Source organism: Bubalus bubalis, chromosome 11 (assembly GCF_019923935.1).
Source record: "Bubalus bubalis isolate 160015118507 breed Murrah chromosome 11, NDDB_SH_1, whole genome shotgun sequence".
NCBI lineage: Eukaryota > Metazoa > Chordata > Mammalia > Artiodactyla > Bovidae > Bubalus > Bubalus bubalis.
In genome coordinates this window covers 85,470,034-85,542,122 of record NC_059167.1, presented here as the reverse complement: position 1 = coordinate 85,542,122, position 72,089 = coordinate 85,470,034, and the positions used below count along the sequence as shown (strand labels likewise).

The following is a 72,089-nucleotide window of genomic DNA, read 5'->3' as shown; positions in this document are numbered from 1 at the left end:
AGAGCTGAGGAACTGTTTATTGAGTATAAAAACAACATTTATACTGTGTTTTGATAATAAACTGATCTGGAAGTTGGTTCATTTAGGCAATGGCTTGCATCTGAATTGGTTGTCTCTGCTGAGATTGGTGTGGGTAGGGGGGATGGGGGTGTGGGTGGAGGCAACAGGGGTGCAAAGTGCCTGTGGTCAGGGGAGGCTCAGGGCCCTAAAATTCCCTTTCCATCGACCACATCCACTCACCAGTCCTCGCAGCACTCTTTTAGGTGGCTACCGTTATTATCCCCATTACACAGGTGGGGAAACTGAGGCACAGAGAAGCTCAGAAGCTTTCCCAAGTCACAGAGCCAGTATTAAACTGTATTAAGTTGTACAGCTTAAATTAAATGCAAGCAGACTGGTTCCAGAGCCCACCCTCTTAACCACCCTGCCAAAGAATTGCTTTCAGCCTGAGAAAGGTTTAGAAGATGACTTCTCTGGTGGGCCAGTGGTTAAGAATCTGTCTTCCAATGCAGGGGATGCAGGTTCGACCCCTAGCCAGGGAACTAAGATCCCACATGCCACCGAACAACTAAGCCTGCACTGCAACTAAAGAAGCCCACATGCTGGAACTACTGAGCCCATGTGCTCTAGGCTACAGTCCATAGGGTTGCAAAGAGTCGGACATGGCTGAGCTATTTCACTTCACCACAGAAGATTCTAGGCCTGTGGTACAAGGATAAAGAGGACCTTATTCTGAGTTTGCATCATCATTCCACTTTCCAGCTGTGGGCTTTTTTTGATGAGGAAGAGATAACAGTAAATATTCACCCAAACCAGTTCACGTTCCTCCTGGATATGACCCCTGAATCTAGGCAGAACCATGTGACTAGCTCTAATAAATGGAATGTGGTAGAAATGAGACTTGCCATTTGTAGGCCTGGCTCCTAGAGCCTCCACAAACTCCCCTTTTTATGTCTACCTTGCTTATTTGCTGGCTGAATGCAGAAGAAGATCCTGAGGAGGACTTCGAGGGCTCCTCGAAGTGTTAAAAGTTAAAGTGTTAATTGCTCAGTCATGTCCAACTCTTTGCAACCCTATGGACTGTACTCCACCAGGTTCCTCTGTCCATGCGATTCTCCAGGCAAGAATACTGGAGTGGGTTGCCATTCCCTTCTCCAGGGGATCTCCCCAACCCAGAGATTGAGCTCAGGTCTCCTGCATTGCAGACAGATTCTTTACCATCTGAGCTACTAAGGAAGTCTCTGAGGGCACTAAGGTACCCTCTCAAGCTAAACAAAAAGGGGCAGATACTTGAGTCACCTCTTGGAAGAGAGGTGCCCAGCAGAGCCATCTGATGGCAATACCCACACTGGGCATTCCATCAGTGATAGAAACAGTGAACTCTCATTGGGTTAAATCACCGAGAACCATATGCTTGTTACTGCAGCGTAACCTAGCCCATCCTGACTAACGCAACTGAAAAGAGGTACCTGATGTCTCTCATGTGTTCAACAAAAATAATTACTGGAAGGGCTCTTAGAAAGGAACCGCTTCTCTGGATAAATATCAGATGGTGTCTGTGAAATAAGTACCCATATATCATCTAACTATATCCTTCTAGCTCCACCTATAAATTCTCAAAAAGACTGAGTGTTAATAATCAAGAGTAGCTTTAACATTCAGAGGAAAATAGCTTAGCAACTTTTCCACCAACTGGGAATTTCTTACCAAACTTACCACTGCTTTGTACCACTTGCCTTTAGACACTGCTCCATCTGGGAGAGTCTAAGGTCAGGACTGAGGTTCCTTGGTCTTAGCTTGAGTATTTCCTGGTGGGATTTTCCTGTCCACTGCTCTTGAGGGTCTTCTAGTAAAGACAAGTGATTATTGGAGAGAGGCTCAGGCCCTAGGAGAATTGATGTGGCCCAGGAAGGAGACAGGGGAAGAGAACAGAAGGACTCCACCTTTAGAGCAAGAAAAAACAGCAGGGTCTGTCCAGGCAAAGTGAGGCATCAAACTGAGAATTCCCTTCACCTCCACCTATTCTCTTCTTTAAGAGATGCCATCTGAGACGTTGGGAAGTAGACCCAAGCCCAGCTGGCTCTAGAGGACAAGTGGCCAGTGACCATACAAAAATACGGCCACGCTCCCAAGGAACCTGAGAAATAAGAATTAGAACCACAGTATATTACGGGAAGCTTTAAACTGCTGCCTTTTTTCAATTATAAAACATGTTTCGTTTCACATTTTGGAACTCAGAATATGTCTTCTAGCCCACAGCATATCACAGTATAATTAGGAGCATAGATGAACAGTGCTTTTTCTTTCTCATGCTACATAGCATAACAGTGTCTTAGATCAGATGAAATATAGTAGAGATGTGGTCAGAATCATTTATTAAAACTGCATTCCTTTGTTCAATTAGAAATTTTAGTGCCGTGTTTAAGTCTTGAGGTACAGGTTAAGATAGCAGGAGATAAATCCCCAAGTTACCAGCTGGAGGAGAGGTGCCCAGCAAAGCAAATATCAGATTTTAAAAAATACCTACTTGATGGTGCTTACTCACCCAAAATACCAAGATTCCAGGATTTCAGAATAGAATGACATATGTAGTCCTAGAGTACTGACCATGAGAATTGCAGTCTTTATATTGAAGTTATCTTTGGGTGAATGCAGAAGACTGTCCTACCAGGATATGTCTGACACATTGCTGTTGAGTCACTCAGTCCTGTTCGACTCTTTGCAGCCCCATGGACTGCAGCACACCAGGCTTCCCTGTCCTTCACTATCTCCAGGAGTTTGCTCAAATTCATGTCCATTTAGTCGATGATGCCATCCAACCATCTCATCATCTGTCACCCCCTTCTCTCACTGCCCTCAACCTTTGCCAGCATCAAGCTCTTTTCCAGTGAGCTGACTCTTCAATTAGGTGGCCGAAGTATTGGAGCTTTAGCATCAATCCTTCCAATAAATATTCAGGGTTGATTTCCTTTAGAATTGACTGGTTTAATTCCCTTGCTGTTCAAGGGACTCTCAAGAGTTTTCTCCAGCACCACAGTTTGAAAGCATCAATTATTCAGTGCCTAGCCTTCCCTGGTGGCTCAGACGGTTAAACTTCTGTCTACAATTCAGGAGACCTGGGTTCGATCCCTGGGTCAGGAAGATCCCCTAGAGAGGGAAATGACAATCCACTCCAGTACTATTGCCTGGAAAATCCTGTGGACAGAGGAGCCTGGTAGGCTACAGTCCATGGGGTCACAAAGAGTCGGTCACAACCGAGCGACTTTACTTTTAGCCTTCTTTATGGTTCAACTCTCACATCCGTACATGACTACCAGAAAAACCATAGCTTTGACTAGACAGACTTTTGTCTGCAAAATGATGTCTCTGATAGACATTTAAATAGTCGTTGAATTAATCAGAGTCTAGGACTAAGGAGTGACCTTTCTTTAATTCTCTTTCTCTTACATTTTGTTTCTCACCCTAGCCTCCCCTATTCCTCTCCATTTTCTATTATAGGGATTCATGGGGGTAATTCTCAAAATTATAAAACATTCACAGCCCTTCTTTCAAGTCTATTCCCTTTCTGTGCCCCAGTCCTTCTTTAAAATATACAAGTAATGTTAACAACTGTTACCAAACTCAGTATTTTTAATGTGTTGGGTCTGACACTCAATACTTTTCATGCACTGTAGCATTTTGTTAATATTTTCTTATGGTTTTTAACTCATCTTTCTTTGGAATGTATTTGTCTGCCTCTTGTAAATCTCTTTTCAAAAAACTAAGAAAAGATTCAGAAAACAAAGATCATGGCATCCAGTCCCATCACTTCATGGCAAATAGGTGGGGAAACAATGGAAACAGAGACAGACTTTATTTTCCTGGGCTCCAAAAATCACTGCAGATGGTGACTGCAGCCATGAAATTAAAAGACGCTTGCTCATTGGAAGAAGAGCTATGACCAACCTAGACAGCATATTAAAAAGCAGAGACATTACTTTGCCAACAAAGGTCTGTCTAGTCAAAGCTATGGTTTTTCCAGTAGTCATGTATGGATGTGAGAGTTGGACGATAAAGAAAACTGAGCACCAAAGAACTGATGCTTTTGAACTGTGGTGTTTGAGAAGACTCCTTAGAGTCCCTTGAACTGCAAGGAGATCCAACCAGTCCATCCTAAAGGAAATCAGTCCTGAATATTCTTTGGAAGGACTGATACTAAAGCTGAAGCTCCAACATTTTGGCCACGTGATGCGAAGAGCCGACTGGTTGGAAAAGACCCTGATGCTGGGAAAGATTGAAGGCGGGAGGAGAAGGAGACGACAGAGGATGAGATGGTTAGATGGCATCACTGACTCGATGGACATGAGTTTGAGTAAGCTCCAGGAGTTGATGATGGACAGGGAGGCCTGGCGTGCTGCAGTCCATGGGGTCACAAAGAGTCAGACATGACTGAACTGAACTGTAAATCTCTTAAGAGGGGGATTAGGTCTTTAACTCTTTGTCAGCCCCTATCCCCCTCACCTGGGACTGGAACTAACATTTAGCAAATATTCACATGATGGAATAGATGAAAGGATGGATGGATAGACATATGGATGGACAGCTGATACACTTATTTACACATTTTTTATTCTTGTGCCATTAAGAAATAGGCCAAAAGAGAGGTTCCCTACCACAACAGAGTATGAGGTCACCGAGGCAGGGATAGATTTCACAAGGCACAGCCGATTTATTCAACACTGCAAGTGAGTAAAAATGATAAAGTTCCCCCAAAGTCCAGAAAACCAGATGTGCATCTGCGCCTGGTCAAAAACACATGATATATTCTTATTAATAAAGCCAGACTAGTGTCCGAAAATTATCCAAGGAAAACATTCGCCCACCCACAGTGATGGGGGAAGCGATTACTTATTAATAAAGCAATAGCTAAATCTAATTATATCCCCATCAGAGGCAGTTGGTAATAAAACCGGGCTGGTCTTCCAGAGCTCTGTGACCTCGCTGACCTCAAATCAAAGTTTAAACCATCCGTCAGCTTCCAATACATTCCCAGCACACCTACCAATTATCAGCACCCTGGTGCCGCTGTCTGCCGGGGGTCAGAGGTCACCGCATGCACCAGAGAGCTGGGAGCTGGAACGGGGCTTTAGAAATCTCATTATCCTGTTAACCATACATTTATCTGACAAGATAAAAGAGACTAGGTGACCAAGCTATCATTAAAGATTAATAGAAAGTATAAAAAATTCAGCTGCAAACAGCATTGCTGCTTAGAGCTTGTGATCGGCATGACAGGGTTATTAATCAGAGCGCCAAAAAGATTTAAGTCTTGCTCTTGATATTTTCTATTTTTGTTTTTAGTTTAGTTTTTTTTTTCTTCCCTCTGTCTCAAGTCATTACTTCGTCTCTTACCACCCCAAACCAGAGGTCAAAGGAAACTCCTGCTAATTGGCTCTTCTGGTTTCAAATCATAACCCATTGGGCCAATTATAAAATTGCCAGGACTCAGAGGTGACAAGGGATGCAGCAGAGGGATGCTGGTGAGCTAGGGCAGCGATTCAAGCTGCCTACGGGTCTGCCACCCTTTCTCACGTGCCAGGCCTGTTAATCAGTGGGGAAAATCAATAGGTTTTTAAATTAATTCAGCCCTAGAAGGCACACCCAAGCCCCAAGATGATTTCCCCTCATTTGTGATTCCATTTCAGTTTTACACAGAAGATTTTCAGACCACACCTACCCAGGAATCAGAGGGCAGCCTCTGTAGTAAGGCTTAGGGATTCTTAGTCTCTGCAGGTCTCTCCCTATCACCCACCCACCCTACCACCCTGCTTCTTCCCTGGCATCGCCCTGGCATTGTCCTAAAAGGACATAAATCAATGTCCTTTTCCTATTAGCTCTGGATGGTGTGCACTCAGATGACCACTCGGCAGGCTCCCCTTTGGCCTGGGGCCGAGGCCGCAGAGCTAGGAAGATTATGTAGGGAGAGAAGGAAGTGGTGTCCAAAGTGAAAGAGAGGCTCCAGTCTGCCCTGTGGAAGGGATTTGTGCCTCACAGTCCCCACAAGCCTGCTCAGCAGAAGCCCTGGGCTTGGCGCAAGCTCAGTGGCACACACAGGATGTCCACCAGGCCTGCCTGGCCTCACGTCCGCAGCCTCTCCACCGCTCACTGGCTGACCTCAGGAAAGTCTCTCTGTGTCTGCTTCCCAGACTGGGAAACGGGAACAACCCCTTCCTTCTCAGGGTTGTTTGAAGATTAAAGGGAAACCTTGAGTCCAATCTCTTCTGTTGTAATCACTTCCTGACTTGCTCCAGCATCCTCTGGGTTCCATTAAAGCTAATCTGATAAATCAATTAAGAATAAAATTCTATTGACCAGCCTCTGGCGAGTTGCCAGAGTTCAAGGACAGCATTTTATTCCTCTTCAACTTCACTCTCCCCAGCCACTCAACACTCCCCGCCAACACACACAGTAAGTGAGTTGTCTCATGACCTCCCCTGCAGATCACAGCACTGTTCACGCCTCATGAGCACAGCCCAGCATACGCCACCTCAACTGCTCCATATGAGTTTGATGAAGGAAGGAAGGAATGCCTGGTCAGATGGAAAATCCAAATCCCCGGCTAGAAGGGACATCCAGGTCAAAGACAAGCCCATGGGGTTGAGGATTCAGCTCAAGGATCCTAGGAAGGTGAAACAGAAAGAAAAATCAGGAAGAGAAGAGACTGCTGGGGAAGAGGAGAGAAAGGTAGTCAGAGAGAGTGGCTTGGGATTGAAGTCAGGCACACACTTAGCCTTTAGAAAGTTAAGACTCCAGCGCTGTGGCTTAGGGCTGGAGCAGTCAGTTTCTAGAATCAGGCAGCTCTGAAAAGGATGGAAATGTCACTGGTGGCTGTACACTGGGAGAACCACATCCAAAGATTGCCTCATTTTCCTGAGAAGTCAAGCAGGAAGAGGGGAAGGAGGGAGGTCTTCCAGGAGGAGGTTCTCTTGAAAAAAGTGACATTTCAAGGGACAAACTTGTCATGATGTTACACAGAATAGAGGAGGAAAGAATGGGGTTGGGAACTGAGAGAGAAAGCTAAAGGAATTGTCCAGGGACAACTCCACGCAGGTGCCCCCTGGGAAGGTGATGCTTGGACACGATGGAAGACCAGCCAGCAGCCCACCTCTCATGTTCCTGCTCCTTGCAACCAGGCACAGCCTGTCTAGTAGGTCCCTCCCAGACCCACATTCCGGGGCCAGGCCCAGTTCCACCAGGTAAATAGAAAGGAAGTTAACGGTTACTTCCTTCATTTCTCTCTCCTGCCTCCCTCTGATTGCCCAAATCAGTCTCATCTGCAAAAATGTGCTGTTTTATATTCAAAGCTTTACATGTCTAATTGTGTACTAGATTACTTACTAGCTGTGCATCTAATACAAAATTTCATCTCAAAGTGTCTTTTCCCCCAGAAAATAGTTTTCCTTTAAGCTTCAATGCCCATTGTTTAAAGATCCTACACTTGGAAAACAAATCCAATGAAAGATAAAGAACTCACGACAGTAATCAGGTGAGCAGGCTGGCTTTGCAGACGGAAAGCGGGGGCAGCGTCCTTAAATCCACACCCTCATAAAAATCTTCTGAAAGACTCTGGAGCTAAGAAAGGGGTGTGTGTGTGTGTGCGTGTATTTGTCTGGGTGTATTTGGATGTATGTGAGTCTGGGTGTATCTGTACTCACGTATATGTGAGCACTTGTCTCTGTGTAGGAGGAAAAAGAAAGAAGGAAACTAGTATTAATTAGCAGCCTACCATGTTCAAGTGTTTTGGGCATTAACTTTATTTAACCCTCTTGTAATGTACCCATTTTACAGTTAAGGAAAGTGATACTTAGGGCAATAAAGAAACTTGCTCATCTGCCCATGGCACAGCTGTATCCTCAGGCATAGTCAAACCCATCTTTGCTGAAAGTACTGAGGGAATCAAAGTAAAATGGTTTTTTTCCCAGTGGCATCTCCATACTTTCTCAGATCTATTCCTATATTTTATAAGCATTTTATGAGTGTCTTCTTCCTAAGCATAGAGGTAGAAACTTTACATATGTTGTCTAATGCCGTGCTCACAACATTTCTGCGAACCAGTTTACTTTCCAATCTCAGAGATGAGAAAAACTGAAGCTCTGAGAGATTAAGTGATTCCTCTATTTGTTGTTGCTATTGTTTGTCCCTAAGTTGTGTCTTACTCTTTTGCAACCCCAAGGACTGTAGCCCGTCGGACTCCTCTGTCCATGGGATTTCCCAGGCAAGAATACTGGAGTGGGTTGCCATTTCCTTCTCCAGGGGATCTGCCTGACCCAGGGATCAGATCTGCATCTCTGCAGATTCTTTACCACTGAGCCACCATGAAAGCCCAATTCCTCCATGGTTGGTGGTGGTTTAGTCACCAAGTCGTGCCTGACTCTTGCAACCCCATGGACTGTAGCCCGCCAGGCTCCTCTGTCCATGGGATTCTCCAGGCAAGAATACTGGAGTGGGTTACCATTTCCTTCTCCAGTCAATTCCACCATAAGGAAAACAGTTTTGTTTGACTCCAAAGCCTGAGCCCTTGACACTCTATCATACTGACTTGCTTCATTACAGCCAAGTTTTAAGCCTTGAAAATTCAGAATATAAGTAGAGAGGAAAATCATACACATATAAAAACCAGAGTTGTCTCATGATGATCTACATATAAAAGACAGAAGCTACCCTACATCATTAAAACCCATATTTTCCTCATCTTCCCACTTTGTTACCACCCTCAGTGTATTGGCTGCCATGGGCCAGCTTTCCTCATGGTCACAGGATGGCTGCCACAGTTCCACACTTGATACACAGTCCTGACAACAAGCAGGAGAAGCAAAGGCACCAGTTAACTCCTATGTTCTCTCTTTTATACCTTTATTTTCATTTCTATTATGTTATGTCCACTATTCTAATCTTTTCTCTGTGCGTATGTATGGAGACATATTGGGAAGACATTCACATAATGTTCCAAAAAGTCTTTTTGTACTTCGATGCATTGTTTGATTTGTTTTTGTAATAAACAAACATTTTTTCTTTTTTTAGAAATTAAATGGTGAAGTCAAGATTTAAAAAAACACAACCAAACATAACTTAAGATGTCAGTCACATGCTTAAGATATACCATTGTCTCCCCTACTACTGACAAGATAAAGGCCCAACTCCTGAGCAGAGTACACAAGGCCTGCTTTGATCTATGGTCCCATGGTCTTGCCATGGGACACAGGTCCTCAGAAGTGTCGGACACGTCTTTGGCTCTGGCTGCTCCCTCTGGCTGGAGGACCTCTGCTCCCCTGCTCTTGGTGAAAGCCATTCTTTCCTCAAAACCCAAGCCAAATGATTGCTCCCTGGAGCCTCCCCAGAAAGCTCGGTCAGAGGGTATTTCTCCCCTGTCCAGGGGTCATAGAATTGTATAGAGAAATATCTTTCTTTTTACGTATGCTGTACAAACTACCTTGGCCCATGGTTAGTTTGGGACAGTGGTGTGCTGGAGTTGGCTTCTGCTCTCAAGACCTGATTTTCTGCATCTCTGCCAAAGATGCCACACTGGCACCTTGAGAGTGGTTATGGTGAAAATATGCATACCGTGGGAACTGCCAAATGCTGTGATAGGGCATCATGCTTTCCCTGCGGAAAGCTGGTTATTAGACATTCACCAGCATACCCCAGTTTGGGTAGGTATCCTTTCTGTTCCATCCCAGATACAACTCACTGAGGTCAGCCTTACTCCCTCCAGCACGGTGCTTTGCTCAGGGCAGGAAGTTAACATCTAGATGATCAGTTTCTGGAAATGTGGTGTAAGCAGAAGGGCCATCCAGAAATGTACTCATTCCCCAGCTGTGGGCGTAGCCCGCCCTCAGCCTTGCTGCAGGCTGTGCATTGCAGATTCCTGTATTCTTCCTGGAGAAACCCTTCTCCACCTGCTGAGAGGGAACAGGCAGGGCAGGGGAGCAGGTAATGTCAAAATGCCCCGGGCCTCCCCAGATCTCTAAATCTTACACAACAGAGAGACTTCAGTGACTCTGGAAATGTGGGAATGAGCCAGATGTTTCACAGGTCTTGGAAAATGCAAGAAAAAAGTGAAGTCACTCAGTCATGTCCGACTCTTTGCGACCCCATGGCCTACCAGATCTCTCCATCCATAGGATTTTCCAGGCAAGAGTACTGGAGTGGGTTGCCATTTCCTTCTCCAGGGGATCTTCCTGACCCAGGGATCGAATCCAGGTCTTCTGTATTGCAGGCAGACGCTTTACCATCTGAGCTACCAGGGAAGCCCAATGACTGGTTAATCTGGCCCAAGTAGCACTGATCATGTGCTTACTGGGGGTGTCCAAGGGGTCTATCCAGTTACTCAAAGCATTGTCTCTGCTTTCCGAGGGAGATTGTGAGTGACAGGAAAGCAAGGAGCGGGCCTGGGTGACAGTCTCACAGGGTCCCAAACCCCCAGGTGTGCAGCCGTGGCCCACCACACACCCAAGTCTATGCGGGGCACTAGGGGCTGTGGGGGTCCTCAGAGAACTGACAGGCTCAGCCCTGAGACCAGGCCACTCACACCACAAGACTGTACGGCCATCCAAACTCATACCCGCGTGTGCCCTGGAAGCCCATACAAGAGGTAGGGGCTGGGTTCCCATCCCCATCATGGTGCCGAGTCTGCAAGTCATTCTGAATCATGTTTGTTGAAGAAATCAGTCTGCGTCTGGTCCTTTGCACTGAGTTTCTCCACACCAACAGTGAGGTGCCTGGGCTTCGTGGGCTCCCACCACATCAACGTTGCCACTTCCTGTTTCTAGGCTTGAGCCAGCCCAGGGCTCAGGAAAGACTGCGTGCTCAGTGAGTTGTCCGCGTGACAGACCTGCCCCTCCTCCCTGGATCAGCCCCTGTGCAAACCAGAGTCTGCTGCCTGGAGCCCGCCCAGCTGGCCGGGAGCCCCTCCGGTGCCTGCCTATGGGAGCTGATGACGAGCTTGAGATGAGAGGGAGGCTCAGCACATGTCCGCACCACTATCACTCAGCTTCCTCGAGGGGAAGATCATCAGAGGCACGTCAACACCCTGGCGGCTGCTCTTCCAGGCAGACAAGACAGGGGGAGGGCTTGGGGATGCCTGGGCCCTGCAGAACCAGCCTGTGGTGGATGAGAGTCAAACCACAGGAGGGGAGCAAGTGGGCCTGCACTCCACCCCAACAGGCTTCAGGAGTCTGGGGAGAAAGGGAACAGAGAAATATTTCTTCCTGCAATTTCTAACTAGATGCTTTACAATTTGTTTCCTTTCCTCTCTAACATGACTCCATGGAGAGATGCTCTTGCCCCATTCTTCAGCTGAAGCTCAGTTAAGGTGGCACGTCTTGCCCAAGGTCACTCTGGCCTCCAAGGCCAAGGTCGTTATGGATGACAGCTAAAAGGGACTGAGCACCACATTTTGAACAAACCTAGAAGTAGGAACCAGCCATACACCTGTTCACCACACCGATTTTTACATGTGAGTCCACCCCCCCACCCCAATTAGGGGTGCATTGGAGCCAGGTGCTGCCTGGCTGGCCGGCATCTACAGCATCCTGCAGGGAGGTGTCCGCTTGTTGACAGCCAAGCTCTTTAGTCCAGGAAGCCTCGAGGGGGTGTGGGTGGGGTTTCCATTCATAGGAAGCTGGGGGCAGGTCGGGGTGGGCAGGCTGACACGACCACTCCTGGGTCGGGGGGGGAACTAGCCTGGGACCCAGACTCAGGCCAGCCTTTCTGGGACACAGCCCCACCGGAGACCCTTCCTGTCTTTGACTCTCCCACCCTCTGCCGCTTCTCCAGTCCCTCTACTGGTCTTTCTCCAGGCCCCCACTCTTACCGACTTTGACTCTCCCCCAGAAGAAGGCCCCAGTCTCTTTCTTTCTCCCAACAGGTTTCAAGAGTTCATATGGAATTGCTAGAAGGTACATTAGATTGTAGCTCCAGTGTCAGTAAAGACAGGCTCTGCTTCCCTGAAAACCAGAGCCTAGATGTTCTACCCGCACACCCTAAACACAGCCCACGCCACCCGCTCCGAAGACTTTTCTAGAAGGGAGGGGGACAGGAGACACAAATGAACTAACACAGTTTCAGTTTTCTTATCCCTACCCCAGGAAACTCAAAGAGGCTGGCTAACTTACCCGAAGACACCAGGGGGAATTGCAGGCATCGCCGTCTGAGCCAAGGCAGCACCAAGCCTGTGTGCACCAGACCCTGCCCGCCTGGGTCTCCTGTCTATGTTAGACAGCACTTGCGCTTCCGTGCATCCTCTCCTCTCCCAGCCTCTCACAGCCCCATCCTTCTCCACAGTTAGCATCTGCCTGGGGCACGAGCCTGGGACCTTCTCAGCCCAGGTGCAGCCCCATCACATCTCTCTCCTTATAATCCCCACCCTCCACTTGTCAGGGCTCCCAGCTGCCTCTCCCTCCATTTTCAGAACATATTTATCTCAAGCCGAGGACAAGCCAGGGACTCTGCTGGGCACTGGAGAGACAGAAGTGAGTGAGCAGGACAAGGTGAGGGCTCCCTGCTCTTCGAGTAGACATTCCTCTTAACAGAGGCAAGTAGATGAGCCTCAGACAAGAGACATGTGCTGGAAAGGCTCACTGGGAAGGCAAGCTCACCCAGCCTGTCCCTCGTGGTCCTCCATTGCATTTGGTCTGACTGGTCCCCTCCTTGACCTTGAGGAGCAGACAGGGGGCAGGGAGACCTAGAGGAAAAGACCAGCTGAGCCCTTTTGAGTGTGGCATTGTAGATTTTCTCACTCACCCTGGAAGGTCGAGATTATCCTCAGGATTGTCCCCAGGTACAGATGACAAAACTGAGGCTTTGGGAGGTCGCTCAGAGACACGGGAGCCAATGTAGACCCGTGTTGGAACCCAGCTCTCTTTACCTCCGGCCAGCACTATTTCCAAATTATGCTGCCTCCCAGACCAAATATGAGACAGCAGCTTCCCCCACTACCCTCCCCATATGCTCCCCTAACCTGCCTCAGCCTTCCCTCCACCCCACCTACCTCAGCTCCTGCCAAGAGCACCAACCAAGGAGTTCCAGAGACAATCCCACTAGAAGGCATTCAGGAGTTGTCATTCATGGCATAGACTGGTTGCTAAATTGATCTCAGATGAGAGCTTTTTGGGCTTACTAGACGGCTCAGTCATAAGGAATCTGCCTGTCAATGCAGGAGACACAGGAGATTCGGGTTTGATCCCTGGGTGGGGAAGATCCCCTGGAGTAGGAAACAGCAATGCTCTCCAGTTTTCTTGCCTGGAAAATTCCATGAACAGAGGAGCCTGGCAGGCTACAGACCATGGGGTCGCAAAGAGCTGGACACAACTTAGCGACTGAGTATGCAATGGAGACACAGACATAGAGAATGGACTTACAAACAAGGGTATGGGGGGAGGAAAGAGAGGTGAGGTGAATGGAGAGAGCAGTATGGAAGAATCTACACTAACATATGTAAAATCAATAGCTGATGGAAATGTGCTGTATGACTCAAGGAACTCAAACTGGGGCTCCGTAACAACCTAGAGGGGTAGGAAATGGTGGGAGGTAGGAGGGAGATTCAAGAGGGGGGGACATATGTACACCTATGGCTAATTCATGTTGATATCTGGCAGAAATCAAACCAATATTCTAAGGCAATTATCTTTCGATCTAAAACAAATTATTTTAAAAAATGCTAACCACACCACATTTCAAGGCCGCTCTCACATTCTGCAATAGCCCACACTCTGTGGAGTGTGTTTCTCCCAAGGCCGCACTCACCCTCTGAGATGGCCCACACTCTGTCTGTGAAGTGTGTTTCTTTCTAAATAAACCCACTTCTTTCCTATCACTTTGTCTCTCACTGACTTCTTTCTGCAATGAGACATCAAGAACCTGAGCTTCACTGGGTCCTGAAACCAGGTCTGTGAACTGGGTTGGGAGACCGTGGGATTTGGCCGGGTTCAAGAGCCGGCCATGTGGGTTCAAGTCCTAATCTGAGGTGACGGGTTCAAGTCCTAATCTCAGGTGAGTGGTTTCGTGGTGAGCTCTAGAACCATGGTGAGCTTCCTCCTCTTTCATGGAGGAAGCCAGCATGGCCAGTGCGACTCTGAAGCAGAAAGAGCAGGCTTACCAGGGCTGTCGGCAGGGCCACACCAGGTGGTGAGTCATAGGATACAGTAAGGCATTTGCCCTTGATCTGAGGCAGTGAGGAGGCTTCAGGGCTTTCAAACGTGTCCGCATAGTGAGGAAGGGGCCAGCAAGTCGGGGGCCAGCAAGTCGGGGGACAGCTTGGTGGGGCAGAGGTGGAGGTGGGAGACCCACTGGAGACTGTGGCAGGGTCCACATGAGTGACCTGGATGCTTTAGAGGCAGGTGGTAACAGCAAGAAAAAGAGAAGCAGGTACACTCCAGGATACACCAACAGCAAGGCTGAGCAATGTGCTGCAGGTGGGGGTGAGACATGGAAGGCGAGGCTGGTCCAGTTCCCGCTCTATGGAGACCTGGGAGGAGAAAACCTGAGCTTGGGATCTGATTGATAAGACTGAAAGACATGCCCAGACCTTCCAGCCAGCCTCGATCTGGAACTCCTAGTCAGTTTCTGAACATGCAGCTCGTGCTGAGCAAAGCGGGGTCCAGGTGAGAAGTGGGGGGTGGGGGCGCTGCCTTCTCTTGGTCCCCTAATGAGATCCTAGAGACAGACCTGGGGCATCAATCTCACACAGCCTGTGATGCATGGGGCTCAGATGGTTAGCCAGGGGTACTGAGAACATTACACCTCCCAGAAACTCAGATTCTATCTCCGTTTAAAGTAGTCTTGCTGACGATAGAATGCTATCAGGTATGCAAAAACTCTATGGATAGTACTAAGCATAAATGAAAGCAAAGTATTTTTATGACAAAGTTTGGGGTGGGGTTGAGATGTGAAGATGAGAAGAAAGAGTATCACAGGCCTGGGGATGGGAGAGGGCAAGGCCATCAAAAGGGGAAGGTGGGAAGACCAGCTAAGTGCTTTCATACATGTTATCTCGCTGTGCAGTCCTCACAGCATTCTTATTAAGGTAAATATCATGTCCTCACTTTTCAGATAAGGAAACGCAGTGGGGCAAGTTGTCCACGCTCACCAGTTACTAAGTGGCCAAGCCAGCTCATCTCACTCCCAAGCAGCCTGGCCCTTAACAGATGAAAAATCGCTTTCCAGGTTAAAAGTTTAAAGTGGCTTTTAGAGGATGACAGCCTTCCCAGGAACTAGTCGAGGGGAGAAACTTTTAGTGTCCAGGACCTCTGAAGGTCAAGTTTAACAACCCAGGGCAATTCTGAGAAAGAAATTGGCCTTTCTCAAAATGGGCCCCCGCAAATAAACGTGCTCTCATTTCAAAAGTCCGAATGTCACGGAGGCAGTGGGCAGGCCAGAGGGGTGAGGTTCTGCCCATGTGACTCTCTCTCCTGCAGCTGCTCCAGAGGAGCTGCAGACATGGAAGACACTGTCTGCTGATCAGCAACTTGGGCAAAACTTAATTGCTTCCCCGAACCTGAAACATATCAAACTGCATAAATAAATGTGCTTTAAATTATTAATAAAGGCATTTACATCTGAAGCCTGAAAATTAATTTAATTTCTTATGCTAAACTGGCTGGCATGGCATGTGATTTGAAGATTCAAAGACACAAAGAGCAGGGAAGGAAAAAATGGGAGCGGTTATCTTGGGCATTTTGCATTTATGATCCTGGGGGATAATAAGAAAGAAGGAAGGAGTGGAAAGAAAGGGTGGGAGGAAGTTCTCCTGCAGATCCAGATGAAAACCATTTCATCGTGAGAAGGAAAACAGACAGGCCACCTTTCTTCAGGGCTCTTGCATATTGAAATGCACTGGAAAACTCAGGGAGTCTGAGTTTCCAGGGAGGCTGAATTGCTTGGTTTCTCAAGGGCAGACATAATTAGAGCCAAGGTTGGGATGGATGTATTAGATGAGCTTGGAAAGTAGGCTAGGAAGCATCAGCTAATGCCTGTGTGGCTGGGGAGAAAGAAGCCAGAGACCCCTGCGGGTGGGTACCCACAGCCCAACCTGACACTGTCAGAGAGTCATCCCTTCAGCTTCCAGAAGCAAGGTGGTACCAAACATTCCTGCATCAGAACCCTAGCTCGACCAACTACTAGTTGAACATCCTTGACCCGACCTCTTTCCTCTGAGCCTCAGCATCTTCATCTGCAAAGTGGGTTAATAGTATCTATCTCACAGCGTTTTGGTAAAGATGCTGCAGGGCATTGGGAATTGCCTGAATCCAGACACTATTTGGACAAGTGATAGTGCTACTGCGCTCTCTAGTATTTTAGATATCCACTGATAATGCCCAGATACTTTTATTTTTTAGGAGAGAGAGTAAAGGAGATGTTGGACTGGGGGCTTGGTCTAGGGAGACAGCAGAAAAAGAGAGGTGATATGGGACCTCTTCTCATCCAGCCACTGGGACAGGGTTGAGCTCTAAGATCTAGACGGTGGAGAGTCAGAAGTCAAAATGGGGCTTCCCTGGTGGTCCAGTGGGTAAGAATCCGCCTTGCAATGTAAGGGACACTGGCTCGACCCCTGGTCCAGGGAGATCGCACCTGCTGTGGGGCAACTAAACCCATGTGCCACAACTACTGAACCCGAGCTCTAGAGCCCACAAGCCTCAACTACTAAAGCCTGATAACTCCAGAGCCAGTGCTCTGCAACAAGAGATGCCCCAGCAATGAGGAGCTCGTGCACCACAGCTAGAGAGCTGCGCAACTAGAGAAAGCCTGCGTGCAGCAACAAAGACCTAGCACAACCCCTCCCCCTATTTTTTTTAATAAAATAAATTTTTTTTAAGTCAAAAGGTTTTGTAAAGTTACTGGAAGCAGAGCTGCCCTGTAGCCCATGGAGGTGGAGAGGGGCACCATCCTCTGTCTGCCTGGAAGGGTCTATGTACCAGTGTTCCATGCCCTGGTGGAAGAGGGTGGGTGGCCCCCTCACAGAGCAAGGGTCATGCTTGGATGGGGGAGTGGGCACAGACGCGGGGATTCAAGCAGGAGAGGAAGGGTGTGGTGGATTGCTTGAGTCACGAGGCCCCGAAATATCTGGAGAACACTCAGATCTGGCACTAGGGGACAGTGAAAGCAAATGAGCCAAGACTTTCTAGCTACAGGCTTGGGGGCTGGAACACCTGGAGTACATCTCTGAAATGCCCATCATTAGGCAGGCATACAGTAGGCGTCAATACAAAGTCAGCTCCCTTCCCACTCCCCTTCGTTCCTATCTTGTGCATTTATTGGGTATTGATCTTTTTCCTTATTTGGTCTCCAGGAGAGTCAGGGGTTAGGATTCTGTACTTCAAATCCCAAGACTCTGATGCTGGGAAAGATTGAAGGCAAAAGAAGGGGGCAGTAGAGGATGAGATGGTCAGATAGAATCACTGATTCAATGGACGTGAATCCGAGCAAACTCCAAGAATTAGTGAAGGATGGAGGAGCCTGGCATGCTACACGCCGTGAGGTCACTAAGAGTCAGGCATGACTTAGCAACTAAACAACAACTTTAAACCCCAAAGAGAACCAGGACAAATCCAAACACACCAACCAACACTTGTTAAACATCTGCTAACAGTTGACTCTGCATATTACTTTTAGCAGTTGAGTCAATGTTTTTACTTCAAATTCCCTTGAGCCGCAACAACCACCTTGTAAAGCAGTATCCCCACTCTACAGTAAAGGCAACTGAGGCCCAAGGAAAGCGACTTAGGTCATTCAACTTGTAAACAAACCACAGAGCAGGGATTTAGCACATGGTGCCCTGGCAGTATGGAGAGAGTCAGGCTGAGCTGGGACTAAAGCCAGCCTTTCCCCCTCACAGCGACTATCACTGGCATAGGGTCAGCCCTTACTGAGTGTCATGCACTGCGCCAAGAGCTTTGCAAGCATCACCCATACATCTTCACCAAAGCCCAATCACTGAGACACTCCTGTTACCCTCTCCTGTTATCCCCGTGTGTAGAGAGTACACTGTTCTTTTGAGAAGCTAAGTTTCATTTCCTCTAGTCTAGTGAGTAGAAAGTCAGGATTCCAGCAGCTCAGGCCAGAGGCCACGCCTTTAACTCTGAGCCCTACTGCTTCTCACCTAACAAATTCCGCTTCCCACCCGTCCAACAGACCTGATGACACAGAACGTGCAGAGCTACTGTGCAGACCAACGCAGGCCACGGCACTCCCCACAGCACAGAGTGAGCTCTCAAAGGACAAGTGTTCCCTTTCCCAGGCCACACGGCTCCCCAGGCTGGGCCCAGAGGGCAGGAATGAAAAGACAGACCTGAGACGGGTGACTGAGCAAGGAAGCCTCTCTCTGCTGCCTGATGAGACAGGTGCCGGCCTCACAGTCTGACACCCACCAGGGACCTGGGCATCTGCCTCAGCCCTGCCCTGGATCTCTCAGCCTAGCAGGGTGGAAAAAGCACAGCTGGTCCTCTTTTCAACAATTCCCACTTTTGTTGCAATTAATTAATGCCCAAACAGCCGTGTGCTGTTCACTTCGCTATTTCTACTGGTAGGACACAGCTTAGTTGAAGGAATGGTGGCTCTAGCATGACTTGGGCCTGCATTTGAGCCCTGGGGGCCTTGAGCAGGTCACCGTGCTTCTGGGCATGTCAGGTTCCCAGCTTACAATGAAGGGATCCCTGCCCAAGGTCATGGCCAGGTGCAGGTCAGGGTTGTGTGTCACTGACAGGGCATCACCGCTCCTCCAGTGACTGCTCTGGATGCAGCCTCAAAGGCAGCACCATGGAACAGAAAGGTCCTGTTTGCCATGAGAATTTGTCTTTAAAAAAAGGGGATACTTGCTTCAACTTCTTTTAGTCATTTTTGTTTCTCAGGTATTAACCTTCTTAATTGCCTTTGAAAATGCTTCTGAATTGCAACACAATAAAAAAATGCTTCTTAAATAATGCTTATGAAAGATAGTATATTAGTTTTAGGTTGAATTTAGAATACAGGTGGACATTATAGTGTCTTTAGATTTTAGAGCAAACGGGGGCTCCTTTTGTAATCACAGTATGAAGTCAACAGGTATGTGCATGGTACAGGACCTGAACAATAGCTTTCTATGTTACATGACAATAGAAGTTTACAGGTGTTACCTCTTTACCCCATGCTGTTGGTCACGGCTTTGATTCAGTGTCACTGGGACATGTACTGAGGATATCATTGTCAATGACTACATGCCACGGCATAGTTGCTAAGAACAAGAGCAGAGTATTCCTGAATTCCACACGTTCTGTGTTGGGCTTGAGAGGAAAAATCCCATTTATTCAGAATTGTTTCGCCCTACTTTCTTTTTTTTTTAATTTTTATTGGAACATAATTGCTTTATAATATTGTGTTAGTTTTTGCTGTACAGTAAAGTGAATCAGCTACGTGAATACATATATTCTCTCTTTTTTTGGATTTCCTTCCCATTTAGGTCACCACAAAGCATTGAGTAGAATTCCCTACCCTATACAGTAGGTTCTCATTAGTTATCTATTTTATATTCAGAAATTGCTTTCACCCTGAGTGAAGAATTACACTTGGAGGACAAGAATAGCTGAGCTACCCACTGGCTTCAATACCATCCTTTCTTCCTTCCTGGCTCCCATCTCTGTCCCATGCGAGCACCTCTGAGCTTTCTGAAATTGTATATTAACCTACATATGCCATTTTCTGGGAACATATAAATAGCAAGAACCAGACCCCTGCTTCTGCTGGCTGTGGCTGTCCTCAACCCCAAATTCCTATGTCATGATCCCACCCTCAACCTCCTGGCCCCCTTCCTCCTCTCCCGCTTCCCAAGAGCTCAGAGCGTGGTTGGGTTGGGAGTCTCCTAATTCTCATACCATGTGGCCCTAAGCAAGTCTCCTTTTTTCCTCATCTGTAAGACAGGAATGAAATAGTTATCTGCTCCATGGGTTTGATGGGACACGCATATATGATCTTGGAGATGACAATATTCATCAACAGTAAAGAGCCATTGGTCATTATCATTACTCTGTCTCAGCTAGGTGATCAGCAGACACTCATGGAATTGGATTCATTTCTCCTAAAATAGCAGTGGTCCAAATGGAAGGAGGAGCTTGGGTTTCAACAGATGAAATTGTAGGAGAAGGAACTTCTCCCCTCCTCCCCAACCCTGCCTGTTCACAGAAAATGGGATGCCGCTCCTCCCCCACTTAGAAGTGAGCTGGGGAACAGACTTTTCAAGGAGCTGCTGATCTGAATGGTGAGCCCACCCACCCTGGGCTGGATCTCAGTTGGGTAGGGGCAGAGTAACCATGAGCCATACCCTGCCTTTTACTTCCTGTGCTCAGGTGTGGGGGACACCACACTCCCTTCCCCAAGGATGCCGGGTGCTCAGCTGGCCTGTGATGTACTGAGACTGGGCCTTCTTGGAACTGTGGCTCAGGTAGGTAAGCCTCACAGGTTGGACCTAGAGGGAAGAAGGGGTATGGGGTTTCTGAATCCCTAACATGATTCTTGCTGAGCCTACTATATCTTTAAGTAGTAAAATGTCAGACCCTGATTGATTTCTTTGTTCAATGCATGCATGCATGCTCAATCACTTTAGTCATGTCTGACTCTTTGCAACCCCGTGAACAGCAGCCCACCAGTCTCCTCTGTCCATGGGATTCTCCAGGCAAGAATACTAGAGTGTGACTTCCTCCAGGGGATCCTCCCCACCCAGGGATCAAACCTACATCTCTTATGTCTCCAGCATTGGTAGGCATGTTCTTTACCACTAGCACCACCTGAGAAACCCTATTTGCTCAATTAACATGTCCTTCCACTCTTGCCTGGAAAATCCCATGGATAGAGGAGCCTGGTAGGCTGCAGTCCATGGGGTCGCTAGGAGTCGGACACGACTGAGCGACTTCACTTTCACTTTTCACTTTCATGCACTGGAGAAGGAAATGGTAACCCACTCCAGTGTTCTTGGAGTCTGTGGGGTCACACAGAGTTGGACACGACTGAAGCGACTTAGCAGCAGCAGCAACAGAAGCAGTTACTGGGCTTCCCAGGTGGTGCTAGTGGTAAGGAACCTGCCTGCCAATGCAGGAGACATGAGACGCAGGTTCAATCCCTGTGTCAAGAAAATCCCTCAGAGGAGGACATGGCAACCCATTCCAATATTCTTGCCTGGAGAATCCCATGGACAGAGGAGCCTGGTGGGCTATGGCTCATAGGGTCACAAAGAATCAGACACAACTGAAGCGACTGAGCACACACGCAAGCAGTTACCATCAAGCGGTTTCTATAACAGTCACTGGGAAGAAGGAGATGAGAGGAGGAGGAGAAAAACCTAGACTCATGGTCACATCTCCTCTCTCACATAAATTCTTCTCTGTGTCATACAGGGTTTCTCGCCTCAGCACACATGTACTTTCTCTACACACAAGCACGCACACACACCTCAGCCTCTGCTCTCCCGAGAGGCCCCTTGGTTAAAGCTGTTTTCTGGAAGCCAGAGGGAGCTCCGTAGGAAGAACAGGTTGGTTCAATGGGCAGACTGGCCTGTCCCCTCCCCCAGCCCCCGCCTCCCGTCTCCCACCCGGGGACCTGCTCAGGGCTCCTCCCCACGTCGGATCAGCCTCGGTGGCTCACCAGGACTTGTGTGGCTTCACTTCAGTTTCTTAGATTTAGAAGACAAGACAGAAAGGGAAGCGTGGGGACAGCCCAGCTGGAGGCCGAGGGGGAGCAGAGAGGAAGGGCCACGCCGCACGCCCCACCCCCCGCCCCCCTCGCACGCCCAGGCCGGGCTCAGAGCAGAAGTCGCTGATGCACTGCGGTCGCCTTGCGGTTCAGGCCCAGGGGCTTAGGCAGTCGGTTGTGGGAAGCGTGATAACCGGCGAGCCGATTTGCAGAACTTCGAAGGTTTTGTAACAAAAGGTGACAGCACAAAGCTGGAGATAACAAGGGGCCATGGCACTGTGCCAAGAAGCTGGGCAGTGGGGACAAAGGAGGGCCGGCACGAAAGCCGCTCCTCTCCGGCAAGGGATGGCAAGCGGGCCACTTCTGAGCCGAGACAATGGAGCCCCTTGGAAGAACTCACTTGTTCGTGGCTGGGGCGGGGCTGTGACAAGAACAGAGATGAGCTCAGGCCATCCCTTCCTGCCGAGCCGGGAGCCCACGCATGTCTCAGACCACAGGCCCCCTGCCATAGGGGTCTCCTCACGTGCTTGTCATCTCAGTGTAGACGTGACCCTGGCCCAAGCGGCAGCCAGACTGATAAACACACGGGGAACTGACGCCTGGGAGGGAGAGCCGGACAGAAAGCACAGCCCGGTGCCTCAGACACTCTCTGAGTGCAGACAGAGCAGCTGCAGAAGGGACCCACTGATGCTCTGTGGCCATAGGACCATGTCCTCCTTCCTCACCGTGGCATTCAAGGTGGCCTCACTCTGGGCCAGCCTACTTTTCCAGCACCGCCTCCTACCCTTTGCCCCATTGACGGAGTCATCTCCCCAGACCATTTGCCAGGCACATCACACACTCAGCTCTTTGAGGCCTGAGTGCCTCTGCCCCTGCCAGCTCCTTTGTCTTTAATGCCCTCCCCTCTCCTTCCTGCCTGGATGATCCTTCAGGAAACTGCTCAAATATTTTCTCTCCTGGGAAGACCTCCTTTGCCCCTCAGGGGAGAATTCAACCCTGGCAGACCCAGCCCCTCTACAGGCTTGCCTATATAGCCATCTGCTTTTCACATCCCTCCACCTAGACCATTTGTTTTCCCATTGGTCTCTCTTCCAGGCTGTGAGGAGAGGGACTGTGTCTTCATTTACCTTTCACTCCCAAACTCTAGGTCAGAGTCTGGCATTTAGCACTCACCTGATGCTGATAGATGGATGGATAGAGCGTTAGATGCATGGATGGGAAGGATGAGGGAATGATCCAGGCAGGTGCACCCTGGTGGGGCAAATACTTCAGAACCCACTACCTCAACAGAGGGCCATCCTAGAACCTGTAGTTCCTCCCAGGCTAGAGGCCTGGGGTCCTCTTCCTACCTGAAAGCCCCCTCTTCCTCGACCCTCACACTCTCATACCTTGGATCCCAAGTAAGTGCTTGAGCCCTGCAAAGTGGTTTGAACCCCAAAGCCTTAGAAGGGATCATGGGAAACCAACTTTCCCCTTAGGAATTCCCCCAGGGCAAGTCCTAGCCTGCTCTGTGCAGAGAAGGAGGGTGGGAGGGTTGGTCAGCTGTAGGTCAGTGCCATTACTCACCCCTCACTCAGGCCTGGCTACTCACTGCTGTGTCCTTGCTCCCACACCCCATAGTGTCCTCTGGCCCAGGACTGGAATCCCGAGGGCCCCTCCCATGCCCTGGAGTGACATCAGCGCCCAGCCCCAGGAGAAGCTTCACCCCGAGAGGCATTGACATGAGCCTCTCAGAACAGACACCAGCCTCGCCCAGGGGCCAGGAGGTGGGCAAAGGCCGACTGAAACTGGTTTAAACCAGGCTTAGCCGGTTTTGCTCTGAGCGGTAGAGGAAGTGAGTGGTTCACACCTAGTGAGATGGAGCAGCCAGGGCTATCTGGAAGCATTTTCTACAGCCAGATCCCCTGCAGATTGCACAGGAGACACGGCCCCCACCCTGGGACTCCTCACGGGACAGGGCCCAGCACCAGCCCACAAGGGACACTCCAAAACAAGGCTATGACCCTGTCTCCTCAGCCCAGACCTGGCCCAACCCTGTTTGGTGGAGACCGTTCAGAGAAGGGCATACATGTGTGCTAAGTCACTTTAGTTGTGTCTGATTCTTTGCCACCCCATGGATTGTAGCCCACCAGGCTTCTCTGTCCATGGGATTCTCCAGGCAAGAATACTGGAGTGGGTTGCCATGCCCTCCTCCAGGGGATCTTCCCCACCCAGGGATCCAATCTGCATCTCTTACATCTCCTGCACTGACAGGCAGATTCTTTACCGTTAGCGCCACCTGGGAAGCCCTTCACAGAAGTAGGGGGAGTTCTATTAACTCTCCTGCCCTGAACTCACAAGGATTTCCAGAAAACTCTGTCCATCTCTGTGACCTTTCTCTAGAGTCCTTTAGAGAACTATTTATGCTCCTGGCTTGTGGTGGGTGTCCTCCCTTCTGGAAACTTCCATCTCCACCCTCCTCAATGGAGCATCAAAGCCAGGTTGCTATATCTCCAGGGAGGCAATGCCCACAGCAGCTGGGGTCCTCAACTCCTTGCCCTGTTTGCCCTGGGAGACTCAAGCTTGCAGAGATCCAGCCGGGTCTCTGCTGGGTTGCCCACACAGGCCACCACTCAGCCCTGCCTCTTTTCCTGGACAGAAACAAGCCTTTTCTGCTCCTCTTACCCATGAAGCTGAAATACTCTTCAGAGAAACCAATGGAAGGGGAAACCCAAACCAAAGACACCAACAGGGACTCTCAGCGCTGGAAAGAAAGGGCTCAGCAGGGACCCCCTAGCAGAGCTCACTGGAGTCCTGGCTGGTTTCCGGGCTGTGCTGTGTTTAGGCAAGCCCCTTCTCTGAGCTCAGTCCCCTGTAAGACGATCCTGAGCATAGACTGCCTGGGCACGTGGCCATATGGGAGCATTTGGTGAGGTCTGGGATTCTGAAGTCAGGAGGCATGGCACACGGTAGGTGTTCAACAGACCACAATCCCCTTCCTGCTCCTTCACTGTCCGTGTGGGTTTAGGGTCTCCACCTGGAGTGCTCAGGCACTGGGAGCCCACCCGGTGGATCTGAATCCCGACTGGTTATGCCTAGGGAACTAACCTAGCCTGTGAGACCCACCCTCTCCTTTTAGTGACATGGGCTTGGCCACGGTTGTTATATGGGAGGGCCATTAGGGGCTGTATGACAGGACAGGAGCAAAGCATTTAGCAAAGTGACTGGCATAGAGTTGGTGCTCAGAAAATGCCTGTGGCTCTGTGGTTAATTTTTATCCCATACACCCACACACCAGCACACAGCTCTCCTCCTTGATGCTAAAGCCAGAGACACTGTGACCCCAGGAAGAATCAGGTCGGGGTACAGCTTCAGCCCGAACCCTCAGAAGCTGCTTCATCAACCATATCTCCCCGCTGAATCAGCATCACCTGTGGGACTTCTGGCACCACAGTGACACCCACAAACCCTGCTCTGGGGGGATGGGGTCAGGTCAGGAAAGGTGCCAATGAGTTCCCAAGGCAAGAGAACACTTCCCTACAAGCTCACTACCCAGGCCCAGTACACTGGGAGGTGTGTGGAGAGGCAGGCCTGCTCCGTGTGGCCAGCTGTGACCAACGTACCTTGTGGGAAAGCAAAGGCTTGGAGCTGCAGCCATGGGACCTGGGGAAAACCCAGAGACTATTTCACAGCGAGAAACCCAGGTTCAAGAGGGGAAGTGAATGTACCAGGTCACCTGACAGCCAATGCTAGGTCGAATCACCTAGTGATTCTCATCACTGCTTTTGCCTCCAGACCATGGGCCAAGACTTCGAGAGATCTTCCTTCATATACAGATATGTACAGTTGTAATTACTCTTAAAAAGGCATTGTTTCTATACCCGGCTGCTTTTTTAAAAGTCTTTATTGAATTTGTTACAATATTGTTTCTGTTTTATGTTTTGGTTTTTGGGCCATAGGACATGTGGGATCTTAGCCCCCCAGCCAGGGATCAAACCCACGTCCCCTGCAAGTCCTAACCACTAAACCACCAGAAAAGTCCCTATACCTGACTTCTGACCATTCTGTTCCTCAACTTTTTGTTGTGATCAACTCTTCCGAGGTGAAATTCACATAACATACCATTAACCACTCCAGCGTGTACAATTAAGTGCATTCACAATGCTGGGCAACCACCAGCTCTCTACTTTCAAAACTTTTTATCACCCCATAAAAAGTCCCACACCTGTGAGATAATCCTTCATCCTCCCCTGGGAACCTCTGGTCTGCTTTCTGTCTCTATGGGCCTTCTGGAGGCATCATATAAAAGGAGTCATACAACGTGTGGCCTTTGGTGTCTGACTTCTTGCATTTAGTATAATATTTTGCAGGTTCATCCACTTATAAGATACATCAGTGCTTCATTCCTTTTATGGCTAAATCATAGTCTACCGTTATAGATATGCTATTCATCCTGGATGGACATTTGGACTGGTTTGTCATTTCTAAACATACAGGAAGCCTGAAAGAATAGTGTAATGAGCACTCCTTTTCCCATACCCCTGACTCAGTAACAGAGTCTGGACTAGAGCGAGGCATGACATGTGGATATTGTGTCTCTTTCACATTAAAATGGCCAGTGTTTCCCCTCTGCCCCATGGCATAGGCCTTTTAAAGACTGCAAACCATTTTATACAGAGTGAAGTAAGTCAGAAAGAAAAAACCAATACAGTATATTAATGCATATATATGGAATTTATAAAGATGGTAACAACGACCCTATATGCAAGACAGCAAAAGAGACACAGATATAAAGAACAGACTTTTGGACTTTGGGAGAAGGCGAGGATGGGATGATCTGAGAGAATAGCATTAAAACACATATATTACCATATGTGAAATAGATGACCAGTCTAAGTTCGATGCATGAAACAGGGCACTCAAAGCTGGTGCACTGGGATGACTCAAAGGGATGGGATGGGGAGAGAGGTGGGAGGAGGGTCCAGGATGGGGGGACACATGTACGCCCATGGCTGACTCATGTCAATGTAGGAGGCAAAAACCACCACAATGTTGTAAAGTAATTAGCTTCCAATTAAAATAAATTAATTAATTTTTTTAAAAAAAGAGTCCAAACCTTATAGTCTTTTAGAATGGCCCACACCATGGATTTGCCTGATTGTTTTCTCTTGATGTCATTTAACTTGTTCTTCTGTCCCCTGTAGATCCCGTGACCTGGGATTTGGGGCTGGAGATTAAACATGTTGGCAAGAATACTCCATAGGTAAGGTGTGTTCTGCACATCATCTCACATCGGGAAGCCTGTGATGCCGGGTGGTCCTACTATGAATGGATGATGCTAAATTTGACCAGTTGGATAAATGCATGGCCACCATAGCTGTCTGTTATAATGGTCATTTTTCCTTTTTTAATCAGTTAGTAAGCTGGGGAGACTCTCTGCAGCTGCACAAATATTCTGTTCCCCAACAACCCTTCACTCACTGGCCTTTAGCACCCATTAATGATCCCTGTTGTTCCATGTCCAGTTCTAACTGTTGCTTCCTGACCTGCATACAGATTTCTCAAGAGACAGGTCAGGTGATCTGGTATTCCCATCTCTTGAGAAATCTGTATGCAGGTCAGGAAGCAACAGTTAGAACTGGACATGGAACAACAGACTGGTTCCAAATAGGGAAAGGAGTACGTCAAGGCTGTATATTGTCACCCTGCTTATTTAACTTATATGCCGAGTACATCATGAGAAATGCTGGACTGGAAGAAACACAAGCTGGAATCAAGATTGCCGGGAGATATATCAATAACCTCAGATATGCAGATGACACCACCCTTATGGCAGAAAGTGAAGAGGAACTAAAAAGCCTCTTGATGTAAGTGAAAGTAGAGAGTGAAAAAGTTGGCTTAAAGCTCAACATTCAGAAAACGAAGATCGTGGTATCCGGTCCCATCACTTCATGGGAAATAGATGGGGAAACAGTGGAAACAGTGTCAGACTTTATTTTGGGGGGCTCCAAAATCACTACAGATGGTGACTGCAGCCATGAAATTAAAAGATGCTTACTTCTTGGAAGGAAAGTTATGACCAACCTAGACAGCATATTCAAAAGCAGAGACATTACTTTGCCAACAAAGGTCCGTCTAGTCAAGGCTATGGTTTTTCCTGTGGTCATGTATGGATGTGAGAGTTGGACTGTGAAGAAGGCTGAGTGCCGAAGAACTGATGCTTTTGAACTGTGGGGTTGGTGAAGACTCTTGAGAGTCCCTTGGACTGCAAGGAGATCCAACCAGTCCATTCTGAAGGAGATCAGCCCTGGCATTTCTTTGGAAGGAATGATGCTAAAGCTGAAACTCCAGTACTTTGGCCACCTCATGTGAAGAGTTGACTTACTGGAAAAGACTCTGATGCTGGGACGGATTGGGGGCAAGAGGAGAAGGGGACGACAGAGGATGAGATGGCTGGATGGCATCACTGACTCAATGGACATGAGTCTGAGTGAACTCCGGGAGTTGGTGATGGACAGGGAGGCCTGGTGTGCTGCGATTCATGGGGTTGCAAACAGTCAGACACAACTGAGCGACTGAACTGAACTGAATGATCCCTGCCCAAATCAAGAATTACACTGGAGGTTGTGAAATGGTGACTTTCTAGCTTTATCATTCCTTCTACAGTTCTCAGCTGGCATTCTTTTGAAAAGAAGAGCTCCCCTCTTCTCCCTCACCCTCTCTCTTTCTCTTACACATACACACACACTGAATTCATGGATTTCTCTATTTGTTTCATGTGAAGTCTCAAGCAAATTTTCTACTTGTTTCATTAACAATAGCCATTTTTCTTCCTAATGCTCAGAAGCCTCAAATTTTGCCAAAGGGATCCCTTCAAGTCTACTTCTGGACTTTTCTGACATGACTTCACTAGTTTTTAAGCACGTCCTCATTTCTTGGGAAAGATTGAAAGCAGGAGGAGAAGGGGATAACAGAGGATGAGATGGTTGGATGGCATCACTGACTCAATGGACATGAGTTTGAACAAGCTCTGGGAGTTGGTGATGGACAGGAAGCCTGGCATGCTGCAGTCCATGGGGTGGCAAAGAGCTGGACACAACTGAGCAACTGAACTGAATTTGCTTCTTGGAACAAAAAGATGTCCTAAACTTACCTTGTACTTTCCTTTCCTCTAATCTGGAATCAACTGCTTCTCCAGAAAGGTTTAGTTCTTTTTGATGGTTAGTGGTCTTAGAAATCAAGACTGAACACTGGGTGGTCTCATCGCTCCTGGAGTTCTTGCTTCTAAGCTCTTCAGTGGACAAAGGTGGGGAAACTGAAATCAGTTTATAATATTATCAGTTCAGATTTAACCATCTGTTTCTTCTCTTAACTCTTTTGCTGTTGCTAATTTAATACTTGAATCTCTTTTCTCTCACACAGACTTAGTTTCTAACAGCATTAATATACATATTTATTTACTTGATTTTATGATATACATAAAATACTTCCAAAATTACTGTATCATCCTCACTACTACTAATAAATGTACTAAGGAAACTAAAGACTTCTTTAGTTTTATTTGTCCATGGAATATATCCCACCTCAGATGTATGGTCAAGGTGTTTTTTTCAAGTTTCTTGAAATTATTCTTTTTGTTGTACAGTTAGGCGCTTAAATTAATTCAGTCAGGTTTATTTGTTTGCATTTGTGAACAATTTGGGAGTTTTCTCTTTTTTTTTCCTATTTTTGATGTAACTTTCAGTTCAGTTCAGTTCAGTCGCTCAGTCGTGTCCAACTCTGCAACCCCATGAATCGCAGCACGCCAGGCCTCCCTGTCCATCGCCAACTCCCGGAGTTCACCCAGACTCACGTCCATCGAGTCAGTGATGCCATCCAGCCATCTCATCCTCTGTCGTCCCCTTCTCCTCCTGCCCCCAATCCCTCCCAGCATCAGAGTCTTTTCCAATGAGTCAACTCTTCGCATGAGGTGGCCAAAGTACTGGAGTTTCAGCTTCAGCATCATTCCTTCCAAAGAAATGCCAGGGCTGATCTCCTTCAGAATGGACTGGTTGGATCTCCTTGCAGTCCAAGGGACTCTCAAGAGTCTTCTCCAACACCACAGTTCAAAAGCCTCAATTCTTCAGCACTCAGCTTTCTTCACAGTCCAACTCTTACATCCATACATGGCCACTGGAAAAACCATAGCTTTGACTAGACGGACCTTTGTTGGCAAAGTAATGTCTCTGCTTTTGAATATGCTGTCTAGGTTGGTCATAACTTTCCTTCAAAGGAGTAAGCATCTTTTAATTTCATGGCTGCAGTCACTATCTGTAGTGATTTTGGAGCCCAAAAAAATAAAGTCTGACACTGTTTCTACTGTTTACCCACCAGGTACATGATACAAATCATGTACCTGGTTAAAAACACAAAACTATATTAAAAACCATATTTGGAGCAATTTTACTCCCACATCAATCTTCTCCACCTTGTTTCCATGCCCCTCTATTGGTTTCTGGTTTATTCTTCTTGTGCCTTTTTATATATGTGTGTGCATATATGTTCATGTATATGTATTATTACTTCCCCTTCTTTTCTAGAGAATTTATGTTAGGGTGCAGATGAAAGTCCAGAGAAGGCAATGGCACCCCACTCCAGTACTCTTTGTGAAGGAGGAGCCTGGACGGAGGAGCCTGGTAGGCTGCAGTCCATGGGGTCGCTAAGAGTCAGACACGACTGAGCATCTTCACTTTCACTTTTCACTTTCATGCATTGGAGAAGGAAATGGCAACCCACTCCAGTATTCTTGCCTGGAGAATCCTAGGGACGAGGGAGCCTCATAGGCTGCCGTCTATGGGGTCGCACAGAGTCGGACACAACTGAAGCGACTTAGCAGCAGCAGCAGCAGCAGCGGATGAAAGTCTAGAGTTCTGTGAGATAAAACAAATTTAAAGGGTTCACATTTGCTTCTAAATCTCAGACCTACTCCCTGCTAGCTGTGTGGCTTGAGCTAGTCACATAATTCCTCTGAATCTCTGTCTCCTCATCTGTAAAATGGGATAACAATCCCTGCCTTGTATGGTTTGGGCTAGGATAAAGATATTTCTCATATCATATTAAAATATTAAATTCTAGATAGAATACAGAGCAAAATATGAAGAACAAACTAAAGAATGTTAATATATATATATTTAATATTATGCCTTCCTGGATAAGACATATCCCCAGAATACATAAAAGACCAAAGGTTGTTTTATAGTGATGAAAAACAACTCTATGGCAAAGGACACCCTAATCAATGTTAAAACACAAGCCACAGACATAGCAAAAGTGTTTGCAATATATTTAAAACACTTCGGGCACAATCACTTTGAAAAACTGTTTGGCAGTTTCTAGTAGAGCTGAAATATACACTCACCCTGTGACCCAGTTATTCCACTCCAGGGTATTTACCCAAGAGAAATGAGAACACATGTCCACACAAAGCCCTGTGTACAAATGTTCATAGCAGCTTTATTCTTTACAGCCCTAAAGCAGAAATGACCCTTATGTTTACTACCCAGGACAATGGGGGACCCAGGTGACAGTGGGGTACCACTCAGCAATTAACAGGAACCAACTACAAGGGGCTTCCCTTGTAGCTCAGCTGGTTAAGAATCTGCCTGCAGTGCAGGAGACCCGGGTTCGATCCCTGGGTCAGGGAAGATCCCCTGGAGAAAGAAATGGCAACCCACTCCAATATTCTTGCTTGGAAAATCTCATGGACCCAGGAGCCTGGTGGGTGGCAGTCCATGGGGTCGCAAAGAGTCGGGCACGACTGAGCGACTAACACTTAACACTACCTACAGATAACATGGATGAATCTCAAAAATAGTTTGTTAAGCAAAGGAAGACAGGCATGAAAGTGTCTGCTTGTATTGGATCGCCAGTAAGTTTTGTTCAGGTTCTCCGAAACATCCTGCAGAAAAACATGAACAAACTTTTTGGCCAGCTAATATGATCTATTTACAGGAAACTCAGAGTCAAATCTAATGGTTTGTGATAGGAATAAGTACGACAGTTGTTCTTGAGGGGTACTGACCAGAAAGGGATCTGAGGGAAACTTTGGGAGCAGGGAGATGTTTGTGCCATGATTTGAGTGATGATCACATGTGTGTGTACGTTTGTCAACAATCTGCAAACCCTACCCTTAAGATCTACATGTTTCGCTGTATGTAGAATACACCTCAATTAAAAAGACAATGGGGACTTCCCTGGTGGTGCAGTGGATAAGAATTGGCCTGCCAACACAGGGGTCACGAGTTCGATCCCTGGTCTGAGAAGAGTCCACATGCCTCAGGACAGCTAAGTCTATGCTCCACAGCTACTGAGCCCACCTGCTGCAACTGCTGAGGCCCACGTGCCTAGAGCCTGTGCTCCACCACCAGAGAAGCCTCTGCTCTCTGAAACCAGGGGAAGTCTGTGCACGCCAACAAAGATCCAGAACAACCAAAAATAAATAAGTAAATAGAGTTTTTTTCCAAAAACAAAAGTGGATTAAATAGAGGATATATAAAGAGTTCCTAGAAATCACTAAGAAAAGGTTGTGTGTGCTAAGTCGCTTCAGTCATGTCTGACTCTTTGTGACTCTTTGGTCCATAGCCTTCCAGGTTCCTCTGTTCATGGAATTCTCCAGGCAAGAATTCTGGAGTGGGTTGCCGTGCCCTACTCCAGGGGATCTTCCTGACCCAAGGATCAAACCCTTATTTCCTGCTGTTCCTGCTTGCAGGTGGCTTCTTTACTACTGAGCCACCAGGGAAGTCAAAAAAGGGGTAAATACTGTTTAAAAAAAAAAAATGGGCAAAGACTGTAAACAAACAACTTATTATTAAATACATATTCATGTTTAGCCAACAAATGAAGAAGAGATGCTCAGCTTCACAAGGAAGCTAGGAAATACAGGATTGTATTTTTGCCCATCAGGTTGGCAGAAATTAAAAAGATTAATAATATCAAATATTGGTAAGAAAAGAAATCAGAGAAGCAATCACTCTTATGAACTATAAATTGGTGAAGGTTATTAAAAGACAATTGGTTCAGTTCAGTTCAGTTCAGTCACTCAGTCGTGTCCGACTCTTTGCAACCCCATGAATCGCAGCATGCCAGACCTCCCTGTCCATCACCAACTCCCGGAGTTCACTCAGACTCACATCCATCGAGTCAGTGATGCCATCCAGCCATCTCATCCTCTGTCTTCCCCTTCTCCTCCTGCCCCCAATCCCTCCCAGCATCAGAGTCTTTTCAAATGAGTCAACTCTTCGCATGAGATGGCCAAAGTACTGGAGTTTCAAATTTTAAAAGTACATATCCTTTGACCTAGCCCTATAACTTCTGGAAATCTATTCAAAAAAGGAATTATTTTAAATCACAATATTTCTGTACCATGGAGTGAAGTAGTTCTATGAGTACCAATATGAAAGGACATATAACTAAATAAACAAAAGCACAATTCAGAACAATATACAATATAAAGCACAATCCCACTTATACAAAAAAAAACCTAAGTGAGTAATTATATGCATGCATGCATGCTCAGTCATATCCGACTCTTTGAGACCCCATGGACTTCACCCCGCCAGGCTCCTCTGTCCATGGAATTTTCCTGGCAAGAATACTGAAGTGGACATTTCCTCCTTCAGGGGATCTTCCTGACCCAGGGATTGAAATTTTGTCTCCCGAGTCTCCTGCCTTGCAGGCGGATTCTTTACTGCTGAGCCATTGGGGAAGCCAATGCAGATAATTACATGTATATATATATATATATAGGCATCTCTGGTAGCTCATCTGATAAATAATCCCCCTGCAATGTGGAAGACCTGGTTTCAATCCCTGACTTGGGGAGATCCCCTGGAGGAGGAGAGCATGGCAACCCACTCCAGTATTGTTGCCTGGAGAATCCCATGGACAAAGGAGCCTGGCAGGCTACAGTCCATGGGGTCTCAAAGAGTTGGACACGAATGAGTGACTAAGCACAGTCCAAAGAGTGAACAGGAAATATTTGCTTTAAGTGCTGACAGAGTTATTTCCTGGGAAGGGTATCAGGAGTGTTTGGTAAAGGAGAAGTTTCCTATGTTACATGGTATGTTTTGAGTACTATTTTTATAATAAAAGTATATTTCTGCACTCTTGCTGCCATTGTGAAAACAAACATTAAGGTTTCTTGACTAACTCTTTGACACTAACTAAGGATTTATGAAGGAGTCATTGAAAATCCCATGGGCGGAGGAGCCTGGTGGGCTGCAGTCCATGAGGTCGCGAAGAGTCGGGCATGACTGAGTGACTTCACTTTTACTTTTCACTTTCATGCACTGAAGAAGGAAATGGCAACCCACTCCAGTGTTCTTGCCTGGAGAATCCCATGGACGGGGAAGCCTGGTGGGCTGCCGTCTATGGGGTCGCACAGAGTTGGACACAACTGAAGCGACTTAGCAGCAGCAGCAGCACTGAATATATATATTTTGTCCTCTTTACATGTCCAGCATTGTCCAAGGGGTGAAAGAACCCCCAAAGAAACGTATCCCACTCAAATCCCTGTACATTCACCTTGTGATGATCATGCAATGCTAATCATGGAAATACAGTCCCTACTGCCATCCAACAGGCACTAGAAAACATTCAACATTATGTGTTCAAATGTATTCTTACAGGTGTGCTGATTGTGAAAGTAGGGGTTGAGGGAATCCTTTCCTTCAAACTTAATCACATAGGATGCCAACCCTTACAGGACCCTGGCAGCCATGCGTGTTTTGGAAATCAGAAGTTTTATGATTTTAGTTGGTGCTAGTGGACAGAGTCTATATCTCATACAGTGCATGCATGTATGCTAAGTTGCTTCAGTCATAACTGACTCTTTGCAAGCCCATGGACTGTAACCCACAGGCTACTCTGTCCATGGGATTCTGCAGGCAAGAATACTAGAGTGGGTTGCAGGCCCTCCTCCTGGGGATCTTCCCAACCCAGGGATCGAACCCACGTCTCCTGTGGCTCCTGTATTGCAGACAGATTCTTTACCACTGAGCCACCGGGGAATATAGGAGATCTAGCAGAATCTGGGGCAGCACCTTATGATCAGGCACATACCCAATATTTCTGTAGCAAAATGCATGAATGTCCATATCAAATACGAAGACTAGTTAACCACAGGTCAGTCCAAGTCAGATTCTCCAGTCAAATGAGCTCGTGCTAATCTGACAAAATCAGCTTTTGATGTTTGAGGTCTCTCTGGATTTTGGAACTGTGGATGAGGGACTGTATTGCAAGATGCTCTCTAAACCTTACCTTATTTTTGTTTTATTGAAGCGTAGATGACTTGGGGTTCCCCAGGTGGCGCTAATGGTAAAAAACCTGCCTGCCAATGCAGGAGACACAAGATGCTTCACTACAGCTGAAGCGCCAGAGCACACACATAGATGATTTACTAAGCTTCACTTTGAAAAGCGATTTCTGACAACATGTCAGCATAATGTGCCTGTATTTAATATCATTCCTCCCCTCATCATTGAGCACACAGTGGATGCCATCAAGTTAAGGGAGTGATGGTGTCCCTGAGGCTGGCCTTAGTCGTGCCAGATAATTTGCATGTTTAGCCCAACTGTATTAAGATTAAGGAACCTACTGTTCCTACACTAAGTTTTGGATTTTTTTAATTTTCTACTTACTTCTAGGAAATGATGTAGGACAAAATACTATAGCATAGTCAACATTCATGCACACATGAGGCAGGGTGGACTGAACAGAAGTCATACTCAAGCCACATTTGTTAAGTCCAAGCTGAGCTCTTCACTCATTAGTTGATGTGGAGAAATCCAAAGCCAGCAAATGGATGTCGGCTCCAGCTCATCCAAGTCTAACACACAAAATTTCTTATTGCCAGTTCTCATGGAAGTCTGGGGTTTGAATATACGCTACCTATGTGACGCAGAACCCCCAAGCCAGAATAGTAAGTGAATCGGTCCCAGGTTGGCAGTGCCCCCTGGTGGTTAGAAGAAGGAAATACAAATCCTCGAGTAAAGTGTTCTCTGATCTGCCAAACTCCAAAAAACAAAACCCACTCCAGTACTCTTGCCTGGAAAATCCCATGGACAGAGGAGCCTGGTGGGCTGCAGTCCATGGGGTCGCTAAGAGCCGGACACGACTGAGCGACTTCACTTTCACTTTCATGCATTGGAGAAGGAAATGGCAACCCACTCCAGTGTTCTTGCCTGGAGAATCCCAGGGCCGGGGGAGCCTGGTGGGCTGCCGTCTATGGGGTCGCACAGAGTCAGACATGACTGAAGCGAATTAGCAGCAGCAGCAGCAGCAAAAAACCAAAAAAAAACCCTAACTCAAAGCAATGAGTCACTATGAACTAGAGTCAGCAGAGACAACAAGCTACAGATTTCAACCAGGATTTCTCAGCCTCAGAGCTATTGACATTTGGGACCAGATAATTCTTTTCCATAAGGGCTCTCCTGTGCATGTTTAGTAGAATACCTGGCCTCCACCCACTAAAGGCCAGAAGTGTGTGTGCACACTCACACACACACACACACACACACGTACCACCAGTTTTGACAACTAAAATGTCTCTGGACATTTCCAAATGTCTTGAAGGAGAAAAATTGCCCTCACTTGAAAAACATTGATTTAGATCTTCAAAGACTTAAAATATTAGAATAATAAGATAGATCATAAAATAGCTGTGTATGAAAAACTTAAGGCTTAAAAGACAGAACAAAGACAAATAATAAAGGAATAAGAAACTACCAAAATTTACAGGCAGGTGTTTATGAAGGCTCAAATAGAACTTCTGGTAATGAGAAAAATATAATCTATGAAATTAAAAATTCAGTGGATATACCAGACTAGATAAAGAATCACTGAATTAGAGGAGAGATTTAAAGAAATTGCCCAGCTATATTGGAAGAGCAAAACAAAACAGAAAATGGAACAGAGAGGACAAAAAATAAAAATCAAGGAAAATATGATGCAGAGGTTAAGCTACAACCAACTGGAGCTCCAGAAGGAAAGAATAAGGAGAATGAGAGACAGGCAATATTTGCAGAGATAATGCCTGAGACTCTTCTGGATCCATATACACAGGAACTCCTGAAAATATCAAGCTGGGTGAGAGTGCAAGTTGTTATGCGTTGGATGGAGGAAAGCTGAAGACTAAGCCTCAAGGGCTTATCACTGAAACTGGTACACCAGTCCAACCCAGGGGCCACATGAGGGCCATGCTGGCATCAACAGCGCAGAGTGGGAGACCCGAAAAGGGAGTGATGCTGTGGCAGCGGCCTGAGTTTGGCCTTGAAGGCTGTTGAGGGATGTTCACCCATTGTGACTTAAGAGACCTTGATTTGAGCCCTCCATTTTATAGGACAACCTGCAAGATTGATTGGAGGTGGAATGCAGAAGGGTAGAGAGGAAATGGGAAAAAGGGGGACAGAGCATAAGCAAAGTTTTGGAGGCAAGCCTAACACTTCATGAGCCAAAGACCAAAAGGAGTCCTGTTCAATGGATTGGGGAATATTTGAGAGAGGAATTACAAAACTTATTGAATGGACAAAGTGAAACCAGCCTGGGGAAGTCCCTTGGGAGATAACCAGGTGTGTTTAGTCTTGAAACTGTAGGCCAAGGGTTGGTCAGCTGCAGCCTATGGGCAAGTCTGGCCCACAGCCTGTTTTTGCCAATAAAGTTTTATTGGAGCACAGGCACATCAGTTCATTTACAAACCATCTATGGCTGTTTTTGCACTACGACAGCAGAGAGGAGTAGCTGCCATAGACACCACACCATGTGGCCTGCAAAGCCTAAAATATTTACTCTATGGCCCTTAACAGAGAAAGTTTGCAGATCTCTGATCTAGGCAGAAGCAGCCAGGCAAAAAGGCCTTGCAGCCAATAACCAAGATTAAGAGGATAAACCTAAAGTGGCTGGAGGACTGTGTGTTTTGTAAGAGGAGGAAGAAAAGTGCTTAAGCTTTATTGAATTCCTACATGTGCCATCCCTCCTCCCACATTATCATTATTTTTCACAACGACCCTGACTAGAAACTGTTACTATTTTATTTTTTTCAGAGATGAGTCAAATGGGATCCAGAAAAGTTAAGCGATTTACCCAAGGTCAGCCTGAGACTTAATTTCAGGTTGGTCAGATTCCGAAGCTGCTGTTCTTCCTCCCACACCTCACCGCCTTTCCAGGCCCTGTGCATCCCAGACAGAAGGTGGCCGCCTCAGGCTGACGAGCTGGCTACTGTGTGTCGTAGCCGGCAACAGTTTAAATGGGGTGGTGGTGTGGTCAGTGTTAACCTCTTCCCTTGAAAACAGATCCAGGGGCCTACTCTGACCCGAAGTGAGGGGGACCTCTGGCTCAGGGCTCCTCCAACAATTGCTTCCAACTTGTCCAAACATTGGCTCCACCTTGGCCCCCTCCACCCCACCCTGCCAGAGCCATTGGCTCGGCCAAGAATGCCTATCATACAACTTCCCTCCAGCCTCATCTCACAGCACGATGCTGAAGGCAGTTGGGCCATGTGATAGCATCTCTGTATCTATGACAAAAAACACACAAGGGTTGGCAGCCCTGCGCAGTGCCACCCACAAGAGATGGCCCAGTTGATCTGCAGTGAAATTGCAACACAGCCTCTGCTTCTGCCCCAGCTGGATCCCAGGCCCTGGAGCAGAGCCCACTGGGGCTTGCTTCCACCCCCAGCCTGGCTCCTGTTCCTCCCATGACTAATTTGGATCCCCATCTGACAGCTACCATGACCACTCTGTCCAGATAGGGCCTAACAGACCTGCTTCTTGGTTTTGTGGTCAAACTGGTTCTTGAAACTTCCCCAGAGTTCCAGCAGGCTTGGGTCTGTCTGTGGGGAACTGTAACTGGCTGTCCCTTGGGGTTGAGCTGGTTGAGGGTTTGAGAAACCAAAAGAAAGAGATTAGGAAAGTACGAATTCTACCTAAGGCCTTGGTTATCTACATGGTTGTGGGACAAAATGGAAGTCTCCCCGGTGGATCCCAGTGGCTGGGTCTGTACCTTGTAAGCTCTCCCCTTTACAGTCAGATGCCATGCCATGTGATCTCTAACCTCCAGCGTGTCCATGAGGAAATGGATGTAAACAGAGGCAGACAACCTTCCCAGAGAATATGGGAGGAACCCTGTGACCCCAGGCCTACTGACAGCCTCCCATGGACAGTTGCTACACCCTCCTACTCCCCTGGGAAACAGAGATGTGTGTCAGCTCCAGGGACACTGGGCCCATGCCTGCTGGTGTGCTGAACTGCTTGCTGGCTGTCCCCGATGAAGAGGGACAGCGGGAAGTGTGAGACACCGGCTCAGGCTTATCCCACCAGCCTTCCTCAAACACAGCCTGTTGGCCCCCTTGCTGAAGCCACGAGGTGTGCACATGGCGGGCAAGAAAGAAAGGGGTAGGGGAGCCAGAAGAGGACAAGGGAAACAAGGAGGACAAGGAAGGTTTAAAGAGCATCGGACACAACTGAGCGACTGAACTGAACTGAACTGAACTGAATTATATGCCAAGCTCAGCACAGGGCACATACACACATCATTACATTTATTCCTTATGTGGGAAAGGAGACATAATTTATTAGACAAACATGTGCATCCCTGAGACATAGCACAGCTATAAGGTCTATAGATCTGACTCCTCCTGTATCCCACCTCCGCCATAACTGCTTGTGTGATCTCACTTAACTCATCTAAAATATAGGGGTTCAAAACTACGAATCATGTCATATGGTTGTTACAGTGATTAAATGAGATAATGTGTATAAAGTACTTAGAACAACGCCTTATCTGAGCTCCCTGTATTAAATAGCAGCTTCCCGCTAACTACCTGTTTTACACATGGCAGTGTGTACACGTCAATGCTACTTTCTCAATTCTTCTCAACCTCTCTATTCCCCTCTGTGTCCATTCTCTATCTCTGCACCTCTATTCCTGCCCTGCAAATAGGTTCATCAGTACCATTTTTCTAGAGTCCATATATATGCATTAATATACAATATTTGTTTTTCTCTTTCTGACTTACTTCACTCTCTATGACAGACTCTAGGTGCTCTGTGATGACCTAGAGGGATGGAAGAGGGAGTAGGGGGGTAGGAGGAAGGCTCAAGAGGGTCAGGATATATATATACAAATGGCTGATTCATGTTGTTGCACAGCAGAAACTAACACAACGTTGTAAAGCAATTATATTCCAATTTTTTTAAGTGCTAAAGGAAAAAATATAGACCTAGAAAATATAGCCAGCATATTCTCCAAAACCTAAGACAAACAAAGATTTTTTTTCAGACAAAAATATATATATATATAATACCTGATACAGAGACAGTAAAGTCATAGTGTTAACTAATTCTGATTTTTTAATCTTTATTCTTGTTTTACTGTTGAATAAATTGAGGCTCAGAGAGGAGCAGTGACCTGCCCAAGATCACACAACTAAAGAATTAACAGATGCTGGCGTTCACCTCTGGGTCTGTCTGATGCCACTACCCACTATTTGAAGATTCTGAGTCCACACGGGGATTGAGATAGAAAGAGAAACCTGAGCACCCTTGGGCAAGATAACTGCTGCAAAGGCAGCAGCTGGGGCTGTGGCTGGCCTCAGGAAGGGAGTGAGTCAGCCTCACAAGGTCGCGGGGTGAGGTCCCCTGGGAGGGGCTCAGGGCTTCTTGGCACCCTCAGGCCCTGAAAGGAACCCAGGAGGGGAAATGGCTCTGGGTAACAGGAGTCTACCCATCCCTGAAGAAACCAGCAAATCATTATGCAGAAAGAATTGAGAAGCACGCTCGGCCTCCAGGAGGGCAGGCTTAATGGTGGTGAAAGAGCCCCTGGCAACAGATAAACAGGAAGTCCTGTTGCCCAATACCAGACAGACACGCAAGCGGTCCCCACACACGAATGGTGGTACTGAAGCATGGCGCAGCAGCCCAGGAGGAAAGCGGCGAAGGCCCCCACGGTGGGGCATCCTGCCTCAGCCAGTCCACACACAGCCACAAAGTGGGCCAGGCCTCTGGCAATCGGGGAAGGTACACAGCCTCCCTGGGCACCCCTTTTTCCAGGCATGAAGTGCAGATGATGAGACCCAACCCCCAGGGCAGTTCTAAGGATTGAGGTTAGATTATGGGGTGGGATGCGATGTGAGTGCCCTTTCTCAGTACAGAGTTCATGACCCCCTGCACCCTTAATGCTATGCCCAAACTGTCTCCCATTCCCTCAAAGAGCTGGACTCAAGACAGGTTTCTACTGAGCTTCTCAGGTTCCTGGAGGGCAGGACTGAGCCTTTTCATATTTACAGCAACCCCACCCCTCTCCCACACCTGATGGAAAATAATAGTGCTACTTCAATACCCCTGGGGACTTCCCTGGCTGTCCAGGGGTTAAGAATCTGCCTTGCAGTGCAGGGGATGCGGGTTCAATCCCTGGTCAGGAAACTAAGATCCCACATGCTGTGAGGCAAGTAAGCCTGAACACCACAACTTCTGAGCACATGCACCTCAACTAGAAAGTCGGTGCGCCCGAACGAAGATCCTGCCTGCCACAATCAAGACCTGATGCAGCCAATAAGTAAATAAAAAAAAAATTTTTTTAAATACCTGGGCAGGTGCATCTTCTGGCCTCATCCCCATGTCCCTGGAGCCAACCAACTGATCCGAGCTACCTCGACACATAATCACTGGCTGCCTCTGAAGGTCCTGAGCTCTGCATCACCCGTGGTTAGAGAGGCCAGCACCACTTGGAGAGGAGGTTGCAAAGGGGATTTAATCACTGACTAGGAGTCAGATCTGCAGCCTTTGAAACCCTCATGGGCCAGCCAAAGCCTCTGTTCCTGTGTTGTTGGACTTCGTGGCTGTTTTATAGACAGAGCCCAAAGCCTCTTGATAAAAAGTGCTATCTGCCTAATGAATGTATTTCTAGGGTGTTTAAGTTCAAAGCCAGTACAATACTGAAAGGAAGGAAAGACGAAAGAATGGAAAAAACAGGATGGGAGCTGGGGACCCCTGAGCCCAGTAGATGTTTCTACCAAAAGAGTCTCCTCACTTCCTGGGATCCCTGAGACCGAGCCCTATGGTCAAAGCAGGCAGGTCTGTGATCCCATCCAGCCCGACCTGTCCTAAGGCCTGAGGCACACCAGGCATCTGAGCAGAGGCTACATCACACGCAGTCTTTGGATTCCCTAACTGTTGCTCTGAAAATCTGTCAGAAGCTCCAAGGGGCACCAAGGCAGTTCTTTGGAAAACAAGCGGACAGCAGTGAAGGGAACCAAAGCCTCAATTACGCTGGGGACAGAAGCCTTTCAAAAGAGATGGTTTAATGAAAAGGTGCTGTCAAGAGCTAACTGTGTGGAAAGCAGCCTGTCCTCAGCTTCCTTTCTCCCTGTCCCACCCTCCCCCACCTAGTCAGGAGCCAGCACTGCGGGCCCAGGACTTCAATGCCTAAGGATTAAGCCTGGCTAGAGAAGGCAATGGCACCCCACTCCAGTCCTCTTGCCTGGAAAATCCCATGGATGGAGGAGCCTGGTGGGCTGCAGTCCATGGGGTCGCTAAGAGTTGGACACGACTGAGCGACTTCACTTTCACTTTTCACTTTCATGCATTGGAGAAGGAAATAGCAACCCAGTGTTCTTGCCTGGAGAATCCCAGGGCCGGGGGAGCCTGGTGGGCTGCCGTCTCTGGGGTCACACAGAGTTGGACACGACTGAAGCGACTTAGCAGCAGCAGTAGCAGTAAGCCTGGCAGGGCTGGGAAGGAAGGAGCTGCCAGGCCAGGTGCACAGGTCAGCTCTCTCAGGTCCTGTCCCCTTACCCAGCCTGTGAGCTGGGTTCTGGACCCATGGTTCTGTGACCCAGGCTTGGAGAAGACAATGCAGCCATGGTAGTTTTCTACAGCACTACTCACTGTTTGATGAAGGGGACTTTGAGCATAGATTTAGTCTTTATTGAATAGTTACCTTGACAAGTAATTTCTAATCTAGCCTTCAAACAATGCTTTAAGTTGCTTACTCCATGATTCCCATTTTACAGATGGAGCAGCTGCGGCACAGGGGATCAGGGGAAGCAACTTGCTCTTGGTCACATAGCCAGAAAGCAACAGAGCAAGTGTTTAAACTAGGCAGTCCGGGTTTACAGCCACCTTTTCACAACTTTCCTCCTAGTCTTGCCCTTTCTAGTGTTGATATGCTGTCTTGATTAGCCTTCCAGACTGAGTCCAAGCTCCACCTGTAATCCCCAGGTGTTTCCAAATCAAGCCTGCTTCCAGGTTCAACCCCTCTCCCCAACACGGATTATCTTCTTGGGTCCGGGAGTCGCTGCCACCTACAGGCCTCATGTGCAAAGACGCTTGAGCTCTTCGAGGTTCCCTGGGCAGAAAGGTGGCCTGGGGACCCAGCACCCACTGCGCTGCTGTGCTCTGCCATATGGCTAAGCAATGGCAGAGGGTGGGGAGCTTTAGCTCTGGAGAGTTCTGCATCTGGCCCCTTCTGCAATGACAATCTGAACCCCATGAGGAAAAAAAAGGGTGTTGGGCTCTACAGGGAGGCAGACACAGTGGTGGGAGATGAACCCCCACGGAAGCCTCACCACCTGGGATGAGTCAGCCTCCTGGTGCAGTCCCACCTGAAGACAGGAATTAATGGAGCTCAGAAAGAATATTTATCATTTCCGTGCTACCTTTCTTTTGTAGCTTGCTAAAGACTTTAATGCCTGCACCATAATCCATCCGGAGGAAACCCATGAAGCTCCGAACATCCCTGTGTTTCAGAATTGTGCCGGACTCTTCTCTGCCAAGTAATTGGTAGGTATACACGGATTGAGGAGGGATTGAGAGAGCCAAGACCACTGGGGACAAACAGATTTAGCCGAAATGCAGTCAAAATGTAGACCGAGCAACAAAGATAGGCATTTTCTGCCAACCCAGTCTAGTCTGAGGCTTTATTTCTAGACTGATCACTGGCTTGCTGTGAAAGCCGCAGAAACCACCTCCCTGGGCCTCAGTGCTGATCAATACATGTGAATGGGGAAGAGGAGAGGGGAAAGAGAATGGTGGTTAACTTTGCACCTATTGAGAGGTGGGCACCATGCAAGGTGTGCATGCATGCAAAGTCGCTTCAGTCGTGTCTAACTCTGCAACCCTATGGACTGTAGCCCACCAGACTCCTCTGTCCATGGGACTCTCCAGGCAAGACCACTGGAGTGGGTTGCCATACCCTCCTCCAGGGTATCTTCCCAACCCAAGGATCAAACCCATGTCTCTCTTATGTCTCCTGCATTGGCAGGTAGGTTCTTTACCACTAGCGCTACCTGGGAACCCCACTGTGCAAGGTGCTTTATGTGAAATACCTCCCAAGACCCCCAAGTGGCAATTTTTATATCCCTGTTTTAAACAGGAGGAAATGAACTCAGGTAAACCCAAAGTCACATAGCTAGAATGGAAAGCAATGACAACAATCAATACGACAATCATAGTCAATGTTTATATGGTGCTTGCTGTGGTCTGGGAAATACACTGACATGTTTAAGCCTCACTGAAAACCACGGGGCTTCTCCAGTGGCTCCATGGTAAAGAATCTGCCTGCAATGCAGGAGGTGTAGGAGACGCAGGTTTGATCCCTGGGACAGGAACATCCCCTGGAGGAGGGCATGGCAACCCATTCCAATATTCTTGCCTGGAGAATCCCATGGACAGAGGAGCCTGGTGGGCTACCGTTCATAGGGTTGTACAGCATCGGACATAACCGAAGCAACTGAGCTCGAGCTCAAAACATTAGGTTGGTGTTGTTGTGCCCATTTTGCAGATGAGGAAGCTGAGCAGAGACCTGTACCTCCCACCTGGTGCCAGCAGCACCACCTTCCTTCCTGTTCATGCCACAGAACTGTTGTGAGCACCAGCAGTATTGGGGAGCAGAAACAATGTTCCTGCAGAGGAAAGTCACCCCTGGATCCGCCTTTACTTCCTTCCTGGAGAGGGTCCCTCTCTGGCAGCAACAGGCACTTCACCTCTGTTGATGAGTTGAAAGCCCCAGGGCTCATACATAATTGTTACGATTTTTCCTGTGTCCCCAGAAAACTGGAGTGGGTGGTTTCAGTGGTGCTGAGCACAGTTGGGAAGAACCGTGGAAGAGGGACTGGAGAACCGATTTAGTCATGAATGAGGAATGGATAAGAAAGTGGGAGAATAAATCTAAGATGGGCAATCGAGAATAGAAAGGTAAAAAAAGGAGGGAAAGAGCCCCTCCTCATGGAGCCCCCCAATGCCTGAACACCTGTGCCTACCGCCCCAGGCCCTGACCCTTCTCTTTGATCCCATAGGAACAAGAACGTACAGGGCCAAGGGTTAGGCTGGGCGAGGAGAGACCTGAGAGGAAGTCAGACAGACTGAATTTTGAGACCCACCTCTTCCACTTACTCACTGTGTCACCCTGGATAGGTAACTTAACCTCTCTGAGACTTAACCTCTTTCCTCACCTGTAAAAGGGAGATTACATCCTTGCCTTACAGGGATGATGTGTGGATTAACCACGGTGATGTCCAGACAGTTCTAAGCACAGAAGTGACTGGCCTCCAGCAGAGCTCGGTAAATTTTGGCTACAATTATAAGCTGTTTTAAAAGCACTTGGCATGGAGTAAATACTCCACAAATAAGCACCATACAAGTGTAAATAATTATTAATTATTATGATGACTAATCATCATTATTGTTGATGATAAACGTGAGAACTGCTACCCAAATGCCAGCTCCCCCACTCAATCTGTCTGCAGTTTTCGCTCCTCAGCAACAAAGAAACACCCTGAGACGCAGAGCAATTGCTGGTCCCATGTAGGCAGACAGGGAGCACTGACACTGTCTCGGTCCCCACCCCCTCCCCCTCCCCTCCCCCACCCCCTCCCCTCCCCCACCCCCCATTCCCCCTCCCCTCCCCCCACCCCCCCACTCCCCCTCCCCTCCCCCACCCCCCATTCCCCCTCCCCTCCCCCCCACCCCCCCACTCCCCCTCCCCTCCCCCACCCCACCCCCAGCAGCACAGCAGGGTCTGGTCTCACCCAGGCAGGTGACGTTCAACCAAATGCACCCCTCTGGTTGTGCATCTACTTAGCTCCTCTGTCTCTGCATTGTTAAATATTTTGGATAGCACCTAAACAGTACCTCTTTGCAATTCCTTGAGCCCTGGCTCATGTGCAACAAGGCAGACCTGCATACAGAAAGTGAACCGAGGAAATCCTGGTCCAGTTTCTGGAAGCTCTGCCTCTGAGATAATGCTGGTAGGCAAGGAACAGGCTCTCCTGAGCATGCAGATGTCAGCCCTCAGCCTCATACTGAAGAAGCGGAGCAAGGCCTACAGAGGTGCCTAAGTCAGCACCCCGCATAGCAGAAACTCAATACATACATGGATGACTGGATAGTCAGATGGATGCATGGATGGATGGATGAGTGAGAGTGAGCATAATAATCATGTCTTTTTTCCCCCTGACTTTCTGATGCTTTGACATCTGGGGTTTTGCTGGCCCTGAAAAGTCTGCAGCTCCCAAGGCTAGTAAACTCTGAGATGGTATGAGTTTCATATGCAAACCAACCAGTCCCTCATTCCACCCATCCCCTTACCGTGCCCCCCAGCTACCTCCTTTTTCAGGCTTTCACACTTTGGGTCACTACCTACTTTCCCTCCTCACCCCCAGGGCCAGATACCAGATTGTTAGGGTCAGTCCTTGCACCCCAGAGCACTGCTGAAATCATTCTAACTAGCAAATCCTAAACCTGCTCAGCTTGCCTCATCTGTTCCTTCCCTTGGAAACCACAGTAAAGACTCTCGCCCACATTTTCCCCTCACTCCTGCCTCCTGATCTACCCTGGTACTTCCCCACATAGCCCCTTGTGGCATGGCCTGCCCTCCTCTGGGGAACTGTGAGTAATAAACTACCTTTTCAACAGCAATCATCTTCTGATCTGCTGCCTTTACCATACCTAGAATAATAAAACCTACATTTTAAAACAGGAGGGGGAAGGATAGAGGGAAGGAAGGGAGGAAAGAAGGAAGGAAGGGAGGAGAAAGGGAGGGAGGGAGGAAGAAATTAACCTGTTGATTTCAAGTTTCTGTAGGAATGATCTGATCCACAAGTTTGCTCTATGCTTTGAAAGAAGCAGCTTCCTCCTAGCAGATTCTGGATGTGTTGAGAGAATGATCCTCCACAGTGCCAAAGACCAGCAGTTATAACACTCTACCTTTGAATCATGACGCTGCCTTTCACTGGCTATGAGACCTCAGGTAACTGACTTGACCTCTCTTGATTCGTTTCCTTAACTGTTATATATATATATAATAACCATGCACTATCTCACTCCAGCATCAAAAAACTTGGAAGGTAGGTACCTTCCAGTAGATAGATACTTTCCAGTACCCAGTGTCCAGCTTACAGTATACATTCTACAAATGATGAATATTATTACCCGGCCATTCTGCAGCCCTCTACCCCGAGTGCTATCTGGTAGCAAGACTGACTGTTATCAAAATGTCATCTTCACCCAGAAATTCCTATTTGGGTCTCTTGGTTTCAGCATCCCAGAAAGGTGCCTCAAACTCCCTGCCCAGTCCCTGGCCCGGAGTTTGGGTTCAGCAGACGGAAGCCTGGCTGTGCTTAGTGAAGGAACTAGAGGGGCCCTGTATCCCACCTTGTGCTTCGATTACCACAGCCCTGGAGTCACACTGACCCCCTTCCTGTAGAGATGCTGTTTGGCTTCCCCTGCTGATTTCAAAGTGAGGAGCAGGAGGACCTTTAAACTGGAATAGCATTTCCATTTTCCCCTCTCCCCCGTACACCATCACTCAGTAAAAATAGCTAATTTTAAAATGGCTGCTCTTATGATGGACGAGATTAATGGATCTTGAAGAGCAGCCAGTATACCAACTGCTCCTGCAGCCATGATGAAAGCTAATAATGTAGAAAATTCTGCCAATTCCTTTAATTCATGAATATTTAAGCCTGTGAAAAATCTGTCAGATTATATCATTTTTTTCTGGTGATTTTCCGCCTAAGTACATTCATGGCGGCCTGCCAGTTGCTCAAGAAACTTCAGCGGGAGCAAAATCGTTCTTGTTGTTGTTGTTGTTGTTGTTTCCATGGGTTGTCATCTTCCTGCTGAAATGATCCCCCCTCCCCATCCCAGGATGGAATCAGGTTCACCTGACAGAGCCAAAGGCAACCCCTAGGATTTTACCTCAACAGGCACAGATTCTTCTAACCCAAAGCCTGGCACAGACCTATGAGATCAGAGCCCACGGTTTTCAAATTGTGTTCCACGGTGCCCAGGGGTTCCTCCAGGGTCCCCTTGGTCCCCTAGCTAGAGATACTAGGTGGTTGGAGTTGGGGGATGCAATCTCCACCTCCATCCAGCAGTTCTGCTTTCGGCAGCGAGGTTCTATCTAATATTTCCCTGGGAAGACATTTCAATGGAGTTTGGAAACCACCTTGTAGCCCAACCCCCACCTCCCGAAATACCAGATGGAGAAACTGAACCCCCCACAAGGGTAAGCAGTTTGTCCATGTCACTAAGTACATGAGCGGCGGCCTCTGAACTGTAGCCAGGGTCCCCAGCTCCAAGCCAGCTCGCTCTCCTTTCCAGCACATTCTGGCCGACCTCTCAACGGCCCAGTACAGCCTGGGTGGGGGAAGCAGGAAGCCGCCGGGCTCAGATGGGATGGCCGCCGCTCCCCAGCCAGGGTGGACAGGCCTCTCTCGGAAGCCAAGCTGTTTCCTCGCAGAGACAAGAGACAGACAATGAGCGTGGTTAGCGGCTTGGGAGGGAGGGGCGGCCCACTTCAGAGATGATTATCATGTGGGGACTTGGCTGGAGGAAGGAGCGAGCTGCTTTTTATAGGAACTCCAGTTCCTCGTTTTGTTCCCCTCGGGTGATTCTCCAAAGAAAGCCGACTTGAGTCAGCTGGCAGTGGCAGGGCGAGGCTGAGGCGGCGGGGCTGCAATGGCCCTGGTTCAGCACCTGCCCCAGCTGGTCACGTCCTCACCGGGGCGGCCTGCACTCTGCCAGAAGCCCAGGTCAGCTCCCATCCAAAATCAACAAGTCTTTTGTGCTTCTCCTTTAGACACGGTGTAATTACAGCAAACACGCATTGGCGGTGAGCAGCAATCATGAGACAACTGTTGAGGATTTCAGATGCGCTTGGCGGTAGCTCCTGGAGCGCAGCGCGAGGAACCGCAGCTCCAGTTGGCCCGTGCTGGCCCGAAAACAAGGGATTTGCAGAAGTCGGGAGCGGTGTGTTGGCACGGTGTCCACGCCATGTCGTTCATCAGCTATTTCCTTGATAGCGGGCTGCGTCTTACCACCAAGCCAACCGACTGACTCATGAGTCAGTGACTTAAAAAATAAATAAATACTTGAGGCCAGCTGTGCCCGCCGAGCAAAACCTGTCAGGCTGCAGACAAAGTGGGCCTCTGCCACTTTCCCGGGTGGTTTCATTTTTCCTCTTTTTGTCTTCTTGTTTGAAAACTATGAAAGTGAAACCACACACCTCCCCCTGAAAGCTGCTGTGTTCCCACGGCTGGAGGAGGTGGGTGGGGGCGAGTCTCCCACTAGCATCAGCATTGCCCTTCCACAGGCCCCAGGGTCCAGCCACGCGGCTGGAACCCAGGCCCTACTGTGCCTGGCTCTGAGCAAAGCCCTGCACAGGGAAGTGGCCAAAACCTGTTGTTAGGTGGCTACAGTACATGGCCAAGAACCCACCCAGGTGTAACTAGATTCATCCTCCCAACAGATGATGAGGAAAATAGTGATATGTGTGGAAAGCGTGTTAGTCGCTCAGTCACGTCCGACTCTTTATGACCCAATGGACTATAGCCCTCCAGGCACCTCTTTCCATGGGATTTTCCTGGCAAAAATACTGGAGTGGGTAGCCATTCCCTTCTCCAGGGGATCTTGCCGACCCAGGGATTGAACCCAGGTCTCCTGCTTTGCAGGCAGATTCTTTACCGTCTGAGCCATCAGGGAAGCCCCAAATAGTGATCAGTATCCTCAACTTATAGATGAGGGAATAAAGGCTTCTTAGTTTAAGATTCATGCTCTGGTCCCACACTTAGTAAGCAGCAGAATTGGGTTTAAAACCCAGATTTATCTGATTCCAATGTTTTTCTTATTCTCAGATGCATCATACCATGAATATGTAACATTATAGGGTGATTAACACTGACATGGCCCACTGACACCCCTCCCCCCAACCCGAAGGCTGACATTTAAACTTGGGAAGTACAGTCAAGGATGAATTAGACAATTGATGGTTTCACTGTCATTGTGGTTAACACCCTCAAGGAAGAAGGACAGGGTGTTTTCATCAGGGGACAGAGGGCCTGGCCTGGCCTGAGAGGCCTGAGAGGGATGAGGAGGAATTAAGTGGGCAAACATTCCTGGCAGAGGGAAGGGCAGGAACAAAGACCCTGAGGCCAGGAAAACTGTGAGCTGGGTGCTGATGGAAGGGCAGGGAGCTTGGAATGAGGGGGGCCTTAAGGGTGGAGAACTTGGTGGGGCATTGAAGGCCAAGGAAATAATTAGGGGCTTTATCCTAACAACATGGGGTAGCCATTGATGGGTTTAAGTAAGCATACACAAATCTGAGATTTTTTTAAAGGGTCCCCCTGGTTGTTTTGTAAACAATTGGCTGAGGGACAGGAGAAGGTGCAGGGAGAGCTACCAATCAGCCAGAAATGCTGGTGGCTCTCAGTTTCCAGACTCTCCATCGCCTCCCCTCACTGGGCCTCAAAGATGCTCCAAGGCTCCATCAGCTAACAAGACAATCTCATAATCAGGGACTAACTTTACAGATGTGAAGCCAGAAGGACTACTGCAGCCGGGCGTCATGGTTCTGGGAATCTCCTTCCCCTCCCCCAACCCCTCCAGCTGAAGCCAGGGTTGGGGTGACTGCAAAAGCAGCACCCCTTTTCTCCTCTCCCTCCTGGTTCCACACTGTTCTAAGTTATTCCTTAGAGCAGTCCCAGGACCTTTCAAAGGAGGCCGCCATTATCTTCATTACCTCCGCCACCCCGCCCACCAACAGAAAATTGGATTAAAGATTTACTGAGCATGGCCCCACCCATCAGAACAAGACCCAGTTTTCCCCTCAGTCAGTCTCTCCCATCAGGAAGCTTCCATAATCCTCTTATCCTTCTCCATCAGAAGGCAGACAGAAGGAAAACCACAATCACAGAAAACTAACCAATCTGATCACATGGACCACAGCCTTGTCTAACTCAATGAAACTATGAGCCATGCTGTGTAGGGCCACCCAAGACAGATGGGTCATGGTGAAGAGTTCTGAAAAGCTGTGGTCCACTCAAGAAGGGAATGGCAAACCACTTCAGTATTCTTGCCTTGAGAACCCCATGAACAGTATGAAAAGGCAAAAAGATAGGACACTGCAAGATGAACTCCCCAGGTCAGTAGGTGCCCAACATGCTACTGGAGATCAATGGAGAAATAACTCCAGAAAGAATGAAGAGATGGAGCCAAAGAAAAAACATCACCCAGTTGTGCACGTGACTAGTGATAGAAGTAAAGTCTGATGCTATAAAGAGTAATATTGCATAGGAAGCTGGAATGTTAGGTCCATGAATCAGGGCAAATTGGAAGTGGTCAAACAGGAGATGACAAGAGTGAACACTGACATTTTAGGAATCACTGAACTAAAATGGACTGAAATGGGTGAATTTAACTCAGATGACCATTTTATCTACTACTGTGGGCAAGAATCCCTTAGAAGTAATGGAGTAGCCCTCATAGTCAACAAAGAGTCCAAAATGCAGTACTTGAATGCAATCTCAAAAATGACAGAATGATCTCTGTTCATTTCCAAAGCAAACCATCCAATATCACAGTAATCCAAGTCTATGCCCTGACCAGTAATGCTAAAGAAGCTGAAGTTGAATAGTTCTATGAAGACCTACAAGACTTTCTAGAACTAACACCCCAAAAAAGATGTCCTTTTCATTATAGAGGACTGGAATGCAAAAGTAGGAAGTCAAAAGATACTTGGAGTAACAGGCAAATTGGCCTTGGAGTACAAAATGAACCAGGGCAAAGGCTAACAGAGTTTTGCCAAGAGAATGCACTGGTCATAGCAAACACCCTCTTCCAACAACACAAGAGAAGACTCTACACATGGACATCACCAGATGGTCAACACCAAAATCAGATTGATTATATTCTTTGCAGCCAAAGGTGGAGAAGCTCTATACAGTCAGCAAAAACAAGACCGGGAGCTGACTGTGGCTCAGATCATGAACTCCTTATTGCCAAATTCAGACTTAAATTGAAGAAAGTGGGGAAAACCAGACCATTCAGGTATGACCTAAATCAAATCCTTTATGATTATAGAGTCGTGTCCGACTCTTTGTGACCCCATGGACTGTAGCCTACCAGGCTCTCCCATGCATGGGATTTTCCAGGCAACAGTACTGGAGTGGGTTGCCATTTCCTTCTCCAGAGGATCTTCCTGACCCAGGGAATTGAACCCAGGTCTCCCGCATTGTAGGCAGACACTTTACCGTCTGAGCCACCAGGGAAGTCAGGAGACAGGTCTATGATTATACAGTGGAAGTAACAAATAGATTCAAGGGATTAGATCTGGTAGACAGAATGCTTGAAGAACTATGGATTGAGGTTCATGACATTGTATAGGAGGCAGAGATCAAGACCATCCCCAAGAAAAAGAAATGCAAAAAGGCAAAATGGTTTTCTGAGGAGGCCTCACAAATAGCTAAGAAAAGAAGAGAAGCAAAAGGCAAGGAGAAAAGGAAAGATATACCCATTTTAATGCAGAGTTCCAAAGAATGGCAAGGAGAGATAAGAAAGCCTTCCTCGGTGATCAGTGCAAATAGAGGAAAACAATAAAATGGGGAAAACTAGAGATCTCTTCAAGAAAATAAGAGATACCAAGGGAATATTTCATACAAAGATGGGCACAATAAAGGACAGAAATGGTATGGACCTAACAGAAGTAGAAGATATTAAGAAGAGGTGGGAAGAATACCCAGAAGAACTGTACAAAAAAAGATCTTCATGATCCAGATAACCATGATGCTGTGATCACACCTAGAGCCAGACATCCTGGAATGTGAAGTCAAGTGGGCCTTAGGAAGCACCACTACGAACAAAGCTAGTGGAGGTGATGGAATTCCAGTTGAGCTATTTCAAATCCTGCAAGATGATGCTGTGAAAGTGCTGCACCCAATATGCCAGCAAATTTGGAAAACTCAGCAGTGGCCACAGGACTGGAAAAGGTCAGTTTTCATTCCAATCCCAAAGAAAGGCAATGCCAAAGAATGCTCAAACTACAGCACAATTGCACTCAGCTCACACGCTAGCAAAGTCATGCTCAAAATTCTCCAAGCTAGGCTTCAACTACGTGAACCGTGAACTTCCAAGTGTTCAAACTGGACTCAGAAAAGGCAGAGGAAGCAAAAATCAAATTGCCAACATCCATTGGATCATCAAAAAATCAAGAGAATTCCAGAAAAACATCTATTTCTGCTTTATTGACTATGCCAAAGCCTTTGACTGTATGGATCACAACAAACTGTGGAAAATTCTGAAAGAGATGGGAATACCAGACCACCTGACCTGCCTCCTAGGAAATCTGTATGTAGGTCAAGAAGCAACAGTTAGAACTGGACATGGAACAACAGACTGGTTCCAAATTAGGAAAGGAGTACGTCAAGGCTGTATATTGTCACCCTGCTTATTTAACTTATATGAAGAGTACATCATGTGAAATTTTGGCCTAGATGAATCACAAGCTGGAATCAAGATTTCCAGGAGAAATATCAATAACCTCAGATATGCAGATGACACCACCCTTATGGCAGAAAGTGACGAGGAACTAAAGAGCCTCTTGATGAAAGTGAATGAGGAGAATGAAAAAGTTAACTTAAAGCTCAACATTCAGAAAACTAAGATCACGGCATCCAGTCCCATAACTTCATGGCAAATAGATGGGGAGACAATGGAAATAGTGACAGACTTTATTTTTCTGGGTTCCAACATCACTGCAGATGTTGACTGAAGCCATGAAATTTAAAAATGTTTGCTCCTTGGAAGAAATGCTATGGCCAATCTAGATAGCGTATTAAAAAACAGAGACATTACTTTGCCAACAAAGGTCCATCTAGTCAAGGCTATGGTTTCTCCTGTGGTCATGTATGGATGTGAGAGTTGGACCATAAAGAAAGCTGAGCGCTGAAGAATTGATGCTTTTGAACTGTGGTATTGGAGAAGACTCTTGAGAGTCCCTTGGACTGCAAGGAGATCCAACCAGTCCATCCTAAAGGAGATCAGTCCTGAATATTCATTGGAAGGACTGATGTTGAAGCTGAAACTCCAATACTTCGGCCATCTGATGCGAAGAACTGACTCATTTGAAAAGACCCTGAAGCTGGGAAAGATTGAAGGTGGGAGGAGAAGGGGATGACAGAGGATGAGATGGTTTGATGGCATCACGGACTCAATGGACATGAGTTTGAGCAAGCTCCGAGAGTTGGTGATGGACAGGGAAACCTGGTGAGCTGCAGTCCATGGGGTTTCAAAGAGTCGGACACTACTGAGTGACTGAACTGAATGTAATTGAAGGTATTTCCTTTAACCTGCTTTGAAATCTGCTTAACCAGTTTTCATCCATATTGAAAAAGCTTCTCTGGTTCAGGCCTCCCCTCCTCACCCTATTAATCCCCCAGGAGGGCCCCTCCAGGTCACACCATATCCAGCTGGGGCTTGGCTGCCCCTTGGAGACCCCATTTTCAGGAGAGCTCAGAAATCCTTCCCCAACTCTGACGCACTCTGCCCACCTCTCCCTCCTTCTGAAAGATGAGAAGAGGGTGGTCTGGGGCAAAGGAAGAGCTGCTCCTCCCCTCCCTCACCCCTTCCCGGTGTCTGGGCCAGACCCTCTCTCCTGGTCTAGAGGGCCTCAGACTGGCTGGGCTACTAGGTTCGGTGCCACGAGGAGGTGCCCTCTCCTGCCTTCTGTCTGCCCCCTCTCCCCCAATTATTCCCACCCCTCTTACAGGACAGAGCAACACTCAGATCTGGGCCCTTGTGTAAGTGAAGGGCAGGGATTCCTAGAGCCCTACAGCTGCCCAGGCACCAAGGTGCAAATGCTGTAATGTATCCCTTTGGCCATTTTGTCTCCTTTGCCATGAAGACCCTTCAGGACACTTGTGGGGAAGGGCCACATTTTGACCTAACACTATCCTCAGAGCACTGTAATCTCGCCACAATTTCAAAGCTCCATTCTACAGATGGGGAAGTGGAGGTTCAGAGGGGCTCAAGAGCTTGCCTGCTGCTAAGCGGGAATCCGCAGATGAAGCCAAGCCTGTTCTTATATGCGTCCTGGTTGAGTGAGGACAGAGAGAGGGACCCTGAGGGGCTTTGTCCCCACCAGCAGGGCTGCGGCGACACCCCCAGGACCTCAGCACACACCAGCCCCGCAGAGGTCTGGCACCACATCCTAATGGTCAGCGTGGGCCAGGGTCTGGAGACTGGAGGTGCATCACTGAGGTCCCACAGAGAGCCACCACCACACCCCAGTGATGGCCACGCACCCCTGCTCAGGGTCCTCAAGGCTCAGCAGCCCGGAGGACATCAGCGAGAGAAGGTGAGGCATGAGTGCGATTTAGGGTTTTCAGCCTTTCCTGTCAGCTCCAGATGGGAGCACCCCTGTCCCCCTGCCCTGCTGGCACCTCTCCTCCAGTCTCCCACCCCAGCACCCTACCACCATTCAGAGCAGGCCTTGCTCCATCTCCTGATATCAGGGCAAACTTAGAGCTAAGAGCGTGGTGGGAGGGACCACCAGCGGGATTAATGTGCCAGCAGCCCCGGAGGGGCAGCTGCCAAGCTCACCAAACACACATCATGAAAAGTTATTGCTCAGAAAACATCAGGAGCGGCACTCACTCATAAATATTTAATGCCCCCACCGCAGGCAGCCAGAGTTCCTGCAAGGCGGTTAATTGCCTCCAGGACAAGGAGGCCAGGGTCTCCTCAGTGCCAAGACAACTCCTTCAGCCCCCTCCTCGTCCTTCCACCCCGGCCCCACAGTCCCCCACCCCCTCATTCCCCCAGCCCCCACCCGCCCACCTTGCCCAACAGCTGAGCAGGTCCTTTCACTTCCTGGCTCTGCTGGCCGAGGATGAAGAAGCCCCTTAAGTCTTTATTTTTTTACAAATTTTTTTTAATTTTAATTGGAGGCTAATTACTTTACAATATTGTAGTGGTTTGTGCCATACACTGATCTTAAGTCTTTAAATGTCACAACACAGGCTCTATCTGCTCTTCCTACCCGACCTCCAGGAAATCTTCCTTACTCGCTTTACACTCCAGACATATTGAGTCCGTGACTGTTCCCTAAATAAGCCAAATTTTTACCAGGCAGGAGAGAGATGGTCCCTTTCCCCCTGCCCCAGGGTAAAGCATTGGGGATTCATTCCCTGTGGATTAGAATAGCAGGACAATTAAGGGAGAGGCTGGGCCCTGCTCAGACCACATATTTCTTATTCTCAGAGTCAGAAGACCCCCTGAAACACACGTGTGCAGAAAAGTTCCTTGGAGATCAAACGGAGAGTGATGTCAAGAGATGCTCTACCCACAGGCCTTTTCAGTAAAATCCATCTTAGCTAAGAGATGCCTCCACATACATGGAAGGAAAATGAGATACACCAAATATGGACTGCTGCTGCTAAATCACTTCAGTCATGTCCGACTCTGTGCGACCCCATAGACGACAGCCCACCAGGCTCCCCCGTCCCTGGGATTCTCCAGGCAAGAACACTGGAGTGGGTTGCCATTTCCTTCTCCAATGCATGAAGGTGAAAAGTGAAAGTAAAGTCGCTCAGTCGTGTCTGACCCTCAGCGACCCCATGGACTGCAGCCTTCCAGGCTCCTCCGTCCATGGGATTTTCCAGGCAAGAGTACTGGAGTGGGGTGCCATTGCCTTCTCCGAAATATGGACTGAGAACCAAACAAATCAAAATGACTGACCTCAGGAAACCTGGAAGAAATGCCCCATAAAAGTAATTCAAACTACCATGAGAGTGAGACTCAGGGACTTTCCATCTGAGTCTGCCCATGTGTCTAGCCACAGGTTGTTTTTGCTGTTTAGTCACTAAGTCATGTCCTCTTTGCAACCCCATGGACTGCAGCACACCAGGCTTCTCTGCCCTTCACGATCTCCCAGAGTTTGCTCAAACTCATGTCCATTGAGTCAGTGATGCCATCCAACCATCTCATCCTCTGCCTTCCCCTTCCCTTGCCTTCAATCTTTCCCAGCATCAGGGTCTTTTCCACTGAGTCAGCTCTTTGCATCAGGTGGCCAAAATATTGGAGCTTCAGCTTCAGCATTGGTCCTTCCAATGAACATTCAGGGTTGATTTCCTTTAGGATTGCTTGGTTTGATCTCCTTGCAGTCCAAGGGACTCTCAAGAGTCTTCTCCAACACCACAGTTCAAAAGCACCAATTATTTGGTGCTCAGCCTTCTTTATGGTCCAACTCTCACATGTACTGTACTCTTTTCCCTCAATAAATAATTTACTTGCTTCATTACTTTTCATCTTTGTGGTAATTCCCACAAAGTCCCCGGTCCACCCCACTCCCAACCTTGTCCTCCAGGGACATGTCGAAAGCCCCAGCTCAAGGGTTCTCCCTGTGTCACAGGCGCTCTACATGTTTCTGGTGGAGTACCATGCAGGGCGGCACCCATCTACTGACATGACACAACCCCCACCAAGTCAAGTTCCTGGAGGGAAGAACCTAGATTTGCCCTATTTAGAAGCATCCTGGCTCTCTCTCTCTCTCTGTTGCTCTGTCTGCTGCCCCCAAGGAGCTCCCAATAAAGATGAAAACACCAAAGGAAGGAAGCAGATGGAGAGAAAGGGAGAGAGCTTCTCATCTGGAAGATGGGATAAGTGCCTCTTTGTCAAGATTGGCATAAAACTGAAATAATACATGCAAAGCACAGTGCCTGGGATGTAATAGATGCTTCAAAAATATTTTTGGACAAAATTAAGGAATGAAGGAGGCAGTGAACGGTGTCCACAAGGAGAAGAAATTGGAAAGGAAAGAAACTGGGGGCAGGAAGGGAGAAAACAAATTCTTAATGAGCATCTATTTCATCCCAGGCACAGTCCCAGGCTCCAGATACACTCAGTGATGGAGAAAAAAACAACAATCATATCACTGCATCCATGAACCTACAATCTAGAGGGAAGACAGAGCTTGGTCTTAGCCCCAGTGTGGGGTATAGGCACTGCCATTCTAAGACTTTATTATTCACTTCCCATGGCCTCCAAGATCAAGGTCAATCTCCTGAGCTTGCATTTATGGAGTCAGGATAGATAGACCATGCTTGTGTGCGTGCATGCCTGCTAAGTCGTTCCAGTCGTGTCTGACTCATTGTAACTCTATGGACCATAGCCCACCAGGCTCCTCTGGTCAATGGATTCTCCAGGCAAGAATACTGCAGTGGGTTTCCATGCCCTCCTCCAGGGGATCTTACTGGCCCAGGGATCTAACCAGTGTCTCTTACATCTCCTGCAATGGCAGGCGGATTCTTTACCACTAGCGCCACCTGGGAAGCCCAGATGGACCATGCTATGTAACAAATAGCCCCCCAGATTTCAGTAGCTTACAGGAGTTTGTCATTCAGGCAAATCCACACCAGTCCAGGCATGATCTAGCCTGTGTAGACCCTGTGTTTTGGGCTGCTCTGCCCCAGTGACACCTCCATGTGTCACTGCCCATTTCTTTTCTGCTCAGGTTGGTAAGGTTGAAACCGTGACCCATTCCAGGACCCTTACTCTGAGCCTCTGCACATCCTCCTCTCCCTGGACAGAAGACACTGCCACCCGCCCCCACCAGCAGATCCCGGAGGATCCCACGATTCTGACATACGGAGCTCGGCCGTGCTGTTGGTTCAGAAAGAGAGGAGGAGAGCAAGGCACTCGCCACGTTTCCCTGAGGGCTCATCCTCTCCACCTGAGAAATGGGCAGAATTGTTCCTGCTGCTGTGGATGGGGAGTAGGATGCCTCTTTCTGCCTCTGGGAAGAATCCACCCCCTGGAATCCTCACAGTCCTTGAAGACAGTTTCTACCCAAGGGCAGTTGTAGGCTGTGAAGCAGAGACAGGAAAGAAATTGGCCTTGAGGTTGGAAGCCCTCAGCCCGTGGCCACAACATGTTAGCTAAAGGGGAAGCAAGCCATGGAGTTCAAAATAGAGAAAGAAGAGGAAACGAAACCAGCTCATCTCCCAGTCCCCACCGCCCCCGCCCCTGCAGTGCATTAGAGGATGAATCAGCTTGTGCTCTTCATTTCTTTTCCTCTTGGAGGTAGTGGTAGAGCTGGGGGTGAGTAAGCCGTATGGTTCCCCAATGCGGTCGCGGTCAAGGTCACTGGACACTTGGTTCAGCCCCCTCTCAGGCCCGTGAGAATGAGTTCCACATCCTCTCACACCAACTCCATGTCCCCTCCGCCCCCCCACCGCCCCTGGCAATCCCCTTCTGGCTTTTGCTTCCCTCTCCCAAGTCCAAGTCAAAACACAGTCCACCCCAGCCCCCAGCCCACTGGCCCAGCCAGCCCCTCGCAGAGCACAGGGCATGGTCCGAAACCACATCGTGCAACGTGATTCACTCGATCTGTGGAAAGACTGATGCAATTGTGGGTAAGGAGTCATTTCTGCTGATGAGGAAACCACAGTAACCCAGCAGGGGTGAGAGGGCAATCCATGAGGGCAATCGGGACCCACCCTGAGAACGCGCACTAACCAGAGGCCTCGGGCTTCCCGGAGCAACCCAGCCACACTGCAGCGGCGGCCAGAGAACAGAACAGAACCCCCAGAGCACGGCTCCCGCTGGCTGAGGTGCAGCAGGTGTGGGGCTGGGAGGAAGGCCGGGCCCCTGGCAAGGGTGGGCCTGGTTCACACACACCAATTCTTCCAGGGCCCCGGGTGAGCCACCTTTCTGGCTGTACAATATAGAGGCAGATGTGTGAGGTTCTCAGAGGAGCCCAAGGAGCCACGATAAGAGAAGTCTTCTCTGGATCCGATGCCTGGACCAAAGATGACAACCCTCTTGAGGCTCACTCCACTGCACTGAAAGCATCTGCGTCTGCCTCTAGTGAATGAGCCCCCGCAGCCAGAGCGGGTGCCCAGAAGCACCCTGAGCTGAATCTGAAGTCCCAGGAGCCAACAGCCAGTGTGCTGTTACCTGGGTCCCCGGCACACCCGCTCTGGTTGTCTGATCCACTGCTCATGTCCATGGGCCAACAAGCCCAGTCAGCCTCCTGCCCAGTGAGCCCTGAGCTTGTGCCCCAGCCAGAGACCTCTCTGGGCGGTGGCACCCCGACCCTCCTCACAGCGTTGTGCTTACTTCCAGAAGTTGGCGAGGGATCACGTGGTGTCTCGTCATTGCCCCCACACTGGGTTCTTTTCATCTATTCTTTATCATCTGGGTAGTTCGTGCTCGGGGTGGGTCTCCAGCTTCAAACATAAGCCATTCTAGACAGATGCTAGAGACATTAGCCCTGCCAGAAAGAGACACATCACCTCACCAGATCAACAGACCCGTGAAAGGGAGGCATTGTTTCTTTTTTAAAAAAAAATATTTTGTTTATTTTGCTGCACTGGGTCTTAGTTGCGGCACACCAGATCTTTGATCTTTAGTTGAGGTATGTGGGATCCAGCTCCTTGTCCGGGGATCGAACGCAGGTCCCCTGCATTGGAATTGAGGAGACCTAGCCACTGAAAGTCTAAGGGAGGCAGGGAAATCCCAAGTGAGGCATTCTTATCCCATTCTACTGCAGAAGGAGCCAAGGCTCAGAAGGCAATATAACCCACAAGGACACCAGTAACTTGGCAGAGAGCAGCCCAAAGTCTCCTCAAACTCCCTGCTCAGAATTCTCTCCAGATTCCAGCTACCTACTAACTCAGCTTCCTTCATGGGGGTCTCTCAATGAGGGCCAAAGAGATGAGGAGTCCTCTAAGAAGCGCCAAGCCAAATATAAAAGGAGAGAGCAGGGCAGTTCACCCTCCACATCTGTAGGTCACTGCCCCACAGGGCCAAGAACCATGTTAAACACAGGCCACTGCCCCATCCTTATACCCCCGCACCCCCACGCGCCCCCAGGCTGAAGGGCCCCTGGAGCACCATAAAGGCTGAGCTCAGCCATCCATGTGCAAGCCTGACCCCTGGTGCCATAACCTGGAACTGCATGGACAGCCAAGGAGGCCCAAGACGTCAAGAAGCTTGGCACTCACAGTGGAGCCAAGTGCTGAGGCTCAGAGCTTTTGAATATGGCCACACTCCCAGCCCCCCAGTCTGGGTGGCTCTGGAACCCCACGCTACAGGGTCCTGATAACCCCCTCACATGGCCAGTTCTTGGAATATGCTCATGAGTCACGAATCTCATAATGACCTATGAGGCAGATAGAGTTTTAGCCCCTTTCTACAGATGAATAAACTGAGGTCACAGCAGTGAGAAAAACTCCCCAACTTACAGTTAGGAAGTCAATGACAGATCCTACACTTGAACCCAGATTTTCTAATTTAAAAGACCACCCCCTCCAATTTTTCTAAAATCTCCACCCCTTGGGTCACTAAAGGTAGAAAAGAGATAGGAAAACATGGCTTCTAGGACACCCCACATACCTCAGGTAGATTTATTTTGGAAAAATAAATGTATTTAAAATTCATGCCTTTACTTGAAATTGAAGAGTTTATTTAAAATAATTGTACTTAAACACACTTATGTAAAATAACATACTTGCAAGATAGCTTTCCACCTGCTCCTAATAGCCCATGAGCACAGGACAGTTGATCTAATAAATATCATATCTAGAGGGAGTGGGCAATGGCACCCCACTCCAGTACTCTTGCCTGGAAAATCCCATGGACGGAGGAGCCTGGTAGGCTGCACTCCATGGGGTCGCTAAGAGTCGGACACGACTGAGCGACTTCACTTTCACTTTTCACTTTTATGCGCTGGAGAAGGAAATGGCAACCCACTCCTGTGTTCTTGCCTGGAGAATCCCAGGGACGGGGGAGCCTGGTGGGCTGCCGTCTCTGGGGTCACACAGAGTTGGACACGACTGAAGCGACTTAGCAGCAGCAGCAGCAGCAGCAGCAGCAGCAGAGGGAGTGGACAGGACTAAGATTGCTAGATTTAGCAAATAAAAGTACAGACTGTGCAGTTACATTTAAACTTCAGATAAGCAATGAATCTGCTATTTGGGACACATTTATGCTAAAAAAAAAAAAAAAGAAAAAAAGATTTGTTGTTTATATAAATTCAAATGTAACTGGATGTCCTCTGTTTAATCTGGCAATCCTAGACTAGGTGCTACTGGGGACGGGAAAGAACTGCAGCTAGATTGGGGGTTCCAGAAACAGTTTGGAGGCCTGTTAATCAGCGAGGAATGAAGAGGGAGGGAGGTGGTGAAGTTGGAGATCCAGGCAGAAATTTGGAAGCTGCTCAGGGTTTTGGGTTCAGGAGTGCCATGGTAATGTCCTTCTTTTCTTACAGATTATTCTGACCCCACATGGAATATAAGAAAGGGGGAGTAGGGACTTCCCTGGCAGTCCAGTGGTTAAGACTTTGCACTTCGACTGCAAGACGCATGAGTTGGCTCCCTGGTTAGGGAAATAAGATCCCACATGCCATGCTGCCAAATTTTCTTTAAATAAATAAAAATAAAATTGACATCTATAATATTTTAATAAATGAAGAAGAAGGGGGAGTAGTCCATCAGGGAGGGCCAATAAGGATGCATGTGAGGGCATGTGGTTCACGCAGGGTTGCATGCCAGGAGGGGGTGGTGGGAAGCAGTAGGTTCAGGACATGTTCTGAAGGCAGAGCCCACGGAACCCCACCCTCAGGGCCTGGAGCGCCAGTCTCTTCTCATCTTATGTGCTTTGTTGCTCAGTTGTGTCCGACTCTTTGCAACCCCATGGACTGTAGCCCACCAGGTTCTTCTGTCCATGGGATTCTCCAAATGAGAATACTGGATGGGGTGCCATGCCCTCCACCAGGGGATCTGCCCAATCCAGGGATCAGACCCAGGTCTCCCGCATTGCAGGCAGATTCTTTCCTGTCTGAGCCACCACCAGGGAATCTTCTCATCTTAGCCCTTCCCAATCCCGCTCTCTGAACCACGCGCCCTAGGTTTTGCACCCTCAGTTCTGACTTCCGCTGTTTTCCTCCTCCCTCCATCAACTCCCCACCCGGGTGCCACCTGATGGGGCTGTCCCTGCTCCTCTTGGCAGGCAGGTCCACGGAGGGAAGAGAAAGAGAAGTCATTGTGCTGTTTTTCTTGTCTACCTCAAGGCCACCGTGCCTCCCCAAGGAACCCAGCCAAGTGGCCAATGTCAGGTTTTCCTGAGAGAAGCCTGTCCCTCTGCACCCAACCAAGGACCAAGGCAGGATGGGCCCCCTACCAGCCCTCCCCTGGAAGCAGGGCCCCTAAAGGACCCCTGAAGAAGCTGTGTTCACCCTTCAAGTCTCAGGTAGGGTAAAGAGACCAGCACTCCAGGCCCTGACTCAGCACCTACTAACCCCGCTGCAGGGAAAAGCTCCTGGATGCAGAGCAAACCACCCGCCACCAGCACCACCACCGCATACTCTTTCCCTGAACCAGACCTCAGAAGGACAAAACGCTGGTCTTTCAGCTCAAGGTCAGTGACTTTCAAACTTATTCCCAGATTAGGCCACTGTGGAGGGGGAGAAGGGGAGGCAAATCCAGGAACTAACTGTCCCCCACATCAGCCACGTTAGTCATACATGTTTTGTAAACTGGGGCTTCTGGTAAAATTATTTTTTTAAATAACATTTTTTAAACATTAAATTTTAATTTAACGTTAAAAAATGTTAAACAATTAATTAAAATTTAAAAATAAATTAATTTATTTTTATTTGGCTGCACTGGGTCTTCGTTGCATCACACCTACTCTCTAGTGGTACAGGCTCCAAAGTGCGCAGGCTCAGTAGCTGCAACTCTTGGGCTTAGTTGCTCTGAGGCATGTGGGATCTTGGTTCCCCAACCAGGGATCAAACCCACGTCCCTTACACCAGAAGGCAGATTTTTAATGATGGGACCACCAAGGAAGTCCTTAAAATTCTTCTTTCAAAGGATGCCTTAGTGAAAAATACTCCCACCTGTATGCACGTGTTGAGGCCTTGTTCTCCTGTATAAAGACTCCTGGGTTCAGCTTTCCCAGCACTGTATCATCTGAGCCCTGCTCCCTTAGCTTTCATTCCTGTACTGTCATTCCACCTGAGACTTAATGTCCTGGTACTGCCTGAACCTCTCTCCAAGGGTCTCCATATCAGAATCCCCACAGCAGCCTCCTAACACCACCTGGGCTAAGGATCATATGGCCCATTTTACAGATGAGATCACTGAGGCCCAGAGGCAGCAGAACCTGAACTGGATGCTGGGAGTCTGACTTTGGATGCTGACCCTCGGCAGGCTTCTACTGAGGCCCCAACCCCAGATCCCTTCCAGGATCCCCATCCAGGCCACCAGAGTCCCAAGTCTTTGGATGGATTGACTCCTGCTGGAAGTCTGCCTCAGAGCTGGAGGCCATGCTCTAATCAGAGCAGCCCAGACTGGCCTGTGCAGAGAAGAATGTCGTCTCTGGGGTCTGGGCCTTGGAGTCCAATCCCTGGGTGGCCTGCTCCCGGCAGCACCCAGGGGCTCACTGCCTGTCATCTGTTACACAGCAGGAGAGACATGCTGGGGAACACTTCCAGCTGAGATGGATGCCCAATCAAAGCCAAGAGGAGATGTAGAACCCTACACACAGCAGCCTATTGAGAACCCATGCAGCTCAAGGACCCCTCACTGCCCAATCACCCTTTGCTGGGCATCAGAATCAAAACCACAGATGCTCAGATGGAACTCATTGAATTTCAGTTGACTCAGGGTGAGCCCTGGGCCTGGGGATTGTTTGAAAGCTGCCCAGGTGATGTTCTGGACAGCCAGGGTTGAGAACCACCAGCTGGTTCAACTTCTCCCTTCCACAGAGGAGAAAACTGAGGCCCACAGAAAAGGGCTGGTGACACCTTAGGACTAGGATCCAAGACCTACGACCTAGGACTAGGACCCTGGAGCCAGGAGTCTTTGCACCCTCAAACCAGTACCCCCCACAATATTCAGACCTGGGTCATGACATGTACAACGGAAAGGGGAGAACATACACTCTGGCCCCTGGTCCTGGAGGAAACTCTGGCCTTCACTCCTGTCCTCCTGGACTCTTTTCTGTGAGTCAAATAGTGGGAAGGTGACTCTGGGTAGGCAAACACACAGAGCTGTGTCAGCCTCAGTTAGCAGTTCTGAGCATCTACTGTATGCAGACACTCTTGCTAAATACTTTGGTGGCATTTTCATCTAGAAGATCTGCAGGTTTCTGGCCAGAACTGTTCCACATTCCCCAAGAGAAACAGGAAGCTGCTGTCCATCACGGGATGAACTGGATAAAGAAAATGTGCTTTACATACATGGAATGAAACATTCCATTGCATTGGAATATTGTTCAGCCATAAAAAGGACATCCTGCCATTTGCCACAACGTGGATGGATCTTGAGGGTATTAGGCTAAGTGAAATAAGTCAGATGGAGAAAGACAAAAGCCATATCATTTCACTTACCTGTGGAATCTAAAACCATCAAACTCGTAGAAACAGAGAGTAGAAGGATGGTTTCAGGGCCTGAGGAGTGGGGTAAACAGGAAGAGTTGGTCAACAAGCACAAACTTTCAGTTATAAAATGATTAAGTCCCAGAGATGTGATGCACAGCATGGTGACCTACAGTCAGTAATACTGTACTGTGTACTTGAAAACTGGCTAAGGGGGTAGCTATTAAATGTTCTCACCATAACAATGACAACAATAAAATGGTATTTATGGGAGGTGAAAGATGTGTTAACTAACCTTATTGTGGTGAACACCTTATAGTACATGGGTGCATCAAATCATCATACTGTGCACTTGAAACTTACAGTATTTTTTTAACTTTTTATTTTATATTGGAGTACAGCCAGTTAACAATGCTGGGACAGTTTCAGGTGGACAGCAAAGGGATTCAGCCAAACATATACATGTATTCATTCTCCCTCACTGCCCTCCCATGCATGCTGCCACGTAACATTGAGCAGCGTTCCCTGGGCTATACAGTAGGTCCTTGTTGATTATCCACTTTAATATAGCAGTGGGTACATGTCAGTCTCAAACTCCCTAACTATCCCATCCCTCTCCCTTCCTCCTTGGTAACCATCGGTTCAAAGCTTACACTATATTATATGTCAGTTATATCAATAAAGATGGAGAGGGGAATGTAAGTAAGCTGGGTTTCCCCTACTTTAGTAGTCATGTCCTGCTTAATAAAATCCTAAAAGGCCTTGCTTGAAATTTCTGTCTGACAAGGAAAGAGCTTCCATTCTTACTCTAGGCAGGCAGCTCCTGGTCCCGCCTTGGCCTGAGCTGTGGTGGGCATGAAGCACAGAGCTCAGAGTCAGGACACGTGAGTTCTGGGCCCAGCTCTGCCACCAACTGCTTGTGGAGCAAGTCACTCTCCTTCTCTGAGCCTCAGTGTCACTATTCATTAAACGGGGGGGGGGGGCGTGGCGGGCAGTGAACTCCATCAGGATACTCAAATTTGTTTTGTGTGAGCCAACACCTTCTTCCCATAAAACTGCACATGGGTTTCACAGCTTATCATGCACCCAGTAAAAGCAGCAGAATGGGCACATGCAGCCCTTCCACCCGCCTAACCACCACCCCCCACACACACACCCCAAGGAAGCTCCCTAGAACTCCCTGAAGCTTCACTCTGCTTGGCCAATAAGGTTGCCTTTGGTTCTGTCACCTGGAATTGATGGGGGACAGGGGAGTCGGGGTGGTGGTAAGGCATCTGAACAGCAGGGTCCATCATTCCACTTTCCTAGAACAGAGAAAGCAATTTCTTATCCCTTTGGCCTGACTCCATAGCTAAGGAGGTAGCATGAGAGGGAGTAACAGGCAGGTCAGGGGCCCTAGGGCAAGGAGAGGGGGCAGCAAGGGAACATGGGGGGCCTGGTAGCGCCTCAGCTCAGAATCAGAAGATTTCCCCTCCTCTCCAGGACGCGGGCCAGATTCGTCCCACCGGTAGCTCCCTGTGACTTTTTGATCTATTTCCTAATCTGTGAAATGGGCACATCAGGGCTGTTGGGAGGGTTGGCCGAAAAGTTCATCAGGGTTTTTCCATAACATCTTACAGAAAAACCGGAACGAACTTTCTGGTCAACTCAATAGAAAGCATGCAAAGGGCTCAGAGCAGGGCCCAGCACATCCCCAGCAGTTACTACTTGTTAACTGTGGTTTTCTGTGTTGTTATTTTTCTGCCTGCGGTTTGTACGCGCCTTTGATTGGGTCGGGGCGGGGGAGAGTCATCTAATTCTTAGAGCTGGTGGAAACGGTGGAAACCTCCTTTGAGAGATAAAGAAAGAAAGTGAGTCTCAGAGAAAGAAGAGGGCCTTGCCCAAATTCACGTGGTGAGTCAGAATTGAGCTGGGGCTCCGGCGAAGACTGCAGCCTCCCTCCGGGAGCCCTCCGCGCAGGCAGAGCGCGCACCGCCAGTTTCCCTCCTCGGCTCAAGCCCATTGGCCTTCGTCGACTCGTCCGCCCACAGGCCCTCCGCCCACCGGGCGGTGGGGAAACCGCGGACCCCTAGGGCAGCCTTGGGTTCCTGAGGCCCCATTCGGCCTCTCCCTCAGAGCACACACCCTCCCTTTCCTGCCCAACCAGGGCCTGTAATTGCACTAACTGCCCCCTGGGGAAGGGGAGCCTCAGCTTCGTCCACATGAGTCAGGTTTCCAGGGCAGAAACCACATCGAACAGCCTCAGCCTCGTCACCGCTCCCCACAAACCACTTCCTGCCCCTTTCCTGGCACCGCCAGCCTGAGGCTCGTGGCAGCTGCCGGGCCTTGGTCTCTGCTGCTCCAGTCCTAGCCTGCTGCAAACCCAGCCACACATACCCGCTACCCCCACCCCAGCAGCAGGAATCTGTCCAGGTGGAGGGGCCATGCGCTGGGTCCCGGAGGCTGTGGGAAGTCCCACCAGGATAATCTAAGCCCTGGCTGTTCCTGACTCCTCAGTCATTGTCTGTGATTTGATTATTCAAGCAGCCTCATGTCTCCCACTGCAGAGGGAGACAGAGATGCAGGGCTGGCTGCCCCCTGCCCGTCCACCCAGGGCTGTGGCCCAGCTATGCCCATTTCTCCACAGGAGGTCGTAGGGAGAACAGAAAGAGCATGGGCTTTGGAGGCAGACCGACCTAAGTTTGGATTCCAGCCTTGCCATCGCCTTACTGTGACTTGATCAGGGACTTCATCTTCCTTAGCCTTAGTTTTCCCACCTATAAAATGGACAGCATAGCATCACTTCTTCCGGATGTGTCAGGAGGAGTGACTGAACTAATACACACAAAAGCCTACAAAGTATACTGTATAGTAGATGCTCAGTAACTGCTGGTGTCCTTCCTCCACCATAGCAGTTCTGGTGAAGGATGACAGGCGGCCCAATGTCAGGAAGAGTCCTCCAGTGGGAATCAAGAGACTGGATCCAACCCTGGTGCCGCCTCTGACTTTCTGTGTGGCCTTAGGCCGGCTGGACAGCCTCTCTGGTCCTTAGTTTCCTTGGGCATAAGTATAAGGATGGGTTAGACGGTTTCCAGGGTCTCTCTGACTCACCTGGGGGCTTGCTAATAGGATAGTGGCCCTGGGGGAGGGGAACAAGGTTATTAGCATGGTCGGGGCGATGGTTCAGCTTACAGGTGACAATGACACAGGGCTGGGGATTTGAGCTCACTCAGGTGCCAGGAGATGGCTCCCAGGGACGCACTAGGTTGGGGGCAGACCATCCTGCACCCAGGATAAGTGAGCTCCCAGCACCTCCCTCCACCTGGTCAGCCTCACCTGCCGCTCTCTGGAGTCATGCCCAGTACGTGGGCCACCAAAGATCCCACAAAAAACTAAGGCTTGTCTCTGCCTTTAGGGAGCTGCGCTGGGCAAGGACAGACTTCCAGGAGCTTTTGCTGGGGAAGACAGACTTCTCAATGCATGATCAATAACTGTATTCACAAGAGACATCATGATACTTATATTCACTGATTACCGCAGAGCACACCCTGTGTTAAACCCTTAATGAGCATCATCTCATTTAATTCCCTGTGACAACCCCAGTGAGGTCATTATTACCATTATTTCTGCTCTACAGGCGAGGAAAACAAAATGCAGAGAGACTATGTTCCCTGGCTCCAGGGCATGCAGCAGTATGCACCAGGCTCAGGCCAGGGCACCCTGACACAGCAGAGGTGTGAACAAGGTGCCAAGGGGCCCAGAGGAGAGGCCTCCCCATGTCGGTTGGGGGTTTGGGAACATGGCCCAGAGGTGGGACATTTGAGTCAGTCCAAGCTCCCACTTATTCAGTCCACCGGTCCCACCCCTCCGCCAGGTGCTACCATTATTCCTGTTACAAGGAGGCACAGAGAAGTCAAAGCCTTTGGCATCGGGGGGCAGGGGAGCAGGGGGCCCAACAGAGGGAACAGCTTAGAATAAACGTGCTCAGGAAAGAGCAGGCATAGCTGAAGCCTTAGGTGTTGGGAACAGAGGCTAGACAGGTAGGTGAGGCCAGGTCCTGAGCCTCCACCCAAGCACACAAACACCCTGGCAAGAGGGGACCCAGGTCCTCACCTCATGTTAGAGCGTGGCGTTTGAGCTTCAGGGCCTCCCCCTCCTGCAGTTCTCAGGAGGTGGCCATTACCCATCCTGTCTGTGACTTACACACACAGACTCTGAGTAAGCAAACAGATCATGGGGCTCCTAATCCCATCACACCCAGAAAGCTGGGGAGAGGCTGGGGTGATGGGCCTGGAATCTGTGCCCTCCGGGAGAGACAGAGGCAGACCTCATTCCACCCTCCTGAAACCAGTAAAGCAGAATGCCTGGGTGATTCATTTTTCTTGAAGACACAGAATAAACACAGCCTGAGAAGAAATTTGGTCTTTGTTCCCCAGGATGAAAGACAGTTGGAAAGCAGGGTTGAAAATGCTGAAACCCAGGCTTGGCAAACAGAAAATTAGCGGCAGATTAATTTCACTGTCTCACTGGGGAGTGGAATCTTGTACATTAAGTACAGGATTAAAGGGAATTAATTTCCCATCTCACCAGGCCTGGAGGGAATTCACAGGAGTTCTGTGCCTCTGGGGGACAGAGAGGTCAGTTCCAGTGGAGGAGAGGCAAGGTTCGTCCCAGGGGTTGTGAGGTGGGTCAGGACAGGCTGTGGGGTCCCAGGCCCCTGACAAATGGGAGGGAAGCACTGACCTTTCATAAAACTGGAGCCTCTACAACCATGACCCCTCTAGGTGCCTTTCCTGCCCTGCAAGGTCATATTCAGAACCATTTTATCCTATTTACAAGCCCTCTGTGTACCCATTCTGTCCTTCCTTCCTTACAATAATTAATCTTTATAAGGTGATTACTAAATGCCAGCACTTTTTTAAAAAAGAATCAGTCAGTTTATCCTTGCAAAAAAACCCAAGAGGAATTACTATTATCATCCCCATTTTACAGATAAGAAAACTGAGGCAGAGAGAAGCAAACTGGTAACACTGGTAAATAGCAGAGCCAGGATTTGACTCCACACTGTCTGGAAACTGAGTCTTGTGTTCTTCACTCCAGCCTCTCCAAGGACAGGCTTTGCTTCAGTGGAGCAGGCCTGACCTACGTGGTGCTGTCTGGGCTATTCCTGGTCCCTGCCGCAGTGGCCAGTCTCAGAAGGAGCCCCGCCCTGCCCACATCCCTCACTCACACAAGCACCATGAGATTCTGGCCAAACTGGAATCATCTTGGGCGAGGAAGGTTGTTGCTGGGCCTGATGTGGTGGCCCTGGGCTGCAGCTGCTACAGGTGGAGAGAAAGCCAGACCCAGCAGAGGGATCCGCCCGCCCACAGAGTCAACCCTGGTTGGGGCTGGGTGGTACTGCTGCCTTCGCTGTGGGGAGGGTGGGGTGGAACAGCCTAGGGCCAGCCAGACCTCAAATGGCAGGCTGCTCCAGCTGCCTCCTAGACCCGCGGTTAGGACATGGACCCAGAGAAGTCTAATCTAAAGGAAAGAAAGACTATGGCTTGCCAGCTCACTGCAGCCCAAACCACAGTGTGGCAGAGACAGGAAAGGTTTGATAAGACTCCCCGCTGGGGGCAGGGATACATGAGTGGGTTCTGGAAGGACCTGTCTCTAGTCCTCACTCAGGGATGGCAAATAGCCTTCAGCTTGCAGGTCAGTGCCAATCAGGTGGCTGGAGAATTTGCCCACAGCGTCAGAGTCATATTCTGGCTCAGCAGAGAAGAGGTCTGTGATTGATTAGCAATGTCTGCGATGGGTGAAGCATCCGAGAGTGGTAGCATGGCCGTGGTGTACTAACGATCCCTGTTAGCTCTATCACATGGCACGTAGGATCCACTCCAACAGTTTTACCTCCCACTCCTCTCCCATCCTTCTCACCTCCAGCCGCTCCCAAGTGATTAAGGTTCTCTGACCACATCCTCGAAAACAATACATTACTATATGCTTCAGGCAGCCTTTGTACAGCGCGTTCCCACTGCCTCCATCCTCAACTGCCTGATGAGCTCATTTTCATCCTTCAAAACTCTGTCCTGGCATCACTGCTCCAATCTTGACCTTCATGGAGTTCGTCACTTTCCCTTTTGTACATCATGATCCACAGAGCTGACATTGCTGAGTGACTCCCGGGGCCAACAGTGGTTCATCAGCTGCAGCACTATTTAGACACCCTGCCTTACGTCCTAAAAACGATCCCATTATACACACGGGGACCTGATGCTGAATGATCTTAGGAATTTTCCCCGGGTGCCCAGCTGGGGCACTGTGTTGGAACTGAGATCTGACCCCAGCTTATCCAAGCCCAAAGCCCATATTTTAATCATCATGCTGTGATCTGCCTGTTGCCTTCTCTCTGTATACCACACGGAGGTGTAATCTTTTATTCACTTGTCTGTCTCCCTCTCTAAACAGTTCCTTCTTAGATGGCAGAAACCATGTCTCTCCCCCATATCCTCGGCAGCTAGGCCAGGGCCCACCACGCAGGAGGCACTCAATAGATGTTGGTTAAACTGGATCCGACAAAAATGGTGGAGAGTTTACTTATTCTGTCCCCTCTCCTCATGTCCCAATCCTCTTCCAGGGACTTGCCTCAGCCCTGCCTGTCTGATCTGGGCATTAGTCTCTCTATTGTGTCCCACTTTTTGCGACCCCATGGACTGTAGTCCGCCAGACTCCTCTGTCTGTGGAATTCGTCAGACAAGAATACTGGAGTG

The 72,089-nt window shown here is 48.6% G+C and overlaps 1 long non-coding RNA gene across 1 annotated transcript; it reads left to right on the top strand.

Annotated features, from left to right (window-relative positions):
* The first annotated feature begins 45,731 nt into the window (after positions 1 to 45,731).
* Positions 45,732 to 49,529, top strand: LOC112587911. The gene is made up of 3 exons (XR_003112429.2): positions 45,732 to 46,586; positions 46,782 to 46,947; positions 48,781 to 49,529. It is a non-coding gene; the product is annotated as an uncharacterized LOC112587911 (long non-coding RNA).
* The last annotated feature ends 22,560 nt before the right edge of the window (positions 49,530 to 72,089 follow it).